We start from the raw sequence: 72,089 nt of genomic DNA on the forward strand, positions 1-72,089 counted from the left end.
GCACTGTCCAATAGAGTAGCCAGTAGCCACTTGTGGTTTTTGAGCATTTCGAATGTGGTTAGTGACAATGGGGGATTGAATTGTTTATTTTATTTCAGTTCACTCAAATTAAATTTACATTTAAATAGACACATGTGAATAGAAGCTACCCCTGGACAGCATAGATGAACTTGACCATTATGTTAGCATTAGTGACCACAAGGGACAAGGGGTGGAAAAACTACTTACAATTCATGTTGAGTCACAGTCAGATGAACAGAGAGCTTATATATCAGTCTTACAAACAATCTCTTACTTCTTATAATATCAAATCTCTGAAAATAGGACCCAAAATTAACTAACTGCATTATAAGTAGAATCACAATGAGAATGTAATTTACAGATTGTCAAGTTTCTAATGTGAAATTTCTAGCATCAATTGAAAATGAAAAAGACTTTAAGAATTGGAATGTGGATCTCTGGAAAAATAAAATGAAAAAGATATGAGACAAACTTTCAAGTCTCTCTGATGTTCCCTTGTTGTAGGAATCAGACCCTCCTTCTGTGAATGAAAAGACGAGGCTTCACTTTTGTTAACATAATATAATAACATCAACTGAGGCAATTGTCTTGCAGGCAGAAGCATATTCTGCTCAAGCTCCATCACAACTACTCTTTATTAATTCTAGAACGATAAATAGAGTTAGACATTGTCCTGTTCTGGAGAATAAGTGCTAAGTCAGTCCCAGGAAGAAATAATTTGTACTCCAAAAATATTTCAGAAATGTGTGGAAAATACTTGCAAAAATAGATTCTAAGGAAAGCTTTGGTCTAAGCCAAGTATGATATTTTAAATTCTTGGACCAGGCTGAATTTATTGATATGGATACACCTACCAAACTTTGGGGATTAAATATATTAAGGTGAACCGGAAGTGGCTTTAAGAAATTACTTGACTGGTTAAGTGAAACTTGGATTTGCAATGGCTTACATTCAATGAAGCTGAGACACTAGAACTTTCACAGCATACTGTAGAAGAAATACAAGAGGTTATGCAGATAGGGATACTGTAGTAGGTAGATTTATCATCTCTATCCTATATATCCACCCCAAACACTATAACCTTTGAGAGGTCCCAGAAGACACTCCCCTCACTAAGACATTGTGAAATACCTTCAGATGGGAGCATCAACTTCTTGGAAATGTTCTATACTAGCTTTCTTCTATATAATTCAGAGAGTAGAAAATGCCACCATAGAACAAGTTTCCCTATTTCAGTGGGGATGATAGTATTCCAGAGTGACAAAGACCAAATATTTAACCATCAGAGACAAGGTTGGTGCACTTAACAAAACAGGCAGCAAGAACAAACCTGTAATCAAAAATTTTGACCTATGGGATCTTTGGCAGTAGCTTATTAATCATATAAATTTTATAGATGGCAGTCTATGAACATATTGCTTCATCTCCAAAACAGAGAAATATCTACATCTTGTAACCAGAAACCTGACTTGAGTCGCCGAAATGGAAAGTCACTCAGTTTCTAGACTTAAGTTCTGAGACCTAAATCCCTTTGACTGATGAAGAGGCCAGGCCACCTTGAGAAAGAGCCCTGAAGGATTTTGACTCTTCAAACCTTCCCCAAAGGGATCTATAGCCATTTGCAAAGGTTATTTTATAGTGGAAAAGGGAAAATATCCATATGTTTCATGGATTACTAGATATTGAGCTGAATTGGCAATAATTTCTGGACACACAAAAAATGTCACTCTGGTCTATTAGGCAAAGTGCAAATATGGAAGTCAACTGATAAAAGTAGAATTGGCACAAATCAGTCTCCTATAGAGCCAATAGAAGAAAAACTCAGCTTGTGGCTACTTTTTCCAGTTCTTGAATATGTAACTGTCTCCATGAACCATGGGCGACAGTCTAGGAAGGGCTAAATTCAAGCCTCCTGACTTCTTTTCTCTACCAGAAAAATAAAACAAAAGCAATTCTGATTCCCAGAGGAAACTACTGAGATTAGTCCTACCATCCAAGACTTGAAAAAATATACATTCAATTTAACTCACTAATTTGGCCTATGCATACCTCACAGACTGACTGTGAATTATTATTAATATAGGTGTTTTTAAAAATTACAGCTGCTATTATAGCTGTGGCATCTTTATTGGAAGAAATGAACACAGCCCTGGCAAGGATACATGGCTATTGATCTGGCAAGTGCTTTTATCTCTATACCAATCTGCAAGGAGCAGCAGCAGCAGTTCATTTTCACTGCACTGTTTCAAAGCTATGTCAATATGCCTACTTTCTGCCATAGGAAGGTTGAAAGAGATGTTCATAATGATATGCCTGAGAAAATCAAAGTAGTCCTCTATATTGATAACATCAGGCTGATTGGACCTGATGAACAGGAATTAGCAAGAAACTATTTATGGTAAAGTATCTGAACATTTAGGACATGCCTCTCAGCCAATGAGCAAATAACAGGGTTACTGTACCAGCTGAGGTGGCTGCTGCAGATTACAAGAAAAAAATGGGGTATATGATGGGGAAGGATACGTTATGCCGGCAATCCAGGGTATTTTTTTAGGATTCTCTACTATGTTCTTGTGTGATAATAAATGTTAACAGAAAATCACAGCAGCAGCAACAACAAAATCCTGCAGAACAAATGAGGATTCAGATCTTTTAGTTATGAAGTTTTGGGTCATCCTGCCAGGTTAAGAATCCAGACTAATTAAAGTGCTTGTTGGGACAAAGATGATATGGAATGGTGTGAAAGAAGGGAATTATAATTATCAACTCTGGCTTTTTGGCCACTTATAAAAATGACAAGTATATTAGATATACATATTTCCTTTCTTGATTGTTATATATACATACACACACACATATATATGTATATACATATATACATATTATTTATTTTTTCATTTCTTGTCCTTTTAAACTACTATTTTACATGAGAATTTGGGGAGTAGTTAACTTTATTCTTTAGGTTACAGAGCATTCGGATGAGATTGTAACTGAATTGGCAATGAATTTAACATTGTCCAGGGATAGATACGTTATCTGCTGGGACTTAGTATCTCTTCTACTAGAAAAGAGGATTAAATGTCTTTGTACAAAGGATTGACGTCATGTTAGCAGAAGCATAAAGAAGTTAATATTTCTGTTGCATGTTAGTTCAAATATGTGGTGTGGTTTGCAAGTTAATGCTGTACAGCCAAAGGGGTGGACTGTGCAGTTATTTATATGACATATCCCAAAACAAATCAACCCTTTAGTAATGTCATACATGATGCTAGAGAAAGGACTGTGTAAAAAGAACTTACCTTTGCCAGCAAAGTCTGAGAAGGTTACAAGATGGGAGGAGGAAATAAGGGCTATCCTTATTGTTTGCTTGCTGTTCCTGTCAATGTCATTCCAACATAATCACTTTACCATGAAAGATGTAGTTGCTTCCAAGAGACACATACTTTCTGTGTTCCCAGAACCAATGGCATTGTACTTTACCAGTGGTATTCAATAAATGTTGATGAAGAAAAGGGAAGGAATAAATAAATGAATGTCAGAGTTGAAAGCAACTCAATATACTGTTTAGTTCGACCCCTTTATTACATAGAAACTCTCAAGAAATTTATTTGGTTGCATCAAGTAATCATGAGAGGAAACAAACACAATGAAGAATTAAAAAAGTGAAGCATAATAAATATCAAGTTGTATGAAATCTTGCCATTTGCAACAACGTAGATGGAGCTAGAGGGTATTATGATAAGTGAAATAAGTCAGTCAGAGAAAGACAAATACCGTATGATCTCACTCATATGTGGAATTTAAGAAACAAAAGAGATGAACATACATAGGGGAAGGGATGGAAAAATAAAATAAGATGAAATCAGAGAAGGAGACAAACCATAAGTGACTCTTAACTATAGGAAACAAACTGAGGGTTGCTGGAGGGGAGGTGTAGTGGAGGAATGGGATAACTGCATGATGGACATTAAGGAGCGCACTTGATGTAACGAGCATTGGGTGTTATATGCAACTGATGAATCACTAAACTCTACCTCTGAAACTAATAATAATAAATAAATAAATATCAAGTTCTAGAAATCTCCCATTTTTCTTTAAAATTCACATTAAATTACATATGTGTAATATACATGTAGTAGCTAGGAAAAAGTTAAACAGCTATGTGTAGCAAGCAGACAGGAAAACATATGTATATCTTCACTTATAGTAAAAATCACAAAAAGGCTGTAAAAAAATGATAGGTGAATTATGAGAAAAAGATTTCCAGGAGACATTTAGTTTGAAATATATTTTCCCTCCACTTGAAAACACAGAACTTTTATAACACTTCTTGTAAGAAGGTTAAAGGAGTTACATAGGAGAACTCGATGTCTAGACATTATTGTACTACACAGATTTTACCAGAACAAGACTTTTAAGAATGGGAAATTTCAATAGAAGACATATGCAAAATTCAATTGATGAAATTTTACCTAATCAGTATAGAAGCCTATACTTTAAGTATTGATAAACTACATAGGAGAAAACTTTTTCATGGTCTAGTAACACTTAGAGCAACCAGTTCAGTATTGACTGGAAAGAGACATAGAACTGCATGAATTAGCTTAGAGACAGATCTAGGAATTAAAAACCTCATGTGTCTTTACTTTCATGACAATGATGGATAAAGTAAGCATAGTACCCATTGTATTTACTGGAGAACCTGGCAAATTACTTTTTTCTTATTCAGTACATTTTACATTTCTAACAAGCTCTCAAGTTAAACAGATGAAGAGATAAGGGACTCATGTTTTATCATTCTTTGTTTTCACAATATATAGCACTATGTCTAGCAAATGAGGGACAGCAAAAGATTACTGATGGATAAGATACATACTATGGATAAGGTTGATGAATAATACTGATAAATAAAAAATGAACTTATCGCTTTACCAGATATAAAGTGCTTTCTAAAGTTATACATATTTTGGGACACCTGCAAGCCTGGGTAGCTTTTTCAGATTATTTCCAGCTTTGGCAGACTAACAGAAGTGGGAATCTGAATTGTTTAAACATCATGTAAGAGCTTCCTCTGGTTGTGGTTAAAAAGACATCTGATCCACCCCTGGGCACATTGTTTCTGCCCTCTGTTAATTTGTAGACAGAATCACTTATAAGTTATATGTGAGCATTAGGCATAAAAGTTCATATAACCTCAGGGACTAAGAGTGACCTCATTTGCATTTCACCATGATGGGCTAGTCAAGAAAAGAAAAGAAAGGCAGGGTTCAGAGAGAGGGAAACAACAACAAAAAGAAACACATACAAATAGGAAAAGGAAAGGAAAAGCCATAAAGAAAATGAACAAGCGACAGTGAGTTGAAGGGACCCTGGTCCAGAAGACTTTTCACATTCTGGTTTGAGTTACAGGTGAGACTGTTTTTGCTACTTTGATTTTCTTATAATCTCCTTTATTTTTCACTTCACTTTAACTCAATTTTTTAAATCAAATAATCCTATTACAAGAAAGCTCAAATTCTGTCATTCCTTCTTCCAATAGATGAGAAAACTGAATCTAAAAGAACTTATGAGTAATTCTTGCCCAAGATCATGTGTCTAAGAAGTTTAGCCACTCCTCAGACCCTTAATCAGAAAAAAATAAGGTCATTCCAAAAAAAAATGTGCATTCATGCATTCCCACAGAGTAAATTCATATCAAGCACTTCATACTAGAGAAAACCATAAGTAAACATGTTCACTGGAGTGTTGGTAACGGTAACAAAAAAATGGGGGGGGGACCTTCAATATACAACAGCAGAAGAATGGTTATTTAAATCATATTACACGAATGCATTTACATTTACATTTTATGCAGGCATTGAAAATGACTATTATAAAACTATGCAACGATACTGACATTTCTGTAACAAAATGTTTAGTTCACAAAAGAGAAACAACTGTTTATTAAAAATACTGTAGGGGGCGCCTGGGTGGCTCAGTCGTTAAGCATCTGTCTTCGGCTCAGGGCGTGTTCCTGGCGTTATGGGATCGAGCCCCACATCAGGCTCCTCTGCTGGGAGCCTGCTTCTTCCTCTCCCACTCCCCCTGCTTGTGTTCCCTCTCTCCCTGGCTGTCTCTCTCTCTAATAAACAAATAAAATCTTTAAAAATAAATAAAATAAATAAAAATATTGCAACCTAGTTAAATTTATATTTGTATAGATAAAAATTGAAGGAATCAGATCTTCTGCTAACAATGTACCTAGTTTTGGTTTGTGGAATGTCTGGAAATATTTATAAAACTGGTCACTGCTATCAATTATAATATTAATATATGAAATAAATATAGATTGTGAGTGACCTTATATTCAAATATGTGTATAACATAATCTTAGTAGGGGAAATACCAAATATTTCTTTTTTTTTTTGTCTTTGTTTAGTTCTTTATTTTATTTTATTTTTTTAATGATTTTTTATTATATTATGTTAGTCACCATACAGTACATCCCCGGTGAAATACCAAATATTTCTATCTTCCACAATTTCACTGCCCAGAAAATATTTTGGGGTATCAATCTTATGATGGTAAATATTGAGAATTATCAGGAAAAAATTCATGTTAGTCATTGCCAATAGTTAAACTTCTTGACAAAAAATTAAAAACAATGTGGAATCTATAATGTAATTTAGTGTGTGGTTTATAAAAGTAAATTATTTCATTTAACTTAATGCAACAAACATTTGTGTAATAGAAAATGTACTTAAAACTAGGGGAAGAGATTAACATAAAATTTATACCCAAGAAATTCATAGTCAAGTGGGGAAATAAATAGAAAATAATTTAAAATAATATACTGGGTGAAATAAGGTTCATGTATAAAGTACACCATTCTATTTCTTGGATTTTTGGATAAATTTCCTTAACAGCAACCCCATTGTCTAACAACTAAATTGTCTTTTCTCTTTTAAAACATAGTTTTCCTTTCATATTTTCACAACACTTAACGTATTTGTCAGAGATTTCCTTCTACAAAATGTGCCCCATTTGTCCATCGAGGTATCCTGCTAATTCTCATTTCAGCAACCATGCTGTTCAAATGACTGTGACTTCAGAGGGGAGGGGGGGTGGGGGAATGGGATAGGCCGGTGCTGGGTATTAAGGAGGGCACATATTGCATGGTGCACTGGGTGTTATACGCAAGTAATGAGTCATGGAACTTTACATCAAAAACTAGGGATGTACTGTATGGTGACTAACATAATAAAAAATATTATTAAAAAAATTACTGTGACTGATTATGAGGCTTAATTAACTTGTCAAGGGAAAGAGAGTAATTTTCAGTCCATTTTCACTTTTCCATATGGCCAAAAAGGAAAAACCTATCTTCAGCATATACTCATACATACATGTACTACATCACAAAATTATGGAGAATCACCCAAGCTTCTTCCCTGGAACTAGAATGAGCGCTATGAATTAATAATAATAGATATCAGAGTTTTATTTTGTAGGGATTTTCATCATGCCAGTATTTGGTAGCAAGATTATGTAGAAATAAATGTTATTAGTTTCTTATCCAATAAATGGATGCCTATACAGCATACATTCCTCCTCCCCGTTCCTAAAAAAGCTCCAATTTTATTTAGGTGTCAAGAGGGTAACATGCATCTCATCTGCCACAATGCCAGGATGATAGGTTAGAGAGTAACCCCATTTTCTTGGCCAGTGTTACTTTCAGAAATGGGCATGTAATGTGATTTACAACATTGAAACACCAAAGAGAGCTTTGCTGGGGAGTTCTGGGAAAGCTTTTCTATAATCTTTTTAATTTTTTTTTTCAAAAGAAGCTCTCCCTTTTCTTTTTTTCTGGTCACTTTTAGATATGAGGCCTGGGTTTCAGTAAGCAATTTTGTTCCTACTCTGCAAATGAAGTCAACCATTCATTAGTAGAGAATAAAGCCAGAATCTCTGAGAAAGGTATCACAACTGATTGTCAACCCTGAAGACTGCTTATGTGTTATGAAGCAACACATTTAATCATATTTAAGATAGACTGGCTCAGGCTTTTGTTGTTTGATACAACTGCATTTGTTCATTCACCCATAAATGTCGGGTAATTACTATGAGCTAGGAAATGTTCTAAGTGTTGGGTGATAAAAGTAGTGAAAAACAAAAACAACTATTTCTACCTTCATAGATACCATGATCCTTTGGGATGTAATGAAATCATTCCACCTGATGGAAATGTCTAAGACTGATTTAAAAAAAAACAACATGATTTGAAATAAGTCCCAGGGTATAGATGACCTCCAAAGCATAAGCTTTGTATTTTGTGTGTGAGAATGAAGACTACTACATGGTTACAGCAGAAGCTGTTGTGGTCTCCTCAAGTTCCCATGTATATCTATTGCATGCCTGTGTCTATTCCCTGGATGTAGGAATCCAGAAGTGGCATGGAGGAGAGTGAATGCCCCTAGATGTAATCTTTGACCAAAGAGGGTTGAGAGTTGAATATGCCTCAGTGGAAAAAGTCCACAGTTCATTCTCCCACAGTTTTAAACTGCTCATATATGCACAATTTAGAGACCTTCATCCTTTCTTGGTTTTGCTTCCTCATTCCATCACCATACTTCCTGAGATCACATTCCAAATAAACCACTCATTCTCAAATCCTTATCAAAGATTCCATATTTGAGGGAACCCAAACTAAGACAATGATAAATATAGCTATCAGTTACTTCCCTGTTACTCTTCATGCTGCTTCTTAAAGTTTGGGCATAAGCTGTCTCCACTAAATACGAAAATACCAGCATAAACACAAGAAAAGACAATCCTGATGCCTATCGTTCTAGCACCAAACATCATAAGTGACTAAAGAGAACTACTGGGTAGTTTATTTAGATAAATCTTCTCTAATTTTAAGCAATGGTATACTATATTCTTTGCACATCCTTCTCTGAACTTTTTCTTGTAAGCATCTTCTACCTTCCAAATGAGTTTCTGAGTTTCTTTTTATGAACTGAATTTATCTTATTCCATTTAGCTTTTCCTACTCATAAATACTCGATAAAGATTTTAATATCCCAGGCTTCAAAAATATGGTTGTGAATCTATTTCTTCTTATTTTCTCTCTCCTTCACGTTGCTTTTTTAAAGACTGAATCTACATTTGATTTGGCTTCTTCTCCTGCCCTTCTTTCTTCTTTTCTCCGTCCCTTCTTTCTTTCCATCTGCCTTTCTTTCTTTCCTTTGTTCATTCATTTTTTTCTTTTTCTTTTTTCATTCTCAGCCAATATCCTGGGCTTATCCAGGTACTCATTAGGTCTATTCTATTTTCTGTGACTAATTATTCTGGTTTCTCTCTCTACCCAAGATTATATAGCATAGCCTGGGGACCACAGAGAAGTCTGCTTGTCACAGGGAGCAGAGTGGGTAATATGTTATAGTGATTACATTACTATAATTTCCATCATGCATATATGTATCTGCACTAATTCCAATGAGAGTATCAGTTCAAAGCGAGAAAAAAATTTTGAAATCAATCTTCCTGTGGGAATAAAGGTTTCCTTGGGTTTCTGTTTTGTTTTTAATCAGAAGACAGAAATCAAAGCTATCTCTATAACTACTTGAGATTCTTTGTGGGTCTTTCTTCTTTTGCAGTTTTATTAATATCCACGTCATATAAATGGATGTATTTTCCTTCCCTATATCTTATGGTCTATGAAATTTTTAATGTATGCCAATTACTTTTCATTTTCTGTATTTCATTCTTCCTCTCTTTTTTCATACTACTATAGAGCTGACATAATTCGCTGAAAATATTCACTATATTAGGTTATTTTAAAAATCTGAAATACTAATATTCTTTCCAGTTCTTTGAGTAAACTGTACACCACAGAAAACTTCTAGCAATTGTGAAGTTGAACTGGATATACACAGGGTAGGTTCTATGTTAAATTAAGAGTAATTTTAGGGGGGCGCCTGGGTGGCACAGCGGTTAAGCGCCTGCCTTCGGCTCAGGGCGTGATCCTGGCGTTCCGGGATCGAGCCCCACATCAGGCTCCTCCGCTGTGAGCCTGCTTCTTCCTCTCCCACTCCCCCTGCTTGTGTTCCCTCTCTCGCTGGCTGTCTCTATCTCTGTCAAATAAATAAATAAATAAATCTTTAAAAAAAAAAAAGAGTAATTTTAGGATGCATTCCTGTGTATGTGTCCACATGTGTGTGTGCAAATCTACTCATCAGTGAATGATCCCAGGCATGTGTGTTGGGAAGAGAACATGTGGTGAGGAAGAGCATTACAGCCAACCTTCTATAATGTTTGGATTAATTTAGGTATATATTAAGAGGCAGTATTTCTCCCAATTAATCAAGCTAATCCTGGGTAAACTGTATATATTATTGATTTGGCCAAATGAGGAAATATTGTCCTTACTTTTCTTAACTATTAATCTCTGCTGTTTCTATCAAAGGGGCAAAGATGAAGGGCTTGAAGAGCTTCCAAATTCATCATTTGTCAAATTCATCATTTTAAATAAGTTATTGGGATGGCCCACAGAATCAAGGTACCACTTGTAGAAGCCGTAAAAATACCTATGTCTCTCAGATGGGCTTTATCTCCACACAAACAAAACCCAAGAGGCCAGGCCATAACAACTTGAGAAGCTGGTGATATTCCTAGTTGGTATTTTAATGAAGTACATGGCCTGACCTAAAAAGAAATCAACCCTAATATTGAAGGAAATGTTAATGGTGGGAGTCTCAAAATTAATGATTCTTAAGGGCCAGGGCCTGTAGATGTTATCTGGAATTTAGCAAGTAATGCTCTTCTGCATGTGACTGGGCCTTTAATTTTAACTATATTCCTTAGAAACTGAGGAGTAAATAGGCCTATTGCCTACAGCTCTTGAAGTTCATAGACATGTATAAACCTGGAAAACTTCAACCAATTCTGATTAGTCTCATCCCTTGGACTATTAATTTGGATCCCACATGAGGAAGCCACTAGCTGCACTTACATATATTACTCTGAAGCATAAATACCTTTCAAACAACTCTAATTAATCCTACCCTTGTCTATGCCTATCCAAACAAGATTCTTTGATCGAGACTCTTAACTCTAACCCAGAGAGGTCAAGGGACTGACAACTGATCAGGCTCACTTAACAGGGGTTGTGAAGCAAACTATCCAATTGAGTTTTGTTTACTCCAGCTTAATTTGCATGAAATTGTCTTTATATCTTCTAGTTATTTCCGCCCTGATCTTTGTTTCTTCTTATTGTGTTCTGACCTTCAAAGTAATCATATAATAGGTATTTTCTCCTTGAAATCCCATATTTTATGATGGAATAGCTGGCTGAGATACAGGTCTGGCTTAACATACCACTGGTCAGAGACATCAGAGATTCTATATAATACCAGATGGAAGTATCCAAAAGCAACAGCCCAGTTTTGTGCAGGAAATAAAAAGTCCCCTCCCCTTAATAATGCATGCCCCAAACCTCAAAGAATAATGGGGACATCACTGTATAAATGGATGCTGTTTAATGTCCAGTGCTCAGTTCTTACATATTTTATCAATGAAGAAAAATGACAGCAGAGAAACCACCAAAGAGAAATTTAATTTGCTTGAACATCAGAGCAGACTTTAAAAAGCAGGATGAAAGTTTTCAAAGCTATTGCTATTTCTCAGCTTCCCATATTACTGCGGAAAAATAGCTAGCAAATACCATGTCAAAAGGTCATTCAACTTTTTAGAAGATGCTTGTTTGAAAATTCTTATTTCTCTCCATCTCTATGGATTCCTTAATCTTAAATCTTTTGTGTCTGCAATGAATTTTAGTATAAAGAAGTGGCTTTCTAGATGAAATAAATCAAATATATTCAAAAAGAGCCACTGAAATACCGAGAATTTTTCTCGTTTTTCCTACTTTTGGTAAAATGAGAATAATGTTTATAATAAGTCCAAATACTTTAAATTGTTATCAATAGCCCACTGAAAACATAAGTTTTTCTATTATGAAATACAGATGTCCAAATACCTGATACACACTTAATGAAAATTATTACTATTTTCATATGCCAAAGAATTTTTGTTTCCCTCCAAACCAGTTGTTCATGTTATTACCTCACAGACTTACAATATTTCATTCTGTTCCATTGAGACTCTATCAATCCTGGACCAATACACACTGGAAATTTTGTAACTTTATGATTTTATCTCATTATATGCTATATAATTACATTTTTCAACTACAAAGCAATTTTAAAGTGAATCATACCACTGATCTCTATGAAAATAATCAAACTAGTTTGATAAGCATCTGGAATTTTGATTCACAGTGTGCTGCTAGCACAGAAACATTTTTTTGTGAAATGCAACTCTCAACTAATTGATGTGGTCAAATATCAGTTGTTTAATTCAATAAAATGACCATTAGCTTTCTTCTTACATGATGCTGCATAATCAGTTGTTCTGATCAGTTGTTTTAGATATATGTAAACACAGCTAGAGATTTTATTTTGAATACACTATCAATTGGATAATATTTTGCTGTAATAATCATTATTACCTCATTTATCTCAAATGACTAATCCTTTAAAGCTGTAGATCTGTATGTAATAAAAATATAACTTTTTTTTTTAAGATTTTATTTATTTATTCGACAGAGATAGAGACAGCCAGCGAGAGAGGGAACACAAGCAGGGGGAGTGGGAGAGGAAGAAGCAGGCTCATAGCGGAGGAGCCTGATGTGGGGCTCGATCCCATAACGCCGGGATCACGCCCTGAGCCGAAGGCAGACGCTTAACTGCTGTGCCACCCAGGCGCCCCTAAAAATATAACTTTTGAGATGGTTTTGAATAATGACTTAAAATTAGCTGGAACTATATTATTTGAACGCAACTGATCTGAAATTAATCACCAGCAATTTTAGCTGTAAATAAGGCCAAGTGCTGAAAAAGGCTTTATAAAAATCAACATTTGACTTGGTCTTTCTATTTCTACTTTCTGACTTCCAACATACTCTCATCAGGCTTCTTCCCAAACCACATTAATGATATTTTTTCTTGGTAATGTTCATATTTCTTATTAGTACATCTTATCCTTCCTCATACCATATAAGTTTATCCTACTTGGACTCTGTGTGTGATATTTGACATAGTGCACAATTTTTCCATCCTTGAAATTCTCTCCTCCCTTGACGTCTGGAATACCACACTTATTTTCCATCTATCTCAGGCCATTCCTTTTCACTGTTCTTTATTGTTGCTGTATCAGTTATCTATTTTTTTGCATAATAATATAACCACAAGCTCAGCAACTTAAAAGAACAAAGTTATTATCTCACAGTTTCTGTATGTCAGGAGTCTGAGCAGTTTAGCTGGGTCCCCTACTTCAAAGTCTCAAAATGCTACTGCTACCTTATGAGGCTTGACTGGAGAAAAATTTGCTTCCAAGTTCATGTGGTTGTTGGCAGAATTCAGTTCCTAACAGTGTAAGGGACTGATGGCCTGTTTTTTGCTGGCTGAATGCTACCTTTAATTTCTGGCCATGTGATCCTCCTCAACATGAACATTTCTTCAAAAGCAGGCAGAGAGAGAATCTCTTAGCAAATGGGGCATTCCAATTCTATGTAACAATCTTAATGCAATCATATATTGTCAGTCACTTTTGGTTAGACGTAAGTCATAGGTCCTGCCCATATTCAAGGGGAGAGTAGTACACAAGGGGATGAATACCAGGAGGTGGGGATCATGGGAGCCACGTGAAAGTCTAACACAGTGTCCACTTCTTCTACCATCTCCTGTTCCTGAGGACTTTGTTTTGATCTTCTCTTTTTACAGCCAACATCAGACTAAAAAAAAAGTCAATTCCCATTAGACAGCCCACAAACACTTCATTTTTTTTTCACCTTTTTTACTTTAGTTTTTATTTGCATACATGCAAAATGACATATGTATATTGCAACACTGTTAATAATAACAAAAGGTTGGAAACAACCCAAATGTCAATGTCAATTGACAGGAGACTAGTTAACAAATTAGCTCACAAACACTTCAAACCAAAGACATTTACAAACAACTCCAACATCGTTCAAACTTTTTCTCTTTCTACAGCCTGAGCTTTATTTTGTTTTTCTTAATTATCTCAGAGAAAGACATCACCAGCTACTCAGTTAAATGAAACTGAGTCATCTTTGTCTCTTTTCTCAGTATCTAACATCTCTATGCCCATTGATGCTATCTTTCATGGATTTCTTCAATATCTCCCTAAAGTGAAATCATTAACACAAGCAGATAATATGATTATACATTTAGGATAAGCAAGTGAAAAATACTACAAAAAATAAGTGAATTCAGTAATGTGGATTCTTCATATATTTACATGCAGTTATCAACCTATTTTCTATACACCAACAATAAATAGTTGGGAGATATAATGGAAGAATAAACCCCAAATACAATGGCAACAGAAATTAAAACTACAGGTTTTAATTTAACTAAGGTTAACTACAATGTAAGACTTAAATAAAGAAAAATATAAAACTCTATTGAAGGACAAAATAAGCCCTAACAAAGGAAAGCCTCTGCTCTTAGATAAGAAAGATCTACCTAAAAAGGTATCAATTTTTCTCTAGGGAATTTAAAACTTTTACATAATCCAAACAAAACATATTTAAAAGGGTTTTTTTGTTGTTGTTGAAAACTTGATCCATAAGTAAATTTGTTAAAATAAATTTTAAAATAGCCAGGAAAATATGAAAAATAAAGGCAATGAGTAGGCAATTTAAATTAAAACAACTAAATAATTACAGTGATGTGGGACTGGTACAGATTATTCCATTTAATATGTGATATAGTTTGAATTTTTGATCAGCAAGGAAATTATTGACTATTCAATAAATGGAGACTATTCAATTAGAGCCATAAATGGAAAAAACAAAATGTTCATATCCCATGTCATGCATAAGGATAATTTTCAAATGGATCAAAGGCTTTAATATAAAGACTAAAGCTATAACAGTAGTAGAATAAGCACTGGAGAATCTCTGTACAGCCTTGAAATTGAGAAGGCATTCCTAACTACGATGATGCTTTAAAAAACATGCTTTATAGAAATGAATGTTTTAAAGAAAAGACTGATAATTGAAGCAAAAATTGTTTTCAAAAATAAACCTTATACAGATGCCATAAGGCAAAGTCAAAATATAACTGACATTGAAAAGATATATATATCCCTACGTTCACTGCATCATTATTTACAATAGCCAAGATATGGAAACAACCTAAGTGTCCATCAATAGATGAGTGAATAAGAAAGATATAATATATATATATATGAATATTAGCCATAAAAAAGAATGAGATCTTATCATTTGCAACTATATACATGGACCTAGACAGTATTATGCTAAGTGAAATAAGTCAGAGAAAGACAAAACCACATGATTTCATTTATATGTAGAGTCTAAAAAATAAATAAAACAAAACAGAACTCAGACGCATAGATACAGAGAACAGACTGGTGGTCACTGGGGTAGGGTAGGGGGTGGTGAAATAGGTGTAGAGGATCAGAAAGTAAAAATTTCTAGTTATAAAACAAATAAGCTATGGGGATGTAATGTACAGCATGGTGATTACAGTCAATAATATTGTAGTAACTTTGTATGGTGACACATGATAACTAGACTTACTGAGTTGATCATTCTGCAATGTATACAAAGGTCAAGTCGCTATGTTGTACACCTGAAACTAATAGCATTAATGTTAATTAGACTTGAATCAAAAAATACAATTGACAAGTATATGTGTATATGATACACCATTTTTCACCTAAACAGAGCAGCAAAAATCCTAAATTTGGTACCAAACTCTGTTAACAAGAATGGCTGTGTGAAACACATCCTCATACATTGTGGGTAGACTGTGTATTGGAAAAGACCTAATGTGGGGTACTTGACAATATTTATAATAGTCCCAAATAGTTTCCATTATAATGTCCCAACCCCTTAGATTAGTGCACAAAGCATGGCAGGATGTGGGCTTAATTTACCACACTTATATCATGTCGCTTTACTAGAAATTCTCTTTGTCCTTCCATGCCTCTATAGATGTTATTATGTCTGAAGGGAAATTCCTCTCAAATCTCTTACTTTTCCTTTTACCTAAATCCTATTCACCCTTCAAATCTCTAATCAAGAGATCTCTTCTCCAGGAATCCTGCCTTGATGCCCTCTCCAAGATCTCCTCTCTGGTTCCCTCTCCAATTATTCTCTTTCTGCATTCTTCCACAACACATTACATAAACCTCCAACAAAAAATTTACTAGAGTCTTCTGTAAATACTGAGTTCTGTGTCCCCAACTCCTAGCACACTATATGACACAGAGGGGAAAGTCAGTGCCAGCATAATTCATGAACTAATGAACAATGGGGTTTTTTGCCCCACATTGCCCACATCACCATACAATAATTTAAAACATCCAAATTATTAATACAAACTTTGAGCAGCATCATAGAAAACAATATAGCTCATTCTGTTCTTTTGCCAGTAACTATGCAGTCATATTATAGGCACAATTTTCTACTATGTAAAGAAGAACCCTACAAATATCTGAGACTAGCATTTAAATTAAATTAAATTAAACTAAATTAAATTAAATTAAAAATTTTATTAACCAAAGACCCCAGGAACAAGACTATAGTCAGACAAAATCAGATTTATTGATTCATGCAGTAAGGCAGGACACATTAGAGAAATATCCTTCCAAAGGATGGCAGCATCATTTTTAAGGGTTGGGTTTCTGCTGAAGGATTATGAGTGGATCAATGCTGGATTGGATACTACTTCCGATGTAGTATTAGGAGAAGAGGTGATTAACAAGGGATTCAATGCTATCATAAAGAAATAAAACCCTAGCAATGGGGCGTTCCCAGTAATAGATGGGAAGAGCGGAGCAAATCTGGGCCATGATTGATAAGGAATCACTCAAAGAGGGAGTCATTACATTTTACACCTACTGCATGACCTTGGGAGAAACCATGATTTCTGTAAACTCTGTACCTGGCTTTGCCTGTATCTATCCTCCTGAGACTGATTTACTACAGTACTTTTTTTTTTCTTTTCCAGTCTGATATGGTTTTTACTCTTTCAATCCTAGACATGTTTTTGCTCTTTCTCAAGAGTCTTGGCAGATTAAAATTATAGGAATATCATATAGGCCTTCTAGTTCAAACATAGCTCTTTCATTTCTTACTTTGGGGACTTAGAAAAGTCAATTAAATTTTCCATATTCCAATGACCATGTATGCAAAATTTGATAAAGTTTCCCTCAAAGAGTTAGTATGTAGGATTAAATAGTCTAAAATATTTACATATATTATAGTGTCCTAATATAATAGTTATTAACTATACCACAGCCACTACTTTATTTTTATTATAAAGTTTCAAAATATCTAGCAGTGTAAATCAAATTATAATTGTACTCCCTATTACTTTCCAAAGACAGCTTTTTTTTTTTTTTATTAAAGTCAAAGAAATTCTGTCACAGAATTTGAAGGGGTAAAAGGTTTGTTGGGATCAGCAACCAAATAGAATATAACTTTGAAGGTCAGAACAAAAAGTTCAAATTCAGTCTATAATATTGTTGGAAGATATGGAGCAATGTACACTCTGGGAGAAGTTTCAAATGCCATCCCAGCTTGCCTGAGTGATGTCACTATTATATTTTTGTCAAATTTGGCACCATCCACCTGTCTCATATCAGAGAAATACCTGAAAAGAATAGGCTTTCCAAAGTGCCAACTTGTCAAAATGTTTCAATCGCCTTAACAAAACTATTGTGTTTAGCTCCACAGTACATCTGTACCTCTGAAATAGGGACTTTTACTGCTTTAATAACTATATATATATATATAAAATTATACACACATGTACACACACACACACAGTGAAAGGAGGAAAAGGAGAATGTGTCTAAAGAAAACCATAATCATAATTTCAACTATCTATAAACTTTATTTTGTAGCTTTCTCTCTGAATATGCCACATTTTTGTGTCTTAAGGTGATAAAATGAAATAATCGCTTCCCCATTCAGAAGCCTAGGCTTCAGCTATTGCACAGTTCTTGTTCATTGTTACCTCTCTCTTTAACATACTTCATTCCTTTTCAAGAAATAAGACTCACAATAGGACCATAAAAAATTCCCTAGAAAATGTAATGACCTTTTGGCTCCAAGCCAACCATTAAGATGTACTAAGTCGTGGTTCATGTAAATTGATGAAATCCATGGTACGAAGTGTGACTGGTGCACTCTAACCAAAAAGGAATTTGTTTCCTAGGAACGGACTTTGTTTCGTCGAGCTCGAAGCTTCCACTGAAACATCTTTATATTCTGTTATAGTCAAACAACTACTGAACCTATTTACTAGTAGTGATAAGTGAATTATAGACTTACTTTATCAGTTAAAAACACTGATCAGTGACCTGTGAAATGTGATCAGAATTTATGGTATAAATTCAATTTGTAACGACATGGATAGAACTAGAGGTTATTATGCTAAGCAAAATAAGTTAGTCAGAGAAAGACAAATACCATATAATTTCACTCATATGCTCATATGTGGAATTTAAGAAACAAAACAGATCAACATAGGGGAAGGGAAGGAAAAATAAAGTAAGATAAAATCAGAGAGGGAGGCAAACCAAAAGAGACTCTTAACTCTAGGAAACAAACTGAGGGTTGCTGGAGGGGAGAGGGGTAATGGGATGGAGCAGCTGGGTGATGGGCATTAAGGAGGGCACTTGATGTAATGAGCACTGGGTGTTATATGCAACTGAAGAATCACTAAATTCTACCTTTGAAACTAATAATATACTATATGTTAACTGAATTGAATTCAAATTTTTAAAAAAAGAATTTATGGCTAAAATTCAAATGCTTTAAAAATCCTACTGTAGAAGAAATTTAAAGTTTATCAGGTACAAAAGAATTTAAATAGCTGTTTTGTAGTCTAATTAAGACTTTATGCAATATGACAAGTCAATCATTTCACGTTATATTAGCAGACAATCAAAAAATATCTGAATTCTATTCTGATTTCAATGGAATTTGGCCAACCTCTCTCTATATATAACTCATACGGTAGTGGTATGAAAAAAAAAGTTAAATAGAAAAAAACCTTATCTATCAGGGAAAGCCTGAGAGGGGGAGCTATTTAATGCTGTCATGCAAGATATTTCTAAGCATCCTTGCTTCTACTCAAAGGGGAACCTGTTTTCAGCTCAGACCCAAATCAGGAAGAGACTATATTTTCTGTCAATAGGAGATTAAAGTGACCTTAACATAGAGCAGACAGTAGCACAAAGATATGAAGTGCTTGAGTAGCAAGTAGCTGAGCTGCACTGAATTCAGGCATTGCAGGGTTGGTAGGAAAAGCAGTCAGGAACCAATTTTGAGCAAATTGTTAATAGGACATAAAGCCTCCTTAGTAATATCACAGACAAAGAATGCATTTAAAGGAAAATTTGAGCAAGTGTATAAGGAAAGTGTATAGGATAAGATTAAAATGTTTCTGTAAATAAAACCCATGAAATAAGAAATTGGTGGTGTAGAGAAGACAGATGTAGGAGAAAACAAACAGAACAAGGGAGAAGGTCATTTCAGTCTGACCTAGGAAAGACACTAGTGCTTTAGTTGTACTAGTTAGAGGCCTCTATCATTTCCTTCAAGAGGCAAAAACAGAAAAGTAATATGTAAGTACACAAAACCGCACATATACACACACAAGATGAATATATATATGTATAAAATTCCATGGCATGGTATATACACAAAGACACACCTGAAACTGATACAATATATAGAGATCTATATATATAATATATTATATATTATGTCATGTAACAATACAAAACGTATATTACATTTCATATATACACTGTGGAATGGTATATAATATTAATATATATTACAGACATACTATGGAATTATATATATTATGTATATGGAATGGAATTATTAAAATGAACTATGGAATTATATATATAATATGATATATAAAAATAATATTGAGGAGTTAAGATGGCAGAGGAGTAGGGGGATCCTAAGTTTCTCTTGTCCCTCGAACACAGCCAGATAATTATCAAATCATTCGCTATACCCAAGAAATCAATGTGAGTACTGAGAGAACAAAACTGCAAATCTACAAGAAGAAAAGCTACCACCTTCTAGAAGGTAGGAGATGTGGAAAGTTGATTTGAGGGAGATAAGAATGGTGGGTAAGGCAGCGGGGTGGAAGCCATGCTTATGGAGACTAGTGCAAGGTATTATAAGCAGCAGAGAACAAAATCTGAAGTTTTAGAAGTCCACCAAAACCAGGTCACGCCTGGCTTAAATATGCTCCAGTGGGGATGGAGGGTGGAGACCTGAGAGTAGACCCTGTGGTCTGATGATACCCTAGGTCCCAAGAAAAACGGGCGGTGCCAACATGCTGCGCTCTTCCCAGGCATAGGAGTGGGGACTCCGGCTGAGGGCAGCTAGCCTGGGCGCTGGCTCTCTGCTCTAACTTGCCGTAAACGCTGAACCACTGCAGTCATGTGGCTGCTTTCCTAGCACGAGCTGGCAAACAGCAAAAGTGTGGCAAGAAGCCTCCTGCAGAGGATCAGCATGGGTCTGTGCCACTGGAGTCCCTAAAATTTGGAGTTTGGAAACCCAGTGCAGAGCTTGAGATAAAACAGCTTGGACACAGGCAGGGTGAAGGCAGGGATCAGATGAAAGCCAGGGACACAAAAGGGGTGACTGCTTACTCTTCCTGAAGAGTGGTGGAAGAACTCTTAGATTCAGAAATAGAGAGTGGGGTACCAACATTTTCACCCTGCCCCTCAGTGCCGAAAGTATTCAGGGAGCAAAACAGCACAACCCAGTGGAGGCTAGAGCCGCTTACACCAAGCCTCTACCCCTGCACCCTGCAAGTACACCTCAACTAGGTCAAGTCCACCTGAGAATCAGTGCATCAGGCCTCTCCCCCAGAAGACCAGCACAAACACCTCACATGCACAAGTCTACTGATCAGAGTGTTACAAAGCTTCAGGTCTAGGGGAAACAGGATCTAGCTCCCTTTTTATTTTTATTTTTTAATTTTTAATGTCTTTTAAGTCCTTTTTATATTCTTTATAATTTTTAAATTTTTACCTTTATATTTTATATATTTTTATTTATTTTATTTTATTTTTGGATCTAGCTTCTTTTAACAAAAAAGCCCAAAACACACTCAGGATCTACTTTTCTTTTGTTTTCTTTTCTCTAGAAAAATGACAAGACGGAGGAATTCACTCCAAAAGAAGAACAGGAAGTAGACTAACAGCCAGGGATTTAATCAATACCGACATAAGTAAGATGTCTGAACTAGAATTTGAAGCAACAATTATAAGGATATTGGCTGGGCTTGAAAAAAGCATAGATAGCACTAGAGAGTCCCTTACTACAGAGATTTAAAAAAAAAAAAAAGCTAAACTAAAATCTAGCCAGGCCAAAATTAAAAACTGAGATGTGAACCTGAATGAATGTCATAACAATGTGCATGGACAAAGCAGAGGAAATAATCACTGTTATAGAAGATAAAATTATGGAAGATAATGAAGCTGAAAAGAAGAGGAAAAGAAAGGTAATGGATCATGAACGTAGACTTAGAGAACTCAGCAATTCATGAAAACATAATAACATTCATATCACAGGAGTCCCAGATGATGAAGAGAGTGATAAAGGGGCAGAAGTTTTACTTGAGCAAATTGTAGCTGAAAGCTTCCCTAATCTGGGGAAGGACAAAGACAACAAAATCCAAAAAGCACAGAGAACTCCCATTAAATTCAAGAAAAGCCAACCATCACCAAGGTATATTATAGACAAATTCACAAAATACACAGACAAGGAAAGGATCCTAAAAACAGTAAGGGGAAAAAAGTCCCCAATCTAAAAGGAAAGACAGATCAGGTGTGCAGCAGATCTGTTCACAGAGACTTGGCAGGCTAGAAGTTAGTGGAAGGAAATAATCAATGTGCTGAATGGGAAAAATATCAAGGCTGTCATTCAGAATAGAAGGAGAGTTAAAGAGTTTTCCAGAAAAACAAAAACTAAAGGAGTTCATGACCACAAAACAAGTCCTGCAAAAAATATTAAAAGGCCACTTTGGGGAGAAAAAGATTAAAAGCAAGAAAGACTAGAAAGGGGCAGAGAACACCACCAGAAACACCAACTCTACAAGTAACACAATGGCACTAACCTCATATCTTTCAATAATCACTCAGAATGTAAATGGACTAAATGCTCTAATCAAAACACATAGGGTGGGGCGCCTGGGTGGCTCAGTCATTAAACGTCTGCCTGCAGCTCAGGTCATGATCCCAGGGTCCTGGGATCGAGCCCCACATCAGGCTCCCTGCTCAGCAGGAAGCCTGCTTCTCCCTCTCCCACTCCCCCTGCTGGTGTTCCCTCTCTGTCCCTGTCAAATAAATAAATAAAATCTTTTAAAAAATACACATAGGGTATCAGAATGGATTAAAAAAGATCAATCTATATGCTGCCTATAAGACACTCATTTTAGACCTAAAGACCCTACAGACTGAAAGTAAGGGGATGGAGAACCATCTATCATGCTAGTAGATGTCAAAAGCAAGCCAGAGTAGCCATTGTTATATCAGACAAAGTAGATTTTAAACCAAAGACTGTAACAAGAGATGATGAAGGGCATTATACTATTAAGGGGCATATACATTAAGAAGATCTAACAACTGCAAATATTTATGCTCCCAACTTGGGAGCACTCAAATATATAAATCTATTAATAACAAACATAAAGAAACTCATTGATAACAATACAATAACAGTAGGGATATTTAATACCCCACATACCACAAAGGAGAGATCATCTGAGCAGAAAGTTAACAAGAAAACAAAGGCTTTGAATGGCACACTGGACCAGATGGACTTCACAGATATAGTCAGAACATTTCATTCTAAAGCAGCAGAATACACATTCTTTTTGAGTGTGCATAGAATATTATCCACAATAGATCACATACTGGGTCACAAACCAGCCCTCAACAAATACAGTAAGACTGAGATCATACAACACATCTTTTTAGACTACAACACTATGAAACTAGAAGTCAACCACAAGAAAAAAATTCGAAAGACCACAAATACATGGAGGGTAAAGAACATCCCACTTAAGAATGAATGTGCTAACTGGGAAATTAAAGAAGAAATTTAAAAGTACATGGAAGCAAATGAAAAAGAAAACATGACAGTTGCATGGCAACTTTGGGATGCAACAAAGGCAGTCCTAAGAGTTAAGTATATAGCACTACAGACCTACCTCAAGAAGCAAAAAAAAGTCTCAAGTATACAACCTCACCTTACAACTAAAGGAGTTAGAAAAGGAACAGCAAATAATGCCTTTGGCCAGCAGAAGAAGGGAACTAATGAAGATCAGAGCAGAATTAAATGATGTAGAAACAAACAAAAAACAGTAGAACAGAGCAATGTAACTAAAATTGGTTCTTTGAAAGAATTTAAAAAATTGATAAACCCCTAGCCAGATTTATCAAAAAGAAAAGAGAAAGGACCCAAATAAAAAGTCACAAATGAAAGAGGATGGATCATAACCAACACTACAGAAATGCAAATAATCATAAGAGAATATTATGAACTATTATATGCCAACAAACTGGGAAATCTGGAAGAAATGGAGAAATTTCAAGAAATTTGTGTCTAGATTTGTATCCATCGTATCTAGAAAGATGCAATCTACCAAAATGAAAACAGGAAGAAATAGAAAATTTGAACAGACCCAAAACCAGCAAAGACATTGAAACACTAATCAAAAATCTCTCAACAAACAAAAGTCCAGGGCCTGATGGCTTCTCAGGGGAATTCTATCAGACATTTAATGAAGAGCTAATACCTATTCTTTTCAAATTGTTCCAAAAAAACAGAAATGGAAGAATAACTTCTAAACTCGTTCTACAAGGCCAGCATTACCTTGATTACAAAACCAGACAGAGACCCCACTAAAAAGGAGAATTACCGGCCAATATCCCTGATGAACATGGATGCAGAAATTCTCAACAAGATCCTAACAAACCAAATCCAACCATACATTAAAAGAATTATTCACTATTGGGTAAATGAATGGATATTAAAAACCTAAATTCTAAGGATCAGCCATGCAAAGGTAATCAGTTGCAGATACTTGTGATGGCTCGGACATACATCCTTGCTCTTGTTTTTTTCGTTGAATAGGGTATCTACTCACAGACAAAAACCAAAGGTATAAAATTATTTACCTTATGGTTTAAAATATGCCTTCTCATCTCCACCTCCCATCTTCCGCTGTAACTTATCTCTGCAGCAATCCATTCCGAGGGTCTCCCTATACATGCACATAGTAACAAATACTCATGTGAGGCCATCTTCTTTTCTCTACAATGGGTAGCATACCACAAATACTATTACTTTTTTTACTTAACAATAAAACTGGAGATGAGTCCATACAGGGACATTAAAAAAAAAGAATTATTCACTATAATCAAGTGGGATTTATTCCTGGGCTGCAGGGTTGTTCAATATTCACAAATAAATCAACGTGATGTACCACATTAATAAAAGAAAGGATAAGAACCATATGCTCCTCTCAATAGATGCAGAAAAAGCATTTGACAAAATACAGCATCTATTCCTGATTTAAAAAAAAAAACCCTCAGCAAAGTAGGATAGAGGGACCATACCTCAACATCATAAAGGCCATATATGAAAGACCCACAGCTAATATCTTCCTCAATGGGGAAAAAACTGAGAGCTTTTCCTCTACAGTCAGGAACATGACACGAAGGTCCACTCAGACCATTGCTATTTAACACAGTACTGGATGTCCTAACCATAGCAATCAGACAACAAAAAGAAATAAAAGGCATTCAAATCAGCAAGGAAGAAGTCAAACTTTCACTATTTGCAGATGAAATGATACTCTATACTGAAAACCCAAAAGACTCTGCCAAAAACTGCTAGAACTGATACACAAATTCAGTAAAGTTAACAGGATACAAAATCAATGAACAGAAATCTGTTGCATTTCCATACATCACTAATGAAGCAGTAGAAAGAGAAATCAAGGAAGCAATCCCATTTACAATTACACCAAAAACATTAAGGTACCTAGGAATAGACCTAACCAGAGACATAAAATATCTGTACCCCGAAAAGTATAGAACACTTACAAAAGAAATTGAAAAAGACAAAAAGAAATGGAAAAACATTCCATGAGCATGGAATGGAAGAACAAACATTGTTACAGTGTCTATTCTACCCAAAGCAGTCTACACATTTAATGCAATCCCTATCAAAATACCACCAGCAGTTTTCACAGGGCTAGAATAAACAATATCCTAAAATTTGTATGGAACCCCAAAAGACCCCGAATAGCCAAAGTAATCTTGAGAAGCAGAGCTGGAGGCATCACGATTCCAGACTTCAAGCTATATTACAAAGCTGTCGTCATCAAGACAATATGGTACTGGCACAAAAAAGGACACATTGATCAAGGGAACAGAATAGAGAACCCAGAAATGGACCCACAACTCTATGTTCATCTAATCTTTGACAAAGCAGGAAGGCATATGCAATGGAAAAATGACAGTCTCTTCAACTAACGGTGTTGGGAAGACTGGACAGCAACTTACAAAAGAATGAAACTGGACCACTTTCTTACCCATACACAAAAGCAAATCCAAAATGGATGAAAGACCTTAATGTGAGACAGGAAACCATCAAAATCCCAGAGGAGAACATAGGCAGCAACCTCTTTGACCTCAGCTCTAGCAACTTCTTACTGGACACGTCTCAGAGGCAAGGGAAACAAAAGCAAAAATGAACTATTACGACTTCCTCAAGATAAAAGCTTCTGCACAGCAACAGAAACAATTAATAAAACTAAAAGACAGCCTATGGAGTGGGAGAAGATATCTGCAAATGACATATGTCTGATAAAAGGGTTAGAATCCAAATCTATAAAGAACTTATCAAACTCAAACCCAAAAGACAAATAATCCAGTTAAGAAATGGGCAGAAGACATGAACAGACATTTTTCCAAAGAAGGCATCCAGGTGGCTAACAGACACATGAAAAGATGCTTAACATCACTCATCATCAGGGAAATGCATATCAAAATGACAACGAGGTACCACCTCACTCCTGTCAAAATGGCTAAAATTAACAACATAGGAAACAACAGATGTTGGTGAGGATGCAGGTAAAGGGGAACCCTCTTACACTTTTGGTGTGAATGCAACCTGGTGTAGCCACTCTGGGAAATAGATTTTGAGGTTCTTCAAAAAGTTAAAATAGAACTATCCTATAACCTAGCAATTGCACCACTGGGCATTTACCCCAAAGATACAGACATAGTGAAAATAAGGGGCACATGCACCCCAATGTTCATAGCAGCAATGTCCACGACAGCCAAACTGTAGAAGGAGCCAAGATGTCCTTCAAGAGATGAACAGATAAAGAAGATGTGGTTCATATAAACAATGGAATATTACTCAGCCATCAGAAAGGATGAATACCCACCATTTGCACTGACATGGATGGAACTGGAGGGGATTATGTTAAGTGAAATAAGTCAAGCAGAGAAAGACAATTATCATATGGTTTCACTCATATGTGGAACATAAGGAATAGCACAGAGGACCGTAGGGGAAGGGAGGGAAAACTGAATGGGAAGAAATCAGAATGGGAGACAAACCATGACAGCCTCCAGACTTCGGGAACCAAACAGAGAGTAACAGAAAAGGAGGTGGGGGATGGGGTAAATGGGTGATGGGTACAAAGGAGGGCACAGGCGGTGATGAGCACTGGGTGTTATATGCAACTAATGAATCGTTGAACACTACATCAAAAACTAATTATATACTATGTGCTGGCTAACTGAACATGATAATAAAAACAAAAAAAGACAAAAACAAAAACAAAAAAATAAATTTAAAAATTTAGAAAAAGAAAACAATAAAAATACTGATTCAAAAGAGCATATGTATCCTGATGTTTATAGAGGCATTTCTGACAATTGCCAAATTATGGAAAGAGCCTAAATGTCCATCAGCTGATGAATGGATAAAGAAGTGGTATATACATACAATGGAATATTCAGCCATCAAAGAGAATGAAATTTTGCCGTTTGCAACAACGTGGATGGAGCTAGAGTGTAAATAGGTCAGAAAAAGACAACATAATGATTCCAACCATTTGTGGAATTTAAGAAACTAAATGGATGAATGTATGGGAGGGGGAAAAAGAAAGAGAGGGCAACAAACCATAAGACACTCTCAATGATAGAGAACAAACTGTGGGTTGATGGAGGGAGGTGGGCAGGGGATGGGTTAAATGGGTGGTGGGTATTAAGAAGGGCACTTGTTGTGTACGGCACTGGTTGTTGTATATAAGTGATGAAAAAGGTTGCTTTGGCCAATGTCGTAGAGATTGCTGCCTATGTTCTCCTCTATGATTTTGATGGATTCCTGCCTCACATCGAGGTCTTTCATCCATTTGGAGTTTAGCTTTGTGTATGGTCTGAGAGAGTGGTCAAGTTTCATTCTTTTGCATGTAGCTGTCCAATTTTCCCAGCACCATTTATTGAAGAGACTGTCTTTTTTCCACTGGATGTTTTTTCCTGCTTTGTCAAAGATTAATTGCCCAAAGAGCCGAGGGTCCATTTCTGGGCTCTCTATTCTGTTCCATTGGTCTATGTGTCTGTTTTTGTGCCAGTACCATGCTGTCCTTGTGATCACAGCTTTGTAGTACAGCTCGAAATCCAGCATTGTGATGCCCCCAGCTTTGTTTTTCCTTTTCAACAGTTCCTTGGAGATTCGGGGCCTTTTCTGGTTCCATACAAATTTAAGGACTATTTGTTCCAGTTCTTTGAAAAATGTCATCAGTATTTTGATTGGGATAGCATTGAAAGTCTAGATTGCTCTGGGTAGCATGGACATCTTAACTATGTTAATTCTTCCGATCCATGAGCATGGAATATTTTTCCATTTTTTGTGTCTTCTTCAATGTCTTTCAAGAGTGATTTATAGGTTCTAGAATATAAGTCCTTTACGTCTCTGGTTAAGTTAATTCCAAGGTAACGTATGATTTTTGGTGCTATTGTAAATGGGATGGATTCCCTAATTTCTCTTTCTTCAGTCTCATTATTCGTGTTTAGAAATGCGACTGATTTCTGAGCATTGATTTTGTGTCCCTCCACATTACTGAATTGCTCTATAACTTCTAATGGTTTGGGAGTGGATTCTTTTGGGTTTTCCATATAGAGTATCATGTTATCTGCGAAGAGAGACATTTTGACTTCTTCTTTGCCGATTTGGATACCTTTATCCGTTTTTGTTGTCTGATTGCTGTTGCAAGGACTTCTAGTACTATGTTGAATAATAGTGGCGAGAGTGAGCATCCTTGTCGTGTTCCTGATCTTAAGGGAAAGGCTTCCAGCTTTTCCCCATTGAGAAGGATATTTGCTGTAGGCTTTTCATAGATGGTTTTTATGAGATTGAGGAATGTACCCTCTATCCCTATATTCTGAAGGGTTTTAATCAGGAAAGGATGCTGTATTTTGTCAAATGCCTTTTCTGCATCTATCGAGAGAATCATATGATTTTTGAATTTTTGTTTCCGGATAAAATCTAAGACACTGATAGATTTGTGAATGTTGAACCATGCTTGCACCCCAGGGATGAATCCCACTTGGTCATGATGGATAATCCTTTTAATGTACTGTTGGATTCTATTAGCCAGGATCTTGTTGAGGATTTTGGTGTCCATATTCATTAGGGAAATCGGTCTGTAATTCTCCTTTTTGATGGGGTCTTTCCCTGGTTTGGGGAACAAGCTAATATTGGCCTCATAGAATGAGTTTGGTAGCTTTCCTTCTGTTTCTATTTTTTGAAATAGTTTCAGGAGAATAGGTATTATTTCTTCTTTGAATGTTTGGTAGAATTCCCTAGGAAAACCGTCCGGGCCTGGAGTTTTGTATTTTGGACGGTTGTTTATCACTGACTCAATCTCTTCATAATTAATTGGCCTGTTTAAAAAATCAATTTCTTCCTGTTTCAGTCTTGGTAGTTTATAGGTTTCCAGGAAGGCCTCCATCTCTTCAAAATTGCTTAATTTATTGGCATATAGCTGTTGATAAAAGTTTCTAATAATCCTTCCAATTTCATTGGTGTTGCTTGTGACCTCTCCTTTTTCATTCATAATTTTATTAATGTGGGTCCTTTCTCTATTCTTTTGGATAAGTCTTGCCAGTGGTTTGTCAATTTTATTAATTCTCTCAAAGAACCAGCTTCTAGTTCTGTTGATCTGCTCTGCTGTGCTCCTGGTTTCTAATTCATTGATTTCTGCTCTAATTTTGGTCAACTGCTTCCTCGTGCGTGGATTAGGCCTGTCCCTCTGTTGCTGTTCCAGCTTCTTGAGGTGAGAATATAAAAACTGCATTTTAGATTTTTCTGTTCTTTTCAGTGATGCTTCGATGGCTATGTATTTTCCCCTTAGGACTGCCTTTGCAGTATCCCATAGGTTTTGGACCGTTGTGTTTTCATTCTCGTTGGTCTCCATAAATTGTTTAAATTGATTTTTGATTTCCTGGTTTATCGAATCATTCCTGAGCAGGATGGTTCTTAGTCTCCAAGTGTTTGAGTTTCTTCCAAATTTTTCCTTATGGTTGAGTTCCAATTTCAAAGCCTTGTGGTCTGAGAATATGCAGGGAATAATTTCAGTCTTTTGGTATCGGTTGAGACCTGTTGTGTGTTCCATACCTTTGTATGTGAGAAATCTCTTCACCCTGGCCACTTTCAATACTGTATCCTTGGATCTAATATTTGCAAAATGCACTATGACGTGACGTGGCGTAGGTTTGTCGTGGTTGAGCTTGGGAGGGGTCCTCTCTGCCTCTTGGACACAAATGTTTGTTTCCCTTGCTAGATTAGGGAAGTTTTCAGCTACAATTTGTTCAAATATCTCTTCTAGACCTCTCTTTTTCTCCAACCCTCGGGGATGCCAATGATGCTGACATTGGAACATTTCACAGAGTCAGTAATCTCCCATAACCTACATTCCTGTGTGTGGTTTTTTTTTTAAGTCCAGATTCTATTTTAGCTTTCTCTTCTACTAACCCATCCTCCAATTCGCTGATACGTTCTTCTGCCTCATTCACCCTGGGCATCACAGCCTCTAGTTTTTACTACATTTGGCTCATAGAATTTTTAATTTCTGCCAAATTAGCTCTCATTTCTGCCCTCAGAGAGTCTATATTCTCATTAACATTTTCGTTAATACTTTTTTCAAGTCTATACAGCATCTTGACCATTGTTACTCTGAATTCCATTTCTGGTAATTTGGTTATATCCATATCCATTAGTTCTGTGGCAGAGGCCACAGACTCATTGTCTTTTCTTTGCTGGCAGTGGGGGGGGGGGGTTTCTCCTTCTCGTCATTCTGATGAGGAGAGGGTGCGGTGTTGTCCAGAGCCCAAATTATTGACCCGGACCCAGGCTGTGCGCCCTTGTTTTATAGGGATCTTAGGGATGTGGGCTTCTTGATTTTTCAGCCTGCCTTCTGGGGGAGGGGCCTGCCGTGCTGATACTCAGGCAACCCTGTTTGGGTAGAGTCTCCGTGTCCCCTGTGAGGGGGGATGGGGATGGGCACACTGTGAGCCGGTCTTTCCAGGATTTTGTTCTCTGTAGGCTTTCCCTGGCGGTTTGCTGTGCCTCTTCTGAGAGTCAGAGCAGCAGTGGCTGAATCTCAGCTTCTGTCTCAGAACAGAGGGATCGCGGACCGTTCTCCACTGATGTTCTGGCCACTCTAACTCTGTTACTGTTGGTGCTGCTCAACCCTGCAGCGACCCGGGATGTGCGCCCCATGCCCGGCATCCCAGCCGTCACTTCCAGGGCCGGCGCTTCTCTGTCCTTTTTGTTTCTAACACCGCCAGCCGCCAGCCGCCCCCGTGCGCTCCCGGAGCTCCTGGTCTCAGTCTGGTTCCAGTGAGCACACTAGAGCTCCGTTTCAGTCTGGTGGCGTGCGTTCCCTGGCTCACGGTCTCAGTCTGCTCTCTCATGGGTGCCGTCCGTGAGTCCACCCGCTCCCCCGTGTAGGTGGCTACCGCTTCCCGGTGCACCAACACGGCGGCTCCCTCCCCCTTCCGTTTATCTTCTGATATCTGTGCGTGGTTTCACGGCTCCCCGCTTTGTACCTCAATACTCAGCGCTGGAGATGTTCATTTGTAGAGATCCAGATGTATCTTCCTGCGTCTCAGGCTGATTCCGTGGATGTTCAGGCTGGTCTGGTACCTATCCAACTCGACTCAGGGGACCGGCTGAAAAAGGAGTCCCCTACTCCTCCGCCATCTTTACTCCCCACCAACAATTCCCAAATGTTATACCTGAAGATTTGACTCATCTGTCAAAATTTTTTTTAATTTCAAGTATATATCATCCACACACTCTATGTAAGGAAAATGCTTATCTAACCAAATAATTATTGTATCAAAACAGAGAATTTAAGATGGGAAAGATGAACAGAAGAGGAAATAATGGGAGAAAGAAATTTTTTCATCCACTTATACTCTATACATATATACACCCATGTATTATATGTAAACATGAATATAAACATATAAATAATGCAAAGTAATATAGTGGTTGCAATTTAAGTGAAAATATATAATATTTAAGTCAAATAGTCATACTATTCAAAAGATTAATAACAGAACATAAAATGCTTATTAATGAAAACTTAGGAGTTGAAGAGAAAGCTAGTGAAAGTAAAAACTCTTAAGTGACATCTGGTACAAAGATGTTTATTTCAGCACAATTTATAAAGTCAAGAAGATAGAAGGAGTGAATTTTTTAAAGATTTTATTTATTTATTTATTTATTTATTTATTTATTTATTTGAGAGACAGAGAGAGCGAGCGAGCAGGAGTGGGAGGAGAAGAGGGAGAAACAGACTTCCCGCTGAGCAGGGATCCTACCACGGAGCTGGATCCCAGGACCCTGAGATCATGACCTGAGCCAAAGGCAGATGCTTAACTGACTGAGCCACTCAGGTGCCACAAGAGTGAATATTTTAATATGAACACACCATGAACATTATGTGGCCCTTAAAAATAATGATTCTTGGATAGATTTCCAAAATTTGTGTGTCAAAAGACAAAATGCAGAGTTGCATATATAAAATTAAACCTGATGTGTCTGAGTGTTGTGTCTGTGCATGCACATGCACCTATGTATATGTTATACAAGCACTGAGTAGAATGTGAAAGGATAAAAGCCTGCATGTTAATATTGGTTGCTTTCTTGTGGGAGGGCAGGGAGTTAGGAAAAAGGAATATGAAAAAAGAAAATTATTTTTTAAAATATCCTTATTTTTAAAAATGAGGTATTATGGGAACTCACTTTTGTAAAAGGACATATACATAGGTATATATGTATATGCATGTATATATATCAGTGCATACTATGCACAAAGAGATACATGAAAAGATAATCATTAAAACTTTAATTAAAAAAATTTTAATGGAAGCCTTCTTGAAGTAGTAAGTTTCAGAGTGTGTGCCTTCTTCTATATTTACATACATAAAGATTTATAAATATCATATGGCTATCTTCATAGTGAAAAATTCACAAAGAAATATTAATGTTATCATAATTATTCTTTATTGAGCACAAATATGGTGTCACTAACTAGACTAACAGATTTAATATATCACAGTTAACTTGCACAGAACTCCTATAATGTAAGCATTATTACCATATGACAGTTGAGGAATCTGAGTTTAATGAAGGTTATATCTCTTACAAAGATGATGGAGCTAGTGGGGGAAATCCAAGTCTGTCTTTCTCAAAAGACTTACTTTTGAATACTACTCAGTACTTAACCTATTTCTGTCCCCCATCCTATTGTTCTCCTTCCCCTCTGAGACACACTTTCTTCCTCTCTCTGCCCATTTCCTGTAAAGTGGCTTTATGCCAAGAGATTTTCTTTGCAGAATTTGTGCACTAACACCTCTCACTTCTACTTCTGGTACATTACTGGGTTTGCTAGTTATGACACACTATGACTAAACTATCACCTTCACATGTTGCTTACATTTTCAGGGGCATTATTTCATTATGTTTTTATTTTACATAATATAGATTTTTAAATTTATTAGCACAGAAAGTGTCAGTATGTGTGAACATACTTAATAAAAACAAATGCCAACATAAATTTTCTCACTTTTAATATAGTTTCCTCAAAAAGTTAAAAATAGAACTACCCTATGATCCAGCAACTGCACTATGGGGTATTTATGCAAAGGATACAAAAATACAGATTTGAAGGGGCACATGCACCCAATGTTTATAACAGCATTATAAAGAATAGCCAAACTATGGAAAGAGCCCAAGTGTCCATCAACTGATGAATGGATAAAGAAGATGTGGTGTGTGTGTGTATACACATACACACACAATGGAGTACTACTCAGCCATCAAAAAAATGAAATCTTGCCATTTGCAACAACGTGGATGGAGCTACAGTGTATTATGCTAAGCAAAATAAGTCACAGAAAGACAAATACCATATGATCCCACTCATATGTGGAATTTAGGAAACAAAACTGATGAACATATGGGGCGGGGGAAAGAGGGAAGCAAACCATAAGAGACTCTTAATGAGAGAGAACAAACTGAGGGTTGATGCAGGGAAGTGTCAGGGGAGAGACAGACTACATGGGTGATGGGTATTAAGGTGGGCACTTGTCATGTAGAGCACTGGGTGTTATATATAAGTGATGAATCACTAAATTCTACTCCTGAAACCAATATTACCCTATATGTCAACTAACTAGAATTTAAATAAAAATTTGGAAGAAAAAAATATTCTCACTTTTAATGCAACCTTTCAGATGTTTCAAGAGGCTTGAAAGTGACCTTGGAATCCTTAACATTTACTGCACCTACTTCTCATATCTAAACCAATTGAAGAAATTGCTTTATCGGGTGGGAGGTGGTTCCAAGAGTCTTATTTCTTAGATATCAATCTTTTAATTTTAACTTTATCAACCAGAATTCTTAAAAATTATTTTCTTCCTGAGACATTAACTGAAATCAGGACGGTGGTCAAAAAGGCATTAAGCTCTTTCCCAATCATTGAATAACCATTAATACTTATTGATTGCTCACCAGTTTTGATGTTACATGAACATAAAATCTCATGATTTCAGCTTAAACTGAAGCAGTAAGACCTTTACAAAAACCTGGTAAGAACCATTATTTTTCTTCTCTTAAACTAGATGAGACACTAATTGCTTTAACGTATTTTGATTTGCCACCAATGAAATCCATGATTAGATAACAAATATTACATGTATGAGATAATGGAGGTTATTTGTTTTGTAATAAAACTGATTTATACAGAAGTTATTACCTTTGAGAACTGATGCTAATGGTAGTTGAAAGCCCTACCCCATTAAACATACTGTCCTCATTGAACGATTATTACAGCTAGAAGTACAAGCATCCCTTATTATCAACTCTTACTTTTTTTTTGTTTCTTTCCTCCATTTCTTTTTTTTTTAAAGATTTTATTTATTTATTTATTTATTTATTTATTTATTTATTTATTTGACAGAGAGACAGCCAGTGAGAGAGAGAACACAAGCAGGGGGAGTGGGAGAGGAAGAAGCAGGCTCCCAGGGAGCCTGATGTGGGGCTTGATCCCCGGACCCTGGGATCACGCCCTGAGCTGAAGGCAGACACTTAACGACTGAGCCACCCAGGCGCCCCCAGCTCTTATTTTCTAAGGAGTTATAAAATTTTTACCTAGAATTCAATGTTTGAATTTTAAAGTATGTGCATCCTTATTTTATAAGGAATCCAGGAGAGAGACATAAAGCATGCTACAGTGCTATCTCAGCTGTCCTCCGATTGGCTGAAGTCTGATATTTGAGTTGTTTAAACTTATTGGGTACTACCATTTTCATCTTCATCACCCTTTCCCTGAGCACTTAGTTTTTCAGGGGTTCCAGTATTTACTTCAGGCAAAGTCTCAGTACTGTACTAACCCACGTATAAATTAGATAGTGAAAAAGTAAACCAATGGCTTTCTGGGTCATGATGTTCCTAAATGAATATATACAATGCTTAAAGAACCTAAAACAGTGTTCAAGTGAGGCCACTCAGTAGCCATACCTGGAAGAAAATAGAAACAAGGCCATTCTGCAAACAAACAGAAGAAATTAAATGCCTCCTTTTCCTGATGAACATGAGTGACTACTGCTTCTTTACCAATGTCAACTAGAGCCCTGCTTTAATCTTCCCATTTCCTAGATAAATATGTAAAAATAATATAATATAAACATTATTTCCTGGGGTGCAGTCCCCTTTGATGTAGCAGGTATAAGCTTAACTTTATTTGTCTGAAGTTGTGTTCCTAATGAGGATGTTTGGTCAGTTAATATTTTTTATATATTATCGCACTGTTTCTTTACCTTATTATGTATATTTATTGAAGTATAGTAGGAAAAAAAATTTATACCCACTACTGTGAAGTATTGAGGCAAACTATACATAAGTGTATCTACTAATCAATACATGAAATTAAATACTTAAAGAGTAGGTGTGATAAGAGATTTCTATTATGAAGAAATCCTTGATAGATTGCATTATTAGAGAAACTGTCTGCATTGGCTAGGAACATATTATGTTTCCCACTTAAAATGCTAAAATACAAACTTATACTGTCCAAACTTAAACTATTCAGATATCTACAGGACCAGATTAGGATCAACTACTATATTGGAGACTCCTGATTGGGACACTAGAGAAGGGAAATGACATAATGAGATACAATTTTTTGACATTTTTTCACTTTGAGTATCTGCAGTTGAATCACATGTGTTACAAACACAAACAAATATTCTACCCACAATGTTCTGGATGAGCAACTATTTAGATGGATCACGAGTAAAAGGAGGATTGTAGTAGAAAAGCAACATGTTCATTTTGCACTTATATATGAGAAATGATAAAATCACAACCTCAATCAGGTCATCTAACAACCTAAGTAGGAATTGTCCCATTTTATAGTAAGAATTAGTAAGAAGCTCTTCAGATTGAGAAGCTTTTGTATCTGTCATTATACCATGTTTTAATCACAGTTAATTGAGGGCTTGTGAGCTGCCTCTCCAGTGTTTCAGATTGTGGCTGAAATGTAAACTAAAGGTGATCAAAGTGTGAATACTTTCAGGATTGTACCTTAATCCTTAAAGTCTAAATATAATGCTCCTAATACATGTGAATATAAAAGAAAATGTGGTACTTCATTAAATTAGACATAAGGAAGACTAAAATGAATATGCTGAAGAAGTAATGTGGTTACGAGAAAGAAGTAGCTCACAGTTTCATAGCTATTTTTAACCACTTTTGTCCCTCATCTTATATCTGTATATAAGTGAGTATTCCTGAAAAGGCATAGAGCATTTTAATGCAAATTATAGTTTAGTCATAAGCTACTTTTACAAAAATGGCAGAGGTGTCTTCTCCATCACTTTTTCCTGAGATCCCTGCCCCTTTTTGAATGACTGATATCAGGGATGTCCTTACGCATTAGGAGAATAAGTTGAAGGATGAAATCATACCTTGCAGATGTTAGCAGAGTTATCATGATCTCAACACATTCAATTAATAAGCACCATATACCAAATTTTCATAGAAGAGATACATGCAGGCAGCAGCCAGTGGTTTTTCATTAAGTTCCTGTGCTTCTGATTGGTCCAACATTTGCAACTGTCACTCCCCAGATCCCATCATATTATAAGTCACAGATCCTAACTCTGCATTTATCTAGGTCCTATTTCCAATGAACAAAACTCTCAGCCTCTTAGCAGCCTCCTGCTGCTTTTGCTGTTGCTATAATATTTTTCTTCTCTTTGTATTCTGCACTTTTGTGCATTTACATGATACTGCTGAGTGAGAGATGTTTTTGTCTAGTCTCAATACTCTAGCACTTCTATCTTGTACTCTTTGCCCATAGAGCTGTGGATTACACTGAGCTAGGTCTTGTTATTCCCATCTACACTAAAATGTGCTCATGTGTGTCAGTCGCACTAAGACAACTTAAGCTACCATTAGACAAAAACCCTCAAATCTCAGTTGCAGCAAACAACAAATATTTATTTCTAACTTTTGCTACATGTCCACTGTGGGTGGTCAGAATGGCTCTGTTCATCACTAAATGGCCTGAGGAGAAGGTTCAACCATGTTTTCAGATGTGGTCAGTTGCTATGTAATAAGGATTTCACATACCTCACTTCCATTCAAAGGCCTTTGGACAAAATTAGTTACATAGCCCCCTCGTCAAAATGGCACCAGGCAATGCAATCCTACTTTGTTCTGGGAGGGCAGAGAGCTGGAAATAGTTGGCAACAACATGAATGAATACTGCATTAAACATGTGTAAAGGCAAACATTAACAACTTTGAATTGCCTAACTTAATTTCATTAAAGTGTTTTATTGAGTACTGGTAAAGAAAGCAAGGTTGGTTTTTGGTTTTGTTTTTTGTTTTTTGACTCAACATGTTTGTTTTTAAAAGAATTTATCTTTTGGGGTGCCTGGGTGGCTCAGTCGTTAAGCGTCTGCCTTTGGCTCAGGGCATGATCCCAGAATCCTGGGATCAAGCCCTGCAATCAGGCTCCTCTGCTGGGAGCCTGCTTCTTCCTCTCCCACTCCCCCTGCTTGTGTTCCCTCTCTCGCTGCCTGTCTCTCTGTCAAATAAATAAGATCTTAAAAAAAAAGACTTTATCTTTTTACTGCAGTTTTAGGCTCACAGGAATACTGACCAGAAGGTACACAGATTTCCCATAAACTTCTTATCCTCACACAGCACAACCTCCCCAATTTTCAACATTCCCCTCCAGAGTTGTACATTTGTTACAGTTAATGAACCTACATTGACAAATCATTATCATCCAAAGCCTATAGGTTACATTAGGCTTCACTCTTGGTGGTGTACATTCTATGGATTCAGAAAATATAGAATGACATGTATCCACACTTATAGTATCATACAGAATAGTTTAACTGCCCTAAAAATCCTCTGTGTTCTGCCTATTAACCCCTCCCTTCCCCAACCCCTGGCAACCAGTGACCTTCTAAGACTCCACAGTTTCACCTTTTCCAGAATGTCACATAGTTGGAATCATAAAGTATGCAGCCTTTTCAGATTGACTTCTTTCACTTAGTGATATGCATTTAAATTTCCTCTGTATCTATTCATGGCTTGATAGCTCTTTTTTTTTAAGTGCTGAATCATATTTCAATGTTTGGATGTACCATATTTATTCTTTCACCTACCAAAGGATATCTTGGTTGCATCCAAGTTTTGGCAATTAAGAATAAAGCTGCCATAAACATCCATGTGTAGATTTTTGTGTGGACAGAAGTTTTCAACTCCTTTGGGTAAATACCAAAAAGTAAGATTGCTGGATTATATACTAAGAGTATGCTTAGTTTTGTAAGAAACTGCTAAACTGTCTTCCAAAGTGGCTGTACCAATTTGTATTCTTACAGGATTAATATTTACTGAATAAATACCACGTGCTATGATTTGTGTTCAGTTATACCAATAGGATCTTGCTAAATTTAATATCATTCATTAGAAGTAATTAAAGAATCAGGAACAGAAAAACTCAGTTTTATAGAAGTAGGACAACTGTGCCCAGGTACACTATTGCGTTAATGCCTTCAAGCTTCCCCTTTATCCTCATATTACAGGTATAGTCCCATTCTGCATTATGCCACTTGTCTTGTTTGCCTGCTTTTCCTCTGACCCCTTTCTTTAATCTGCAACATTAAGTATCCCAGCCTCAGCAGCTGAGCCACTTATCCTCTTTCCTATTCTTATTTAGGGTTCTTTGAGTCTGACACTACCATAAATAAGTCATTAGAGGGCTCAATATCAGATAACACATGACCTTAATCTTCTATTGCTCATATCCTCCTCTTTTTGGACTCTTGCTTTATTTTTAAACCAAAGTCTTGTCTTCCACCCTTTCTGGCTTTTTTGTGCTTTTATTGTTGTTATCTAAATACCTGCTTGGATTTTGCTAATTATTTCAATATCTCTTAAATAGAAGATATTTATTTCAAAGTCCCAGTCCCCTGCCTTTGACTCTGTTCTTTTGAACGCCAGTTGATCAACTATTCATGCTTTGTCCTATGACCTCCATTTCATTATTCTCCTCACTCCTGGTTTTATTCCTGTTGGCTTCTTTGATCTCAAACACTGAATGTCTCTAGATTGCTTTGTACACTAATGACGACAAGCAAATTTTTCAAGCACAGAGAAATCTATGAAGGATCAGCAGAGTCCTATCTCACCATTAGGTGACTAATTGCCCCACCGAATGACCATTACCATACAAAATCAGGAAATAACAAGCCATCACATCATATTTCTTCAATGACCTATTAATGTGATGAATTATGGTCATTGCTTATGGAACATTAAATCATTCTAGCATTTTTGAACAAATATTTTTTGTTCATGTTTTGATTTTTAAATTTATTTTAGCATTTGATTTGCAAGTTTTTTCCTTAAGGATTCCCACACATATTGAAAATAAGTTTCGCTTTTTTTTTTTTTTTTCCTTGTGATCTTTGTGAAGTTTAGAGAGCTTTTCTTTTACTGTCTATACAGAAAGAGGAAAACTGTGCAGGGAGATGCCTCTAACCTTGTTTTATTTACCCTAAAAACAGATTATGTAATAGAATAAGCTCACAGGATGGCTCTTGCTCTAATACGTCTAGCTCTAGGAACTACAAAAAGTGTGGGAAAGAAAGTGTGCCAAAGGGATCACAGCTTGAAGAACTCCCTCCCCGCCAAAAACAAATCCAGGAGAAGGAAAATACCACATGTTAGCAGAAGATAAAATATCTTCAAACCTGAGTCATCATAGAATTTCTTCTATGATCTAGGGATGGAGTAAAGAAAAGGCAAGGGAAGAGCTTAGGATTCCTATAGAACTTTACCTACCATACAGTTAACAGAAGAAGTAGGCATACCTCTTCAGACCCCAGAATGCTGTAAAGGCATGAATACCACACTACAAGAACATCTTACATATTCATCTGTATTAGCTGTTTTGAGCCTTAGGCCGTGGGAATGAATTTTGAGTTGGTCACCCAGGACTCAGCTGGATAGCAAAAGTTTTAGTAGCTTTCTCCTAGACCTGATACTATGACATACTAGTAAGGTGGGTCATTTATGAACAAACACATACAAAATGTTTAACGGCTCAGACACAATGTGAGTTTACTTCTTACTCACGAAATAATCCAAGACAGTTTATTCTCAAATTAAGTAAATTCTCAAATTAAGAATTTAATGGCTTTTATTGTTGTGACCAAAGACCAGTATCATGCCTTCATTTCAATCTGCATATAGTACCTCATTAGTTTTTTTTTAATAATAATATTTTTTATTGTTAGTCACCATACAGTACATCCCTGGTTTTTGATGTAAAGTTCCATGATTCATTAGTTGTGTATAACACCCAGTGCACCATGCAATACGTGCCCTCCTTAATACCCATCACCAGCCTATCCCATTCCCCCACCCCCCTCCCCTCTGAAGCCCTCAGTTTGTTTCCCAGAGTCCATAGTCTCTCATGCTTCATTCCCCCCTCTGATTACCCCCCCTTTCTTTATCCGTTTCATTAGTTTTTGATGTAGTGTTCAACGATTCATTAGTTGCATATAACAACCAGTGCTCGTCACATCACGTGCCCTCAATACCCATCACCCAATTGCCTCTATCTTAGTAACTTTTGATACTCTAAGTTGAAAGATTGATCTCTTCTTCCCAGTGACTCAAAACACCAACCCCACTATTTTTGGTATAATGCAAAAGATAACATAGCATAGTAACCAATGGTATGGTACTCTGGAGAACACTGGTCAAGTTAGTAATAGTTTTAAAGAATGACCTCTAACAATGAGTCATGAAACACTACATCAAAAACTAATGATGTACTGTATGGTGACTAACATAATTAAAAAATAAAAAAAGAATGACCTCTCTCTTAAGCCTCAGCACACAGGTATTTCTCAGACTCTTTAAAAGTACTGAATACAGTGGTCAACATATAAAATATTAAGGAATATATAATTCATATGTTATCTATTAACTGAAATTTCTGGGTTCCCTTCCTCTGGGGAACTGAGACAAAAATGTTTTTTGTTTTTTTTTTAAGATTTTATTCATTTGAGAGAGAGCAAGCATGAGCAAGGGGAGAAGCACAGGGAAAGGCAGGGGGAGAAGGAGAAGCAGGCTCCCCACTGAGTGGGGAGCCCAACATGAGGCTCGATCCCAGGATTCCTGGGATCATGACCTGAGCTGAAGGTAGATGTTTAAACGACTGAGCCACTCAGGCACCCCTGAGACAAAAATGTTCTATAGCAATAGAAGTATGCACTGCGTCACTAGGTTAAGCTCAAATGGGGCATAAGGAATGAGTGATTTTTCATTTACTACTGGATTAGTAAGACTAAATAAGTTTGGAACACAGCCCCATTTGAATAGATGCATGCTCATTCTACCTGATCTCTTCCTTTCCATAAATAAGAGAGGCTCGATACTGAAATAACTGGAAATCGTACTGGCATGTTATTTTGCAGGCAATATCTTATTGATGTGGGCTGATGTGAGGAGGAAAGAATAGCACAGAAGTGTGAAGGTGACTCATAATGCCATGTTCATATTATTTTCTATAAATAAGAAAGATAACATGCATCATCATCAGTACAGCTGAGGGAATCAGTTTTTTACCCTTGTGCCAAGCTATATTATTTCACATTTATACTATTGTTATGAATATGAACTTTGAAGGCTCCAGTGGAGAGTCAAAGTGATTTCGAAGATATGCATCTTCTCCTATAGAAGACATTCAATTTTTCTTCCTTTAATGGCTGTTGGTGCTAAAATACAAAATGCAGCCTGATAAATATCTAACCCACTAAAATATGATTCCACTTATGCAGAATGATTTGGATGGTACTGCTTATTTTTTAATATGATATTTCCTTGAGGAAAGAAAAGAAACGCTGGTATTGCATACTATTTCATTTTCTATTATATATATTCAGTGAATTTATCATCTTGCTGTAAATATAAAAGTTAAGCAACAAAATAGAGTGACTGGAGGCCTTACATAGTTGTAATTTCTTCCCTAATTTTCTGTGGTTAAGGTGGTATCACAACCTGGCAACGTGCCATTAAAGACTTTTGACAGCAAGAAACCATGTTTAGGATTGTGTTGAAGAATGAACACACAGATTTTAGGTAAAGATGGGAAGGATGACATTTCCTATATATATTTCCTCATCTTTAACCTTTAAGAAATATTTTCTTTTCCTGCCTTGGCTATTGTCATTGCCTCCTGGGGTCCCTACGCTCACCTTACCAAATTCTTTCACTCTGTTCATCACATACCAACTGGAGTAATCTTGCAGGAAAAAGTCAGACGATTTTGTAAAATTGTGTAAAATCAGACAATTACATTTTAATTGCTTTGTTTCAGTTTGAAAAAAACAATTCAGTTTTTTCAATATGGCCTACAAGGGACTACTTGTTCTGTCTTCTATCTACTATCCAATTTTCCCAGTACTGTTTTCCCCATCATGCATTATTATGCCCAGCTTACCTAGATGGTCTTGGTGTATTCTGTTGTACAAAAATTCCCTCTAGTTTATTATTTGCCCTATTTATAATTTATTACCCTAGTATTTGTTTTGATGCTCAAACTGTCCCTGATTTGCCCCATATCGAGTTCCTTCAGGCTGACTTCTATGCTGTTTTGAAAAGTCCCTTAACCTTTTTCAGTACTCCTTACTATTTTTTTCATCTCATAACAAAGCATTTTTGTTAATAGTTGTACTGAAATAGCCCAGTATGTGTTTGGCATTATATTTCCAGCTTCTTCCATGGTCTCATCTAGTACTATGTGACACACGTGTACAGTTCAAACATTCCTCACATCCACATGTGGTTAAATCTGGAAAAAAAAAAAAGACTGGCAAGAACCTATTTCTCTTTCCCTGACTTATTTTAGTTTCAATAGAATTAACACCTCCCTCTTAAAGACAGCATGCAGGGCTCCCACTGACAACCTGAAGGGAACTCAGACTAAACTGAGTAGTAACAGGTAACTGTTCCCCGTCTACAATTATGGTGGGAGGAGTATTTAACAGTGCCTCCCTGACTGCCATTTGGATTCTTTGGCCCATGCAATAGCATGGCTACCAGACAGCCATTTGACAGCTGAGTGGAAAATTTGGAAAATGATAGGTTAAATATATGTGAATTATGTGTAGAAACTAGAGGTTTAGTAACACTGCTACAGAGCATATAAAAGGTAGTCTAAATGCTTTTTCTATAATGGTTTTGTCATTTATTGCATGGAATAATATATAATTTTTCACTTATATTTGATTAGTAGTGCTCTTTTTATTTTTTCTTTTTGCAGTAAGCCCTTTAGATATCAATGTGCTTAAAAAGAAAGAAAAAAAAAGAAAAATTTTTACTGAAAATTTTCCTACTGAATTTCCATTTTTCAAGAGAGTTGATTTTTTACATAGGTAAGTAGCACGAAATGTTTGTTGATGTACAGTATCCACGCAGATGTTATCACTGAGTGCATGAAAATAACAAGACACAAATCTACTGAAGAGCATAAGCCTCTATTTCAAACGTGAGAAATGATTTTGGGAAGACAGTGCCCAAATATGATGATTTAATATGTTCAGGTACAGAAAATATGATAATACTGTAAAAATGACTTTTTCTTTAGATCAAACGGCTACTGATCTAAATTAATTTTTATTAATTTTCAATTCTAACTTTTGATGTGTGTACAAAAAAAATCACTGTTAATGTGTTGGCTCCATAGCAAAAGAAATTCACATACAGTTAAAGAATGTCAATTTTATATGGACACCTTCAGATGCTTCAAAAAGAAATCACATAAAGTTAAAGTCAATGATGGCTCAACTTTGTCACCCAATTTATAAAATCGAAATAAAACCTTTAGAAGTTCAGTCTCTCACAGGCAAAACATCTGACATTGTTATAAATGCTCTTACAAATAGAATTTTAATGCTTAATATTGAAGATAGAATTATTTGGGGGAATACAAATTTAATGAAGCACAATGTTATGGTAAAAAAATCAATGATGGGTTTAAATTAAGGAATCTACGGAATACATATATGTTAAAATTGTTTGTTCACAGATTTCATATTCAACCAATCAAAATAAAAGCCAAAGCTGTCAAAATTCACATGTATATATAACTAAAAAACTAAACTAAAAAATGGGATGAAGCTATTGTTGATTACCAAAAAAATCCTCAATTTGGTTATGCATGCCTTCTCTTTGCTGCCTATCTTCAAGTGAATTTTGAAGTACTATTTTATAAATTATCCTTGTCCTACAATTTTTTTTCAATTTTTTAAGTAAATAATCCCTCTTACATTTTGGTTTCACTTTGTTCATATTCAGCTGGATATTATTAATAAAAAAGGTTTTTAAAAGTAGTGCCCTGAATTATCATCTTTTCAATATTTTATTGAGTAGTAATCATAGGAAATGAGGCTTTAAAACCAAAAAAACATTAAAATCCGTCCCTAGAGAAGTGAGCAAAGAATTGAAAAATATTAAATGATGAGAACTCAAGAGCATAAAAGATTTAATTTTAAAATTCTATAATTGTACATTTCAATATCTTGACTTACTAGAATGATGTTATGATGGAGAGCCTATTTTTAACTGGAGAAAATTATATTCTATATTGAATGAAATGGAATTGAGAAGACCTATGTTTTTTAAGCATCTAAACTTGGTGAAACATTCAAAAGATTCACAAATAGACAGGAATTATTTGACAAGTTTATTTGTAAAAATAACTAAAGAAGAATATTTAGGCAGATGTGTTTATACACTGTAATGAAAAAATAAAATTGATACTATCTTCTATTTTGCAGAATTTCCTCTGAACTTACCAGACACATCACCCTTCAAAAACAAACCAGTATGTTTAACAGAGGAAAGTCAATGAAAGAACTTGAATTTATAACCATAATAAACTGTGAAGACTGAAAAAATTATGAATATTTTTAAAATAACAATATCATATTAAGAATATTTTTCAGATAAATATCAGGGAAAAAATATACTAGAGATAATATATGTAAATGTTACCAACAATAATTATTTTCCTTATGTTATCTTTAATGTTCATGGCATTATAAAATAAAAAATTTTTAATGTACGATTATCTAATGTTTATTAGAATTTATCCTTTTAAAATCAATTCGTATAAAATGATTGTATACATCTATTAGCATAATAAAGTCAATTTCTCATTAGCTATCAATGGGGATCTAATATAGATAACAAATTAACCTCATGTCTGACCTGTGGGCTCTGTCATCCCACATATCAGAAGGTATCATATGGCATGTAACATGTTATTAAGAATCCTGGTCCTCTTTCTAGGGAGTCAGCCTCCAGCCAGCCTTGCTAAACAAAGTTTTGAGGTATTATTCCCAGTTGCAGTGGTTAATGGTTGCCTTTTCTGGCCAACCCCTTACTTGAACTCCATTACAGCAGGTAAGCCAAAAATTTTTTGCCTTATTTCTAGGTATTTGCCCAGGTTGCCTTGCCTGAGTACCCTGGAGACTTGGGTCTTCACCTTCTCTTAGACTTACAAAGTGTCTCAGGGCCTGCTCTCTGATTACCAGAACTCTGCTACTGCAGACTGACCTGATGATAATGCCATACTCATTTTTCTTTTTAAAGATTTTTTTATGTCTCAAATTTTTACTTAATTCTAGTCAGTTAACATTTAACATAATATTACTATCAGAAGTAGAATTTAGTGATTCACCATTTACATATAATACCCAGTGCTTATCACAACAAGTGCCATCCTTAATGTCCATCACCCATTTAGCACATCCCCCTACCCACCTCCCTTCCATCAACCCTGTTTCTTCTGTATAGTTAAGACTCTCTTTTATGGTTTCCCTTCTTCTTTTTTTTTCTTTCCCCTATGTTCATCTGTTTTGTTTCTTAGCTTCCACAAATGAGTGGAATCATATGGTATTTGTCTTTCTCTGACTTATTTCGCATAGCATAATACATTCTAGCCCCATCCACGTTGTTGCAAAGGACAAGATTTCATTCTTCTGATGGCTGAGTAATATTCCATTGTGTATATATACCACCTTTTCTTTATCCATTCATCAGTTGATGGACATTTGGGGCTCTTTCCATAATTAGGCTATTGTTAATAATGCTGCTATAAATATCAGGATGTATGTACCCTTCTGAATCTGTATTTTTTTGTATCTTTTGAGTAAATACCTGGTAGTATAATTGCTGGGTCGTAGGATAGTTCTATTTTAACTTTTTGAAGAACCTCAAAATCTATTTCCCAGAGTGGCTACACCAGGTTGCATTCACACCAAAAGTGTAAGAGGGTTCCCCTTTACCTGCATCCTCACCAACATCTGTTGTTTCCTATGTTGTTAATTTTAGCCATTTTGACAGGGGTGAGGTGGTACCTCATTGTCATTTTGATATGCATTTCCCTGATGATGAGTGATGTTAAGCATCTTTTCATGTGTCTGTTAGCCACCTGGATGCCTTCTTTGGAAAAATGTCTGTTCATGTCTTCTGCCCATTTCTTAACTGGATTATTTGTCTTTTGGGTTTGAGTTTGATAAGTTCTTTATAGATTTGGATTCTAACCCTTTTATCAGACATATGTCATTTGCAGATATCTTCTCCCACTCCATAGGCTGTCTTTTAGTTTTATTAATTGTTTTTGTTGCTGTGCAGAAGCTTTTATCTTGAGGAAGTCATAATAGTTCATTTTTGCTTTTGTTTCCCTTGCCTCTGAGACGTGTCCAGTAAGAAGTTGCTAGAGCCGAGGTCAAAGAGGTTGCTGCCTATGTTCTCCTCTGGGATTTTGATGGTTTCCTGTCTCACATTAAGGTCTTTCATCCATTTTGGATTTATTTTTGTGTATGGGTAAGAAAGTGGTCCAGTTTCATTCTTTTGTAAGTTGCTGTCCAGTCTTCCCAACACTGTTAGTTGAAGAGACTGTCATTTTTCCATTGCATATGCCTTCCTGCTTTGTCAAAGATTAGATGAACATAGAGTTGTGGGTCCATTTCTGGGTTCTCTATTCTGTTCCCTTGATCAATGTGTCCTTTTTTGTGCCAGTACCATATTGTCTTGATGACGACAGCTTTGTAATATAGCTTGAAGTCTGGAATCGTGATGCCTCCAGCTCTGCTTCTCAAGATTACTTTGGCTATTCGGGGTCTTTTGAGGTTCCATACAAATTTTAAGATATTGTTTATTCTAGCCCTGTGAAAACTGCTGGTGGTATTTTGATAGGGATTGCATTAAATGTGTAGACTGCTTTGGGTAGAATAGACACTGTAACAATGTTTGTTCTTCCATTCCATGCTCATGGAATGTTTTTCCATTTCTTTTTGTCTTTTTCAATTTCTTTTGTAAGTGTTCTATACTTTTTGGGGTACAGATATTTTATGTCTCTGGTTAGGTCTATTCCTAGGTACCTTAATGTTTTTGGTGTAATTGTAAATGGGATTGCTTCCTTGATTTCTCTTTCTACTGCTTCATTAGTGATGTATGGAAATGCAACAGATTTCTGTTCATTGATTTTGTATCCTGTAACTTTACTGAATTTGTGTATCAGTTCTAGCAGTTTTTGGCAGAGTCTTTTGGGTTTTCAGTATAGAGTATCATTTCATCTGCAAATAGTGAAAGTTTGACTTCTTCCTTGCTGATTTGGATGCCTTTTCTTTTTGTTGTCTGATTGCTATGGTTAGGACGTCCAGTACTGTGTTAAATAGCAATGGTCTGAGTGGACCTTCGTGTCATGTTCCTGACTGTAGAGGAAAAGCTCTCAGTTTTTTCCCCATTGAGGAAGATATTAGCTGTGGGTCTTTCATATATGGCCTTTATGATGTTGAGGTATGGTCCCTCTATCCTACTTTGCTGAGGGTTTTTTTAATCAGGAATAGATGCTGTATTTGTCAAATGCTTTTTCTGCCTCTATTGAGAGCAGTTAGTGACAACTAAACCAACCCTGCAAGAAATATTAAAGGGGACTCTTTGAGTGGGAAAGAAAGACTAAAAGCAACAAAGCTAGCAAGGAACAGAGAAAATTTCCAGGAACACCGGTTTAATAGGTAATACAATGGCACTAAATTTGTATCTATCAATAATCCCACTGAATGTAAATGGACCAAATGCATCAATCAAAAGACATAAGGTATCAGAATAGATTAAAAAATAAGACACATTTATACGCTGCTTACAAAGATTTATTTTAGACCTAAAGACACCTGCAGATTGAAAGTGAGGGCATGGAGAACCATGTGTTATGCTAATGGACGTCACAAGAAAGCCAGAGTAGCCATATCTTGGACAAACTAGATTTTAAAATAGGACTCTAACAAGAGATGGAGAAGGGTGTTATATCATAATTAAGGGGTCTATCCTTCAAGAAGATCTAACAATCGTAAATATTTAAGCCCCCACCATGGGAGCACCCACATATATAAATCAACTAATAACAAACTTAAAGAAACTCATTGATGACAACACAGTAATAGTAGGGGACTTTAACACCCCACTTACAGCAGTGGACAGATCATCTCCAGAAAATCAACAAGGAAACAATGGCTTTGAATGACACACTGGACCAGATGGACTTAACAGATATATTCAGAACATTTCATTGTAAAGCAGAAAAATACACATTCTTTTTGAGGGCACATGGAACATTATCCATAATAGATCACATACTGGGTCACAGATCAGCCCTCAACAAGTACAAAAATGGAAATCACACCTGCATATTTTCAGACCACAATGCTATGAAACTAGAAGTTAACCACAAGAAAAAATTTGGAAAGACCACAAATACATGGAGGTTGAATAACATCTTACTGGGAGAATGAAACATGAGAGACTATGGACTATGAGAAACAAACTGAGGGCCTCAGAGGGGAGGGGGTGGGGGAATAGGTATACCGGTGATGGGTAGTAAGGAGGGCACGTATTGCATGGTGCACTGGGTGTTATACGCAACTAATGAATCATCAAGCCTTACATCGGAAACCGGGGATGTACTGTATGGTGACTAACATAATATAATAAAAAATCATTAAAAAAAAAACATCTTACTAAAGAATGAATGGTTTACCCAGGAAATTAAAGAAGAAATTTTTTTAAAAAGCATGGAAATAAATGAAAATGAAAACACGATGGTCCCAAACCCTTTGGATGCATCAAAGACAGTCTTAAGAGAGAAGTTTATAGCACTAATGCCTACCTCAAGAAGCAAGAAAAGTGTCAAATACACAACCTAATCTTACAGCTAAAGGAGCTAGACAAAGGACAGCAAATGAAACCTGAAGCCAGCAGAAGGGAAATAATAAAGATTAGAGCAGAAATAAATGATACAGAAACAACAAACAAAAACCCAGTAGAAGAGAGCAATGAAACTAAGAACTGGTTCTTTGAAAGAATTAATACAATTAATAAACCCCTCGCCAGACTTACCAAAAAGAAAAGAGAAATATTAATTAAATCATGAATGAGAGGGGAGATATAACAACCAACACCACAGAAATACAATTTTAAGAGAATATTATGAAAAATTATATGCCAACAAACTGAGTAACCTGGAAGAAATGGACAAATTCCTAGAAACTTACAAACTACAAAAACTGAAACAGGAAGAAATAGAAAATTTGAATAGACCCATAACCAGCAAAGAAATGGAATCAGTAATCAAAAATTTCCCAATAAACAAAAGTCCTGGGCCTGATGGCTTCCCAGGGTAATTCTACCAGACATTTAAAGAAGAGTTAATACTTACGCTTCTTGAACTGTTCCAAAAATAGAAATGGAAAGAAAACTTCCAAACTCATTCTATGAAGCCAGCATTACCTTGATCCCAAAATGAGACACAGACCTCACTAAAGAGAATTATAGGCCAATGTCCCTGAGGAACATGGACGCAAAAATTCTTAATAGAATACTAGTAAATCGAATTCAACAGTACATTAAAAGAATTATTCACCATCATCAAGTGGGATTTATTCCTGGGCTGCAAGGGTGGTTCAATATTTGCAAATCAATCAACACGATACACCACATTAATAAAAGAAAGGATAAGAACCATATGGGCCACACTTATTTCTAACTACTTGTCACTAATGCTCCCATAATGCTTCACAACCCTCTCCTACTTGGTCCTATTAATTTTGCTTCCAAGTTAGTCTGGTCTCCAGATCTATTTTTGCACTACTGTGCTTGACCTTGTCTTGACAGAGCCACAAGTTGGCTGGAAAAACATTTTGAAGCAGTAAGGAATTGAAGCAGTAAAGAACTTTATTTTTTATAGCTCTTTATTCGGAGCTTTGTGCTCAACTTACTTTCCCCAACAAAGGGTTGGTCTTGACTTACATGTTTTTTAATTAAAATCTAGATCCATTATTTATTTCCCTATGATAAATATTGTACATTTTATTTTGTGAGATAGTTCAGCATTGGCAGAAGACCTTGCTTTTAATTTTTATATCACCTAACTCTCTATGTGATAACAGGCAAACCACTTAATATCTCTAAGTGTTACATCCCTCCTCTATAATATGGGTTATTTGCGACTATGAGATAATATATGTAAACAACTTTGGAAAATGCAAAGCACAAGACTGTGTGTGTTTGTATTAGAAGATTACTATAATTGATATTGGTCTGTTAGCAAAAAACTCATCTCAGAACTTTGACTATTAGATAAATGTATACCCTTTGGGTCCTGCCTTCCCATGCTCTTTATCCACTAATGCCAAAAAGAAGTAAGCTTCCACGGACTACTGGTATTTGAAAGTGGAGCACTGCAGTATTCTATTGTTTTAATAATGCCTATCTTCCCTGAAACATTAAGAAAACAATTTGACTCTCCTAGTCAAGTGTTTCTATCAATCTGTACTTATCTTGCCACCTAGTGTTGTAGATCTGAATAGCAGTGTTCTCACAGTGAGTTTTAAATAAGCTAATTACATCTGCTTTCATTTGGATAATTTTCTCTGTTATCACAATTCTGTGTTTTCTTGAATGTTTTTGAAATTGTTTCAAATTAAATATAAATTTAGAGGTGCTTAATATTTCAGAGAGAAGTCATTGACAATGTGTTGGGTATGACTCTAGAAGTATCATCTGTTTAGCACTTTGATATACAGAACAAAAGACAATAAAGAAAATATTCTAAATCATCCCCCCAAAAGCCATTAGTATATATAGGAATGACAACATCATTATTAGCATTTTCAAGTACTTACAAGAGTATCAATTAAATCTCATAAAAGTCATATCTGTGCTTATATTTTTACAAGGTGAACACTTCCTAGTATTACCTCTTTTAGAAGTCTTTGTAAGTATGACCATTAAATATTAAACCAACCAAATCAGCTATTTGTGAGGAGGAGGGATTTTACCTACAGGAAAGGATTTCCTCTTTGGAAAATGTGAGGATCCTGAACATAAAAACAGGAGATGGGATCAAACAAATAAGGAAAATAAGGTGGTAAGACTGTGATGATAATCAGAGCAGTTTGTAAAACGTTAAAGAGTCATAGCCAAGAGAAATAAAATATAAGACAAGCATTTATATTAACATTTCTACTAATAGAGATATGTTTTCCTGGAGGAGCTTTCTTTAAGAGAAACAAAAAACAATAAAGGAACACTGTGATAACCAAACAGAGAAGTCACTGAATACATTATGCTGAACATAGGAGATATATTCTTGGAAATCTGGGAACTAAAACATAGCATTTAAAGTTGATAGGTAAGTACTAAACCAGTGCTACAGATGGGTGACACAATTCTTCATATACATTTACTTCATTAATACTTATTAACAGTAGATGTTCTAATTTGTCCATCTCCATTTTATATGAGTGACTTACTTGAGATTGCATATGGCTATCAGTGGCACCTGGATTGAACCTAGGCACTGTGATTCAAAGATGAACTTAAATTATCATGTCACTTGCCCCTGACTCCACTGTTTGTGTGTATGTTTTAATTTTTGCTTGTTGTTGTTTTTTTTTTTTTTTTTGTAATAGATGTAGAAGGCTAGGGGTGTTGAGTTTTTCAACATCCCTTATATGTCTCATAAGCAACCCAGTTTTAGTTAGTGTCCTGGCCAATACTATAAGATTTAAATGCTTTGAACACAGCTATCTGTAAGTACCCCTTGTGAGGTCTTTAAGAATCACTCCAACATGTCAACAGAAATTATATTTTGAGAGGCATATGAAATTAAAATAATTATTATACTCATAGGTCCTAGAAAACAGCACAGCACACCACATAGGGCACCATATAGGAGGAGCTCCAAGGGAACAGGCTCAACCAAGGAGTGGACCCAAAGGAGAATGAGGACCAGTGAATAAGGGTCAGGGTGGCGTACACAAGCAAAACACATGGGGGGTTTCACTGTTGAGTTTTCACTGGCAGTCACAGGCAGGGGAGAGCAAGAAGGGGAACTTGTGGCAGGGACCACACTTATCACACTGGTGCCCAGGGTCACCCAGGTGGGACGCTCACAGCCTCTTTGTAGGGATGTTGACGTAGCAGAAAAATATGAAGTTTTAAAATTTACTGAAAAAAAAGGGGGGGCACCTAGCTGGCTCAGTTGGTGGAGCATGTGACTTGATCTCAGGGTTGTGAGTTCAAGCCCCACGTTGGGTATAGAGATTACCTAAATATAAAATCTCCAAAAAATTTTTCTAAATAAAATTTGCAATACAGTATTATTCTTTCATTTTTTGGAATTCCATAGCCAAATAATAAATAATACTCACAAACCTGGTACAATGAATGCTGTTGCTCAATAAATATCTACTGAGTAAATGAATGAATGGGTAATGAAAGAAATACCCTTCATTTTCAACATTGATTCCCTAATAAAGGCCTTCATCTCCTCCACACCTGGAATCCTGCCCTTCATATGCAACACTCCCAACAAACAAAACCCTGTAATATAAACACTCCTTTAATATTATTCTGTTTTTAAAAAAAGAAAATCAATGTTCCAGTTATCAATTGCTATATAACACACCATCTCAAAATTTGTTTAAACATTTTTTAAAAGATTTTATTTATTTATTTGACATGACAGAGACAGCCAGTGAGAGAGGGAACAGAAGCAGGGGGAGTGGGAGAGGAAGAAGCAGGCTCCCAGCGGAGGAGCCTGACGTGGGGCTCGATCCCAGAACCCTGGGATCACGCCCTGAGCCAAAGGCAGACGCTTAATGACTGTGCCACCCAGGCACCCCTAAACATTTTTTTTTATCAGAAAGAGAGAGAGCACGCGCTCAGGGTGAGGGACAAATGGAGAGGAAGAGAATCTCCCTCCATGCTGAGTGCAGAGCCCAAAGCAAGGCTTGATCTCATGACCCTGAGATCATGACCTGAGCTGAAACAAAGAATTGGACACTTAACCGACTGAGCCACCCAGGTGCCCCAAAACTTGTTTAAACATTGATCTTAAAAACAGATTATTTTTCATCAAGAGTCTGTGAGTTCATTGGTCTCAGCTGGGTGGTCTTTGCTTGGGACCACATATGTGTTTGCTAGACAGGGGCTGGGAATGAAATAAATGAAATAATCTTGACGGTCAAGATGGTTCTTTAGACATGACTGCAAGTTACTGGTAGCTGTCAACTGGGAGTAAAGCTGATACTGTGAACTGCAGTATCTGTAAGTGGCCTCTCCACATAACTCAGGCTTTTCAAATCATGGTGACTGGGTTCTTAGAAGAAGTATACCAAGAACATGCATTCTGAGAGACAAGGAGTAGAATAAGGTCTAGGTGTATAATTTGTCATATCATACTTTCTGCAATATTCTATTACTCAAAGTAATCACAGAACTTGCCCAGATTCAAAAGGAGAGGAAGTAGTTTCCACCCCTCTTAAAGGGATGGTCACAGAAACCAGTTATCTCAATTTGCTTAAATCAAAAACCATAAAATACTAATAATAGACATCTTATTACTATTGTTATTGTTAGGATTATTTCCCATATTTCTCACTGATTCTTAAAATCACATAACCCTATGTCCTGATTTTGTATTTGAGGAAAGTGAGGATGAAAATAGTTCTGTAATTTGGTAAAAGTCACATAATAAGAGCTCAAACACAGATATGCCTTTACCATTTTATTTCATTATCCTTTCATTCTACCAAGAAATCTACTAAGATTCCCTGTGCAGTCTCACAACATAGCTAAATTCCTGTGTTTCTGACATTCCATATCTGCCTATTCCTGCCTATGCAGTCTTACATCTCTCTGCTTCCTTTGTACCATCCTTCTCCTGATACCTTTGTTACCCTTACCTGGGATGCCCCCAAACTCACCTCCTCCAATCTAAATCCTCCCAACCATTTATGTTCTCTTCATAGACCACCAATCCTTTTTCTGAATACCTCCCTATATATGGCAGCCCATATTGCCCATATTGACTTCCCCTCCTATAGAGTTAAAACATATTCTTTTATGTAATGGTTCATGGACTCGTTTTCACATGTATTAGTTTTATCTTTCCAACAAATGTTAGAAATTTTTGTGGCTATAATCTATGTCACTAAGTCTTTTTTTTTTAAAGATTTTATTTATTTATTCGACAGAGATAGAGACAGCCAGCGAGAGAGGGAACACAAACAGGGGGAGTGGGAGAGGAAGAAGCAGGCTCATAGCGGAGGAGCCTGATGTGGGGCTCGATCCCATAATGCCAGGATCACGCCCTGAGCCAAAGGCAGACGCTTAACCGCTGTGCCACCCAGGCGCCCCTATGTCACTAAGTCTTAATATTGCTTCTCAATCTCCTGTAACTCCCACCCTCTAAGAATGGTACACCAGAGAATTGGTGATAAATTACACCATGGTATGTAAGTCATGCTAGAGTCAATTGGAGCCCTCCATACAGAAATTATCAATGGAAATATTAGTCCGAAGTAAGTAGTTTGACCATAGTTAAGTCAAGCATAATATGCAGATCATATGCTCATGCAAATTTTGTGCTGCATTCACCCCTTAGCCTTGTCAGCAAATTAGAGAGAAAACCCTATAGAACAAAGTGGCCAAGCAAAACAGCAGAGCTAGTGGCTACATGCTGTGATTTCTAAATTTCCATTAAAGAACATTTTCCTTTCTGCTAGGTAGAGATTGAAATGTCTTTGATAGGATAATTCATTCCACAATTAAGACTAAAGCTTGAGGCACAAGTTAACTAAAATTATAAGATCTTTTCCAAAGCAGGTTCTGACCTGTTATAAAAGGTAAAGGGATAAGAAGTTGCTGAGCATACTATAGGGAAGCAGGTTTCTCAAGCAAGAAGAAAAGAAAATGAGGAGACAAGGATACCTGTTTGCCTGGAGTCACACCTGCTAATGTTTCTAACCTCCCAAAGGAGAAAAGAGGACATGTTAGGGCAGCAATCCTCCAGAAGTGAAATATAGAAATTTCCCTGATAGCCTGTGAGGTCCCAACTATCAGCCATCCCCTTCCATATCTTTTATTCATGCACATAACCGCTCTCTGAAGATTAGAGGTTTGTAAAATGCTGGCTTGAAATGGTGAGCACTGGAAAGAGGATAAAGTGGGACAAAATTTTACATCATCCTTCCCTGTACCACCTTCCTAATCCCATACAATTTATTTATATTATTTTTAACTTAAATTTTAGGTAGTTAACATACAGTGCAATATTGGGTTCTGGAGTAGAGTTCAGTGATCCATCACTTACATACAAAACCCAGTGCTCATCACAACAAGTGCCCAACTTAATAACCATCACCCATCTAGCCCATCCACCCCACACCACCCTCCATCAACCCTCAGATCATTCTCTAAGAGTTTCTTATGCCTTGTTTCACTCTCTTTTATTCTTTTCCACCTTTCAATATGTTCAACTGTTTTCTTCCTGAAATTCCACATGAGTGAGATATGTTATTTGTCCTTCTCTGACTGACTTATTTCACTTAGCATAATACACTCTAGCTCCATTCATGTCATTGCAAATCAGAAGATTTCACTCTTTTTGATGGTTGAGTAATATTTCATTGTGTATATATACCACATCTTCTTTATCCATTCATTAGTCCATGGACATAGGGGCTCTCTCCATAGTATGGCTATTGTTGATAATGCTGCTATATACATCAGAATACAGGTGCCCCTGTGAATCAGTATTTTTGTATCCTTTGGGTAAATACCTACTAGTGCTGGGTCACGTGGTAGTTCTGCTTTTAACTTTTTGAGGAACCTCCACACTGTTCTCTAGAGTGGCTGTCCCACTTTGCATCCACACCAAAAGCACAAGAGGGATCCCCTTTCTCTGCATCCTTATCAACACCTGTTGTTTCTTGTGTTGTTGATTTTAGCCATTCTGACAGGTGTGAGATGGTATATCAGCATGGCTTCAATTTGTATTTCCCTGATGATGAGTGATGTGGAGCATCTTTCATGTTTCTGTTAACCACCTGGATTTCATTTTTGGAAAAGTCTCTATTCATGCCTTCTGCCCATTTCTTCACTGGGTCATTTGGGTTTGAGTTTGATAAGTACTTTGTGGATTTTGGATTTTAACCCTTTATCAGATATATCATTTGCAAATATCTTCTCCCATTCCATAGGCTGTCTCTTAGTTTTCTTGATTGTTTCTGTTGCTGGCAGAAGCTTTTATCTTGAGGAAGTCGTAATAGTTCATTTTGGCTTTTGTTTCCCTTGCCTCTGTAGACGTGTCCAGTAAGAAGTTGCTTGAGCTGAGGTCAAAGAGATTGCTGCCTGTGTTCTCCTCCGGGATTTTGATGGTTTCCTGCCTCATGTTAAGGTCTTTCATCCATTTTGGATTTATTTTTGTGTATGGTGTAAGAAAGTGGTCCAGTTTCATTCTTTTGTAAGTTGCTGTCCAGTCTTCCCAACACCGTTGGTTGAAGTGACTGTCTTTTTTCCATTGCATATGCCTTCCTGCTTTGTCAAAGATTAGATGAACATAGAGTTGTGGGTCCATTTCTGGGTTCTCTATTCTGTTCCATTGATCAATGTGTCTGTTTTTGTGCCAGTACCATATTGTCTTGACGACGACAGCTTTGTAATATAGCTTGAAGTCTGGAATCGTGATGCCTCCAGCTCTGCTTCTCCTTTTCAAGATTACTTTGGCTATTCGGGGTCTTTTGAGGTTCCATACAAATTTTAGGATTATTTATTCTAGCCCTGTGAAAACTGCTGGTGGTATTTTGATAGGGATTGCATTAAATGTGTAGACTGCTTTGGGTAGAATAGACACTGTAACAATGTTTGACCTTCCAATCCACAAGCACGGAATGCTTTTCCATTTCTTTGTGTCCTCTCCAATATCTTTCATAAGTGTTCTGTGGTTTTCAGAGTATGCCTCTTCTACTTCTTCAGTTAGACTTTTTCCTAGGTATCTTATTCTTTTTGGTAAAATTGCAAATAGGATCAATTCCTTGATTTATTTCTGCTGCTTCATTATTGGTTTATAGAAATGCAACAGATTTATGTATGTTGATTTTATATCCTGTGACTTTGCTGAATTCATGTGTGAGTTCTAGCAATTTTTTGGTGGAGTCCTTCAGATTTTCTACAGAGTATCATGTCTTCTGCAAATAGTTAAATTTGACTTCTTCCTTGCCAATTTGGATGCCTTTTATTTCATTTTGTTGTCTGATTGCTGAGGCTAGGACTTCCAGGATTATGTTAAAAAACAGTGATAAGAGTGGGCATTCCTGTCATGTTCCTGGCCTTAGAGGCAAAGTTCTCAGTTTTCCCCATTTAGGATATTAGCTGGGGGTCTTTTGTGTATGGCCTTTGCGATGCTGAGGTATGTTCCTTCTATCTCCAATCTGTTGAGGATTTTTATCAAGAAAGGATGCTGTATTTTGTCAAATGCTTTTGTGCATCTATTGAGAGGATCATATCATTCTTTTTTTTTAAGATTTTATTTATTTATTTGACAGAGAGACAGAAAAGCCAGCGAGAAAAGGAACACAAGCAGGGGGAGTGGGAGAGGAAGAGGTAGGTTCCCAGTGGAGGAGCCCAATGCGGGGCTTGATCCCAGTACTCCGGGATCACGTCCTGAGCCGAAGGCAGACGCTTAATGACTGAGCCACCCAGGTGCCCCAGGATCATATCGTTCTTATCCTTTCATTAATGTGGCACATCACGTTGACTTATTTGTGAACACTGAACCATCCCTGAAAGCCAGGAATAAGTCCCACTTGATAGTGGTGAACAATTCTTTTAACATACTTTTGAATTCAATTTGCTAGTATTCTATTGAGAATTTTTCCATCCATGTTCATCAGGGATATTGCCCTGTAATTCTCCTTTTTAGTGGGGTCTCTGTCTGGTTTTGGAATCAAGGTAATGCTGGCTTCATAGAATGAGTCTGGAAGCTTTCTTTCCATTTCTGTTTTTTTTGGAACAGTTCAAGAAGCGTAAGTATTAACTCTTCTTTAAATGTCTGGTAGAATTACCCTGGGAAGCCATCAGGCCCAGGACTTTTGTTTATTGGGAAATTTTTGATTACTGATTCCATTTCTTTGCTGGTTATAGGTCTATTCAAATTTTCTATTTCTTCCTGTTTCAGTTTTTGTAGTTTGTAAGTTTCTAGGAATTTGTCCATTTCTTCCAGGTTACTCAGTTTGTTGGCATATAATTTTTCATAATATTCTCTTAAAATTGTATTTCTGTGGTGTTGGTTGTTATATCTCCCCTCTCATTCATGATTTAATATAATTTCTCTTTTCTTTTTGGTAAGTCTGGCGAGGGGTTTATTAATTGTATTAATTCTTTCAAAGAACCAGTTCTTAGTTTCATTGCTCTCTTCTACCGGGTTTTTTGTTTGTTGTTTCTGTATCATTTATTTCTGCTCTAATCTTTATTATTTCCCTTCTGCTGGCTTCAGGTTTCATTTGCTGTCCTTTGTCTAGCTCCTTTAGCTGTAAGATTAGGTTGTGTATTTGACACTTTTCTTGCTTCTTGAGGTAGGCATTAGTGCTATAAACTTCTCTCTTAAGACTGTCTTTGATGCATCCAAAGGGTTTGGGACCATCATGTTTTCATTTTCATTTATTTCCATGCTTTTTTAAAAAATTTCTTCTTTAATTTCCTGGGTAAACCATTCATTCTTTAGTAAAATGGGTTTTTTTTAATGATTTTTTATTATATTATGTTAGTCACCATACAGTACATCCCCGGTTTCCGATGTAAGGCTCGATGATTCATTAGTTGCGTATAACACCCAATGCACCATGAAATACGTGCCCTCCTTACTACCCATCACCGGTCTATCCCATTCCCCCACCCCTCTCCCCTCTGAGGCCCTCAGTTTGTTTCTCATAGTCCATAGTCTCTCATGTTTCATTCCCCCAGTAAGATGTTATTCAACCTCCATGTATTTGTGGTCTTTCCAAATTTTTTCTTGTGGTTGACTTCTAGTTTCATAGCATTGTGGTCTGAAAATATGCAGGTGTGATTTCCATTTTTGTACTTGTTGAGGGCTGATCTGTGACCCAGTATGTGATCTATTATGGATAATGTTCCATGTGCCCTCAAAAAGAATGTGTGTTCTTCTGCTTTACGATGAAATGTTCTGAATATATCTGTTAAGTCCATCTGGTCCAGTGTGTCATTCAAAGCCATTGTTTCCTTGTTGATTTTCTGGAGATGATCTGTCCACTGCTGTAAGTGGGGTGTTAAAGTCCCCTACTATTACTGTGTTGTCATCAATGAGTTTCTTTAAGTTTGTTATTAGTTGATTTATATATGTGGGTGCTCCCATGGTGGGGGCTTAAATATTTACGATTATTAGATCTTCTTGAAGGATAGACCCCTTAATTATGATATAACACCCTTCTCCATCTCTTGTTAGAGTCCTATTTTAAAAATCTAGTTTGTCCAAGATATGGCTACTCTGGCTTTCTTGTGACGTCCATTAGCATAACACATGGTTCTCCATCCCCTCACTTTCAATCTGCAGGTGTCTTTAGGTCTAAAATAAATCTTTGTAGGCAGCATATAGATGGGTCTTGTGTTTTTATCCATTCTGACACTCTATGTCTTTTGATTGATGCATTTGGTCCATTTACATTCAGTGGGATTATTGAGAGATATGAATTTAGTGCCATTGGGTACCTGTAGAATTGGTGTTTCTGGTGATGTTCTTTGGTCCTTTCTAGTCTCGGTTGCTTTTGGTCTTATTTTTTCCCCAAAGACTCTCCCTTTTAATTTCTTTCAGGGCTGGTGTAGTGGTCATGGACTCCTTTAGTTTTTGTTTGTCTGGAAAACTCTTAATCTCTCCTATTCTGAATGATATCTTTGCTGGATAAAGAATTCTTGGTTGCATATTTTTCCCATTCAGCACATGGTATATTTTTTTCCACTCCTTTCAAGGCTGCTATGTCTCTGTGGACAGACTCACTGCAAACCTGATCTTTTCTTGTAGGATAAGGACTTTTTTTTCCCTTGCTGCTTTCAAGATTCTTTCCTTGTCTGTGTATTTTGTGAATTTGACTATGATATGCTTTGGCAATGGCCAGATCTTTTGAATTTAATGGAAGTTCTCTGTGTTTCTTGGATTTGATGTCTGCATCCTTCCCTAGATTAGGGATGTTTTCAGCTATAATTTGTGCAAATGAACCTTCTGCCCCTTTCTCTGTCTTCTGGGACTCCTCTGATATGAATGGTATTACATTTTACTAAGTTGCTGAGTTCCCTAATTCTACCTTTGTGGTCCATTATCCTTCTTTTCCTGTTCTTTTAAGCTTCCAACCAGAACTGATACATGTTGTTTATGCTCATTTCATCCTCATTTTTATGGCTTCCATTTGTGTTTGCATCTTGGTTATAGCATTTTTAATTTCAGCCTGACTGGATTTTAGTTCTTTTACCCCCCTCATAAGGGATTCTCTAGTGTCTTCTATACTTTTTTCAAGCCCAGACATTACCCTTATAATCACTGTTTTAAATTCTAGTTCAGACATCTTACTTATGTATGTATTGATTAAATCTCTGGCTGTGAGTTCTAATTCTTGTTCTTTCTTTTGGGGTGAATTCCTCCATCTCATTATTTTGTCCAGAAAAAAAAAACAGAAAAAGTGAAAACAAAAACAAAAACAAAAACCAACAAAAAAAGTTAAAAAAAAAGCAAACAAAAAACAAAGAAAAAAACAAAAAACAAGAAAAACAAAAACACAAAACAAGAAAAACAAAAATAAAACAAAACAAAACAACTAGATCCTGAGTGTGTTTTGGTCTATTTGTTAAAAGAATTTAGATCCCAAAATTTAAAAATAAAATAAAATAAAATAAAATAAAATAAAATGAAAGTAGACAAAAATAAAATATATGAAAAGTATATATATATATATAAATTGATTTTAAAATTATAAAAGTTAACAAAAAGAATTGAAAAATATAAGATAAATGAAAAAATAATAAAAATTAAAATTAAAAAATAAAGAATAAAAGTCAAAAGGAAGTCTTATTTCCCCTACAGCTGAAGCTTTGCAACATTCTATGATCAATAAACTTGGTGTGAGCTTGTTAATTGTCCTGGTCTTCTTAAGGAGGGTCCTGCTGGGCTGGTTCTCAGGCTGACTTGTTCAGTGGAAATGCTTCTCCAGGGTGCCGTAGGGAGAGCCCTGGTGTATTAGGTTCTGGCCTAAGTAACGCAGTTTTGCCCCCTGAAGGCTTTAAGCCCTGATAGGTGGTATGATAATGACTGTGCCCTGATCTCTAGTCTTGGATATGAAAGTTTGCACCCCCTACTCTTCAGTAAGCCCTCACAGAAAAGCAATTACCTGACTGGCTTCCTTGGTTTCCATCTAAACCCTGCGTTCACCCTGCCTGTATCCGTGCCTTTTTATCTCAGGTGTGGGACCGAGTTTCAAAACTCCACATTTCAGGGACGCCTGGAGCACGGACCCACTCTGTTCCTTCAGAGGAGGGTCTCACTACACTTGCCCGCGGGTCCCAAGAAAGTGGTCACATGACCACAGGGCAGTTCTCAGTTTATAGCAGAAAGCCAGCACCAAGACCTGCTGCTTTCTGCTGGCTTCCCAGCTCCCGCGCCTGGGAACAGCATAGCACCTAGGCGCCACCATTCTTCCTGCAACCCAGGGGATCCTCAGACTGCCCTGTCACTCCTGGGTTTCTGCCCTCTTTGCCACCTGAGCACCTTTAATCCAGGCACTTTACCCATGGTAGGGAATTTAAAAGTTCACCTTTTGTGTTCCACCGCTTCTAATACTTCGTGGTAGCAGGCTTCCTCCCTGCCGCAGCATCCACAGCTGTCTCCCCAAGGTGAACTTCTGCACCTTGTACCTTGCAAAAGGTGGTCACGTTTCTACTCGTAGACTAGCAGATTTTGTTCTCTCAGACCTCTGTTTGACTTCTTGGGTGTTCAGAATAATCTGGTAATTATCTAGCTGTGCTCCAGGGACAAGATGAGCTCAGGGTTCCCCTACTCCTCTGCCATCTTAATCCATTGAAAAATTATCCCATACAATTACTAAATGCTTTCCTGAGTCAAATTTTCAAGTCAAAGTATAAATCAGCCAAGAGTCAACAAAATGAACTGATCAAGCTCCCCATGGTGTAAAGTTCTCAGGTAGAAATTTGGGGAAGTAGTTTAAGAGCCAGGTTAAGGAATATAGTCAGCCAGCTTGTCTTATCGTTAACTTTATTTCCCTTCCTGTCAGGGACAGGTAATCTTGTTCAGCTGCCCATTTAGTCTTAATAAGCCAACATGAAAGCCCTAATGGGAATGCTAAAAAATTTCATTTCTGAGAGTCAGATGATTTCTGGTTACCAGAGGCAAATTTTCTACTTCCAATTGGTCAGGTATTTGACATCTACTGGGGTGAGAAAAATGACTTTATAATGGGGAAATGAACAAATGTTTGGAGTTTATTTGTCTTGAGAGTAATTATTACTAGAATTTGCTTGCCCCACTTTTGCCTGCCACACTGACAAATTTATTTCAAAAGGATAAAAAAAATACTAAACAGAGTAAGGCATGTGGTTCTGCAAAGAAAATTATAGGCTTTTGAAATAATCTTTCTTGGCATCCCTGTCTATTCCAATTCTAAAATACTTTTAGAATTAATTGAAACACTCTGAATATTTATTAACTATTTAAGGAACCCAATATATCTAGTTCTCCCAGAAAAACCTATGTCCATGATCCTTAGGGATTCTTTATTTTCATCCTTGCCCCACACTATAGCAGTGACTGGGATGCTACACGATGCTTTTAAGCTTCTAACATGTCACTATCTGACTGAGAACACAGAGAAGAGCATGGTAACAGTTTTTCTTAATGTAGCTTCATTGGTAGAAAGCAGATCGTGGCCCCCATCCTCTGTTTTGGTCACATCCTATCCCTGTCTTTGGCTTGAACAGAGCTGGAATGACTGCAAATTTCATCTCTGCACTCTGTTCAAGGAAGCAGCAGAGAGAGTGACTACTATTACAGCATGTGCTGTGCATGCATCTGCCTAAATTCATCTGCAGTAGTTACAGGGGAAAACACTGTGGGCTCATTCTCTGCCCAAGCAGGTAAAGCGGCCCACCTTGCCTCACACCACAGCTACAAACAGAGCTAGGCAAGGCAGTCATTGCCACAGATGAGGGAAAGATCCTCATCCCTATCAAATGTTGAGCAAGTTGCCCATGAAAATAACTTCTTGACACCCATAATGCATTCCTACCCATTTTTCAGGCATTTTGAAGAGTATAGTTTGAAAAATTGGATGGTTCACCCAATCCCATCACTACCTGCTCTCCAGATAAGATGAGCAAGTCTCAGAGCAGTGAAAGAGTCAACAGTTTAAGAAACCTCTTCTTCCAAACAAAACAAATATACTTTTAAAATAAGCATGTTCAAAATATAATTTAAAAAATAAAATATGCATATCATCTTGATGAATTCTGCCTATAATAATTTGGCTATCACTTCACATGCAAAGGAAATTCAAAATATTTTAATTGAACCCATGACACTACCAATTACATAAAAATAAACACTGTATTAATTTTAAGACAGAGTTGCCTTAAAAATGGTAGTGCAGATATCTCTTGCCACCTGGTTGACTATGCATTTGGTTAGTACCGGGGTATCATAAGAAATTCCAGGCTTTCCAGCCATATGTATATCACAAAGTCTTGTAAATGCTTACTCTTAACTTTTTTAAATAGTCTAAAAAATAAAATTCAAAGTTCTCTTAGCATAGAATCACCCATTCTAACACCTGTTTATAATTTTTAAATGGAAATATAGAAGCAAAATGATACAGCCAATCTAAGTTAAAGAAGTATCACTTCTGATGTGTGTTCCTGAAAATAAATGCACTTACTGACAGGTGTTATTTATGTTTGAAATCTCCTTGTACTTTTTTTTTTAACTTTTCAAGTGATATATTGAAGAAATAAAACAAAAAGCCTGGGAGGCTAGGAACCAAATTTAATACCAATCTAAAATGCATATGTATAAAAACAGCAAAATGTTCCTTATTCCATAGTTGAGTCCAAAAAGAAGAAAGGGTGAAATGCAGTATACTGAGAATACATCTCAAAGATGACAGTAATAAATATTAATGTGTTTCAGTTTATGAAAATGAAAACCTACATTTGATAGTAAAGCCAGTAATTTTTAATTCTAGTACACATCCCCAAGATGCCAAAATTAACTTTCTAATAACTCTCATTTCTTTTCTGGAGCCTGACCATGTCTTTATCCAGTTCTCCTGCACTAAACTATGTGTAAAAATCATCAAAACTGAGAACTGAAAAGCAAAATAATAATAATAATAATAATAATAATAATAGAACTACTATTCTCAAGTGATGTCAAGCAACTGTGTAATTCTTATAAAATTACTAGATACATAAATAAATAAATAAATAAATAAATAAATATTACCAGATCTACTTATGTTTTTTTGTCTAAGAATAAAATAGTCTCAGAACATTTTCTAAGTTTGGAGTCAGTTTTCAACTGAGATAGAAAAAAAAAAAAAAACACAGTTATTAAGCTTTGTTGAAGATACCAGAATTTTTCTATTCTTCAAATTTGGGACTTTGATGCCAATAAATCATTCATATAATTAATTGTGTTCTGTTTCTATGGCTTTCAGGATCTCTGAAATATCATTTTAAAGGTTAGCAGAATAAGGCACAAATTTTAGAACATATGAAACTTGAGAAAGCACTTCGGCCCTGAAAACCTAAGTAAGAAGCAATGTTTTAGGAATCTTAACTACTTTATATTTAAGAGTAATATTGCCAGTAAATAAACTACTGAAGACTACTGCAAAATGCACAAGAGGGAAAGATTATTAAACCATATTTTATTTTATTTTATTTTATTTTATTTACTTTTCTCTTGGTGTTCTCAGACTACAATGCTTAATGTGAGGCATTAAAATGTTATGGTTAGTTCAGAATCATATTAACATTTAAATACCATATATGTAGTCTAAAATGTATTCTTTGATGTATTATTTAAGAACTTTTTATATATTCAAGCTGATATTTAATGCAATAAAAATGGATAGCACTCAGTTATCAATCTTTTTTATTACATCATTATTTACCATTTCGAAAGAGATGGTTTTGTAACATCTTTATATTTTGCACTTGTGTTCTGCTTTAATCTCCTATTTATAGTGATTCCAAAATAGATCGATTTAACTGTTAGCTAAAGTGCACAAATAGTCAAAATTAAACCTCACTACAGTTTGCTGAGTGCAGTAAAGATAGCAAATCTCACTTCACTGCAGATTCTGGTTCCATTCAAAAGATGAAAGGAAAAACTAATAATGCAGAAATCTCGGGATTGATAGTATTAAAATATATTTTCAGGATTTAGATGAGCTTTTGTCATTAGATTATTTCTCAATACAATCTTACAGTGAAGTTGAATTAAAATAGACATGGTCAACAGAGATTTGGTTAACTCTCAGGATAAATCACAGACTAACGTGATTAGGCATCTGGAAGTAATTACATAACCCAAATTTTTGCTATCACATGACAAATTCAGAAAATGCAAACCTAAATCCAAATAGAAATACAAAATGACAAAATGGAAGAGAATAAGAAAAATGGAAGAGAGTGACCAGATATCTGTCTTTTATATTATAAAGTTATGGAATCACAGACTCATAGCCTCTACTTTCAGATTTTCATTGGGTTTTGTAACAACCAGTTTCTTAGAGCATTAGCCAGTGTTTCCATATTGGTGAAGGTGAGTAACTGTTGATATTTCTACTGAACTTCTTCAATAATTGTATTGTTATACAAAGAATTTACAAGGACCCCAGTTTCTCTTGCCTTGAGCCTTGACTCTTTTACCTTTTTTCCCTTCTCTTTCCCCTTTTCCCCTTTCTTTGCACTTCCTCCTCTCCTAAATTTCGACAAATTGCAACACTTGCAAAAACAGCTATGGAAAGAACTGTTCTGACAGTTGCAAGAAGGGGATTGCACCAATGATCCTAAGCAAGAGGCATAGAAAACCATTCCTGCCTTGAGTTTTGCAGCAAAGAAAAGACCTGCATTCTGTTACAATACCTTTCTCTTCCCCAATCCCCAAAAGCAATTCTGTTTCCCCTTGAGCAGTTACTTGGTCTTCAAGTGCTCCTTGATACACATCAGTTAAATAAAGCCTTAAACCTCTACTTGAGCCACTTAAACTATTGCTGGTTTATATTTTTCAATTGAGCTTTTGTATTAAGACTTACTTTTCTGAGAATATAAATATTTGAAATATTAAACAATAATAATTATTATCCCAGTTCCATAATTCAGCACTACTGGATGAGTGAGCATTAACTGAAGAGGAAACATCACATCACTCTCAAGAGCGTGATCTAATGTGTGCCCTGCAATCTAATTGATTATCATTTCACTGTCAACACCTTGGTTTCATTTACATCAACAAAATAGAGTAAAACTATCTTAACAAAAAAAAAATCCTTCTAAAAGATGAGAAATAATAGATGTACAATAAACTTTTATTGCATGGATGAACAGTATGTTTCTGATACTGTACCTTTATTCTCAGAATAATTATAAGGGAGGGAATGCTGATAGCTTCAGTGGGAAACTTGATAATGGGCAGTAGCTAGTAGCCAAAAGCTTACTTTTCTACTCCTTGAGGTAGCTATTTGGACTTCTCTCTGAAATACCAATAAACAAGTCACTATTAATATATTCATTTCTTCTTTTATTATTCTGCTAATATTTAAAGATTTACTATATACTGGACAATCTATTGGAAACTCCGGGAAGTAAAAGGATGAATAGGATATAGCTTTTCACATAAAGACCTGCCTCAGGTACAGTTGTCCAGAAAGAGACCTTGAGATGGGGATTGCTGTATAGATGGTTTATTAAAGATGTGCTCACAAAGGAACCTGTAAAGGAAGTGGGGGAAACAGAAGGGGAAATTGGAGGAAGCCCATTAGGGGTATGATCTCAAATCCCAGTAGAGAGTAGATAGAGCATGATACTACAAGATAGCTCTGGAGTATAAGTTTACCTCAGAGTTGTCCTCCACAACCTCCTCCCAGGAAAGGGAGCTAGGATTCCATAATCCAAAATCTGTAAGGGCACTGACCAAGAGTTGCCCCAAGGTTGGACTGGGGGGCAGTGATTTCCCAGGCACTTCCTTTTCACTGAAGAAAATCACTCCAGCAGCATTTTTCCCAAAGAAAGCTGCAGGTATAGCGTATTAGACGGGGCTTGTCCCCTCACCTTGAAAAAAATATATCTGCATAGATCACCAAAAAAAATCCCTTTTAGGCATATATAGCCAAGTAGCTGTAAGGAAAATGTAGAAGTATGGGGGAAAAAAAGAGAGAGTGATATACAGACCATAAGAGAGTTACAGAGGACAGACTGCAGAACTTCAGCGGAAGGAAAGATCAATTGGAAGGGGATTTCTGGAAAGACATTATGGACGAGATATTTGAGGTGGACTTTCAATACTGGGTACATTTTGATATGGATGGGAAGAATTTTATGCACTGAGAGCAGTATTAGTAGTCACATACAAGAGAAACATTAGAGAGCATGTTTGGGTACAATTAGATTTGGTCAATCTCATGAGAGCACAAAGAATGTGTGGAGGATAAATAGAAGGGTAGGCTAGAACAGCAGTGTGGGGGAGGACCAAGCAGATCCTTGAAATCCAGGATTAAAAATGCATAGGAAAAATGGCAGGCATCAGGAGGAAGCCACTGAAGGACTGATTATAAAAGTGGCATCGTAATTTCCAGATCTAATTTTGCAATTTCAGGCTATGTCTTTTTTAGCAAACATCTGAGAATTCTTAACAAAAGTAAACCTGATTTTCTTCACTTTTAATTTAGGAAATGAATATTGATTCCATATGCCATATTTCTACTGTACCAAAGAGTAAACATCTCTGATGTAATTATATAACCAAAGAATATTCCAACTCCAAAAATAATTTTTTGTTTTCAGTCATTTGAAGTTCTCATTACTCAAATTAGTGAATGACTTCTAGGCTTCTATGCAAAATCTCCAAAATGAACCCAACATAAGCAGCCACAGGCCTGCTGGCAAAAGCTACAGAATAGCCATGATCCTTTGGCCCTTAGTCCTTTCATTGGTAGCTGTCATGTGTAAAACGTGGCTGTTCACAGCTATTGTAATTGATAGGTAGACAGCTTTGACTTTCATGGTACACACACTTCAGCTCAAGCATTCCTTGTTACCCAATAGGAACTTTGTGTGCTAATGTCCTAATAACAGGACAGAGGCAACCATTTCATTCAGGCTTTGGTAAGGAAACTAAAGAGGAAGATTGGTGTTGCCAAGAAATCGATAATTATCACTCAATTTATTATGGGGTTTCTCTCAAAGGAATAGCAGTATAAAATAAATCCCAAGAAAACCAGAAGACAGTTTATGACCAAAGAGACCTTAGGTTTCAAATCATTCCATTAAATCGGGGGTAGTCTAGGGCCTTTACATGGACACTAACTTCCATGAGCATGAATAATAAAAACAACTTTATGGAACACTTACTACATGCCAGGCAGCAATGAGATATATCCTATTTGTTTTTTAAGAGGTAAGGAAACTGAAGAGAATTAAAGAACACAAATCTAGTATCAGAGCCAGGATTCGAACCCAGATATTCTCTCCCTCCAGAAACTGTGCTTAGAAATCATTATAGACTCTGTAAATCCCATCTCCCAAATTCATATGTTGGAACCCTAACCCCTAATGTGATGGTACTAGGAGATGGGGACTTTGGTTGTTTTGATGATGAGGGTGGAGTGCTCATGAGGAATTAGTATCTTCATAAAAGAGACCCAGGAGAGCTCTCTCACCCCTTCCATCATGTGAGGGAACAGTGAGAAGATGGCTTTCTAAGAATCAGAAAGTGAGCCCTCACGAGACAAGGACTCTGCTGGTAACTTGATTTTAAATTTCCCAGCCTCCAGAATGGTGGCAAATAAATTTCTGTTGTTTATAAGCCACCCAGTCTAAGGTATTTTTGTCATAGTAGCCAGAACAGAGTAAGATAAAAAGCAGGACCAAAAAGTAGGTACTTCTGTAATACCTAAAAATTTGGAATTGGTTTTAGACCTAGAAAATGTAGAAGCTGGAAGAATTTTGAATTTTATGTTGGAAAATGTCTACACTGCATAAATGGACTTTTAAAGATGATTCTGGTGAGAGTGCAGAAAGAAAAGAGGAGAGCTATAAAGACGACCTCGATCTTCTTAGAGAACACGTAAATAATCCTGAACAGATTGTTAGTAGAAATATGGATTATAAAGGTCATTCTGATGAGGTTTCAGACAGAAATAAGGAACATGTCACTGAAATTGGATAAAAGATGATCTTTCTCATAAAGTAGCAAAGAGCTTGTCTGAATTGTGCTCATGTTCTACTGTTTTGTGGAAAGTAGAACTTGGGAATGATGAAATTAGATATTTAGCCAAAGCTTTTTCTAAACAAGCTGCAGCTTGGCTCCTCCTGACTGCTCAGAGTAAAATGTGAGAAGTGAGAAATGACCTAAAGATGGAATTGTTAAGTGAAAAGGAAAAGAACTGAAAGATTTGGAAAATCCTCATGCTATCTATATTGTAAAAAATGAGAAAGCATGGTCAGAAAAGAAGAGTATGGGTGTGGCCAAGCAAAAGAAGATTGGAATGCATCAGCCATCGCAACAGAAGCTGGCAGCTATTCTCCCAAACAATGGAAAAATGACTGAATTCAATTCAGAGTTCATCGGAGCTGCCACTCCCATCACAGGCGCAGAGTGGAAGGGTCAAAGGGCAAAGTGGTTTTAAAGGAGGACTCACCAGTGTCTGTGGGACCATGGTCATGCTGCCTGGCACTGCCTCATATCCCAGGCTCTGCTCCACATACTCTAGCCCCCTGGTCTTCTGTCTGCTCATGTATGACTCTGGCAGGCCTGAGTACAGTACAGACCTCCACAGCCACTGCTCCAGAGAGCACAGACAGCAAATTTTAGTGGTGTTCCATGGTGCCATCTCTATTGGCACATGGATTATATGAGCTATGTGGTCATGGCTGCCTCTACTTAGGTTTCAAAGGATGGGGCCACACAAAGCCACAGACTTGAGACTCCAGCCCAAAAAGACCATAGGACACATGCTGAGAGCCACTCCTGGGCCATCCTGCTGAGCCTGGAGGGCAGAACATCAAGTAAAGGGGATTACTTATGAGCCTTATGATCTCCTAGAGTTTGCCTTGTGGTTTGAACTTGCTTGGGATCCCTTAACCCTTTCTTCTTTCCTATATTTCCTTTTTGCAATGGAGATGTCTACCCTGTGTGTGTGTTCCACCATTGCATTTGAAAGAACATAACTTGTTTGGTTTCATAAATTCACAGCTAGAGAGCAATTTGTCCCAGGATGAATCATACCTTGAGTCTCTCCCATATCTGATTTAGATGAGGCTTTAAATTTTAGACTTCAGAGTTGATGATGGAATGAGTAAAAACTTTTAAGGTTGCTGTAATGTAATGAATTTATTTTGAGTGTGAGAAGGACATGAATTTTGGAGGGAGTAGAGGCCAGGGCAGAATGCTATGGACTAAATGTTTGTATCCCTCCAAAATTCATATACTGAAACTCTAAACCTCAAAGTGATGGTATTAGGAGGAGAAGCATTGGGTAAGTGATTAGGTCACAAGGGTGGAGCCTTCATGAATGGGATTAGTGCTCTTATGTTAGAGCCCAGAGATACCCCCCTGCCCCTTTACAATATGAGGTCACAGCAAAAAGATAGCCGTCTATGAACCAGGAAGCATGCTCTCACCAGACTAAATCTCTTGGTGCCTTGATCTTGGACTTCCCAGCATCCAGAACTGTGAGAAGTAAATTTGTACTGTTTATAAGCCACCCTGTCTAGGATATTTTTGTTACACAGCCCAAACAGACTAACAGATGTATTAATCAAGGTTATCTCCTGAGATACTTGAGAGGGCTTTCTGTTTTTATTTGAAGCTGTATGCTTCTGGTATGGCAATAAGAAGACTCTCTGCAAACATTAATTAGCATTTCTTGCTTCAGAAAAGTAACATTGCCATATTGAACAAAAACTTTCTTATTCTGAACACAACTGGTATCCATTACATTGTGCCACACACTAACAAAAGGAATTGTGGAATCCTTGCAATGCCATAGCTCTTATACAACTCTCAGGCATCTTTCAGTGATATGGACTGTGTCCTAGTAGAGAAAACATAGGAAAACCACAGGGAAAATACCAAAGTGTCCTCTGGTCTTTTC

This window comes from Ursus arctos, chromosome X, assembly GCF_023065955.2.
Source record: "Ursus arctos isolate Adak ecotype North America chromosome X, UrsArc2.0, whole genome shotgun sequence".
Taxonomy (NCBI): domain Eukaryota; kingdom Metazoa; phylum Chordata; class Mammalia; order Carnivora; family Ursidae; genus Ursus; species Ursus arctos.